We start from the raw sequence: 72,089 nt of genomic DNA on the forward strand, positions 1-72,089 counted from the left end.
GGTATAGAGTGTAGGGTATAGAGTGTAGGGTATAGAGTGTAGGGTATAAAGTGTAGAGTGTAGGGTATAGAGTGTAGGGTATAGAGTGTAGGGTATAGAGTGTAGGGTATAGAGTGTAGGGTATAGAGTGTAGAGTGTAGGGTGTAGAGTGTAGAGTGTAGGGTATAGAGTGTAAGGTATAGAGTGTAGGGTATAGAGTGTATGTTATAGAGTGTAGGGTATAGAGTGTAGAGTGTAGGGTATAGAGTGTAGGGTATAGAGTGTAGGGTATAGAGTGTAGGGTATAAAGTGTAGCGTGTAGGGTATAGAGTGTAGGGTTTAGAGTGTATGTTATAGAGTGTAGGGTATAGAGTGTAGAGTGTAGGATATAGAGTGTAGAGTGTAGGGTATAGAGTGTACGGTATATAGTGTAGGGTATAGAGTGTAGGGTATAGAGTGTAGGGTATAGAGTGTATGGTATAGAGTGTAGAGTGTAGGGTATAGAGTGTAGAAAGTAGGGTATAGTGTGTAGGGTATAGAGTGTAGAGTGTAGGGTATAGAGTGTAGGGTATAGAGTGTAGATTGTTTGGTATAGAGTGTAGGGTATAGAGTGTTGGGATATAGAGTGTAGGGTATAGAGTGTCGGGTATAGAGTGTAGGGTATAGATTGTAGGGTAAAGAGTGTAGGGTATAGAGTGTAGGGTATAGAGTATAGTGTAGGGTATAGAGTGTAGGGTATAGAGTGTATAGTGTAGGGTATAGAGTGTAGAGTGTAGGGTATAGAGTGTAGGGTATAGAGTGTTGGGATATAGAGTGTAGGGTATAGAGTGTCGGGTATAGAGTGTAGGGTATAGATTGTAGGGTAAAGAGTGTAGGGTATAGAGTGTAGGGTATAGAGTATAGTGTAGGGTATAGAGTGTAGGGTATAGAGTGTAGAGTGTAGGGTATAGAGTGTAGGGTATAGAGTGTAGGGTATAAAGTGTAGAGTGTAGGGTATAGAGTGTAGGGTATAGAGTGTAGGGTGTAGAGTGGAGAGTGTAGGGTATAGAGTGTAAGGTATAGAGTGTAGGGTATAGAGTGTATGTTATAGAGTGTAGGGTATAGAGTGTAGAGTGTAGGGTATAGAGGGTAGAAAGTAGGGTATAGTGTGTAGGGTATACCCTACACTCTATAACCTACACTCTATACCCTACATTCTATACCCTACACTCTATACCCTACACTCTACACTCTATACCCTACACTCTATACCCTACACTCTATACCCTACACTCTATACCCTACACTCTATACCCTACACTCTACACTCTATACCCTACACTCTATACCATACACTCTATACCCTACACTCTACACTCTATACCCTACACTCTATACCCTAAATTCTGTACCCTACACTCTACACTCTATACCCTACACTCTATACCATACACTCTAAACCATACACTCTATACCCTACACTCTATACCCTAAACTCTAAACTCTATACCCTACACTCTACACTCTACACTCAATACCCTACACTCTATACCCTACACTCTATACCCTACACTCTATACCCTACACTCTATACCCTACACTCTACACTTTATACCCTACACTGTATACCCTACACTCTATACCCTACACTCTATACCCTACACTCTATACCCTACACTCTACACTTTATACCCTACACTGTATACCCTACACTCTATACCCTACACTCTATACCCTACACTCTATACCCTACACTCTATAGCCCAACACTCTATACCGTACACTCTATACCCTACACTCTATACCCTACACTCTACACTCTATACCCTACACTCTATACCCTACACTCTAATCCCTACACTCTACACTCTATACCCTACACTCTATACCCTACACTCTATACCATACACTCTATACCCCACACTCTATACCCTACACTCTACACTCTATACCCTACACTCTACACTCTATACCCTACAATCTACACTCTATATCCTACACTCTACACTCTATACCCTACACTCTATACCCTACACTCTATACCCTACACTCTATACCCTACACTCTACACTTTATACCCTACACTCTGTACCCTACACTCTATACCCTACACTCTATACCCTACACTCTACACTCTATACCCTACACTCTATACCCTACACTATATACTCTATACCCTACACTCTATACCCTACACTCTATACCCTACACTCTATACCCTACAATCTATACCCTACACTCTATACCCTACACTCTATACCCTACACTCTATATCCCAACACTATATACCCTACACTCTATACCCTACACTCTACACTCTATACCCTACACTATACACTCTATACCCTACACTCTATACCATACAATCTACACTCTATACCCTACACTCTATACCCTACACTCTACACTCTATACCCTACACACTATACCCTACTTTCTACAATCTATACCCTACACTCTACACTCTATACCCTACACTCTATACCCTACAATCTATACCATACACTCTATACCATACACTCTATACCCTACACTCTATACCCTACACTCTACACTCTATACCCTACACTCTATACCCTACACTCTATACCCTGAAATCTATACCATACACTCTATACCCTACACTCTATACCATACACTCTATACCCCACACTCTATACCCTACACTCTACACTCTATACCCTACACTCTACACTCTATACCCTACAATCTACACTCTATATCCTACACTCTAAACTCTATACCCTACACTCTATACCCTACACTCTATACCCTACACTCTATACCCTACACTCTACACTTTATACCCTACACGCTGTACCCTACACTCTATACCCTACACTCTATACCCTACACTCTACACTCTATACCCTACACTCTATACCCTACACTATATACTCTATACCCTACACTCTATACCCTACACTCTATACCCTACAATCTATACCCTACACTCTATACCCTACACTCTATACCCTACACTCTATATCCCAACACTATATACCCTACACTCTATACCCTACACTCTACACTCTATACCCTACACTATACACTCTATACCCTACACTCTATACCATACAATCTACACTCTATACCCTACACTCTATACCCTACACTCTACACTCTATACCCTACACACTATACCCTACTTTCTACAATCTATACCCCACACTTTACACTCTATACCCTACACTCTACACCCTACACTCTATACCATACACTCTATTCCATACACTCTATACCCTACACTCTATACCCTACACTCTACACTCTAAAATCTTTACCCTACTCTCTACACTTTGTACCTTACACTCTATACCAAACACTATATACCCTACACTATATACCATACACTCTACACTCTATACCCTACACTCTATACCCTACACTCTATACTTTATACCCTACACTCTATACCCTACACTCTACACTCTATACCCTACACATTATACCATACACTCTATACCCTACACTCTACACTCTATACCCTACACTCTACAACCTACACTCTATACCCTACACTTTATACCCTACACTCTACACTCTATACCCTACACTCTATACCCTACACTCTACACCCTACACTCTATACCCTACACTCTATACCCTACCCTCTACACTCTATACCCTACACTCTACACCATACACTCTATACCCTACACTCTACACTCTACTCCCTACACTCTATACCTTACACTCTATACCCTACACTCTATACCCTACACTCTATACCCTACACTCTATACTCTACACTCTATACCCTACACTCTATCCCATACACTCTATACCCTACACTCTACACTCTATTCCCTACACTCTATACCATACACTCTATACCCTACACTCTATACCCTACACTCTATACCCTACACTATACACTCTATACCCTACACTCTACACTCTATACCATACACTCTATACCCTAAACTCTATACCCTACACTCTACACTCTATACCCTACACTCTATACACTACACTCTATACCCTACACTCTATACCCTACATTCTATACCATACACGCTATACCCTACACTCTATACCATACACTCTATACCCTACACTCTACACTCTATACCCTACACTCTATACCCTACACTCTATACCCTACACTATACACTCTATACCCTACACTCTACACCATACACTCTATACCCTATACAATACACTCTATACCCTACAATCTATACCCTACACTCTATACCCTACACTCTACACTCTATACCATACACTCTATACCATACACTCTATACCCTACACTCTACACCATACACTCTATACCCTATACAATACACTCTATACCCTACAATCTATACCCTACACTCTATACCCTACACTCTACACTCTATACCATACACTCTATACCATACACTCTATACCCTACACTCTATATCCTACACTCTATACCCTACACTCTACACTCTATACCCTACACTCTATACCATACACTCTAAACCCTACACTCTATACCCTACACTCTATACCCTAAACTCTACACTCTATACCCTACACTCTACACTCTATACCTTACACTCTATACCCTACACTCTATACCCTACACTCTATACCCTACACTGTATACCCTACACTCTATACCCTACACTCTATACCCTATACTCTATACCCTACACTCTATAGCCCAACACTCTATACCGTACACTCTATACCCTACACTCTATACCCTACACTCTACACTCTATACCCTACACTCTATACCCTACACTCTAATCCCTACACTCTACACTCTATACCCTACACTCTATACCCTACACTCTATACCCTACACTCTACACTCTATACCCTACACTCTACACTCTATACCCTACACTCTATACCCTACACTCTATACTCTATACCCTACACTATATACCCTACACTCTACACTCTATACCCTACACTCTATATCCTACACTCTATACCCTACACTCTACACTCTATACCCTACACATTATACCATACACTCTATACCCTACACTCTACACTCTATACCCTACACTCTACACCCTACACTCTATACCCTACACTTTATACCCTACACTCTACACTCTATACCCTACACTCTATACCCTACACTCTACACCCTACACTCTATACCCTACACTCTACACTCTATACCCTACACTCTATACCATACACTCTACACCCTACACTCTATACCATACACTCTATACCCTACACTCTACACTCTATATCCTACACTCTACACTCTATACCCTACACTCTATAACATACACTCTAAACCCTACACTCTATACCCTACACTCTACACTCTATACCCTACACTCTATACCCTACACTCTATACCCTACACTCTATACCCTACACTCTATACCCTACACTCTACACTCTATACCCTACACTCTATACCCTACACTCTATGCCATACACTCTATACCCCACACTCTATACCCTACACTCTACACTCTATACCCTACACTCTACACTCTATACCCTACACTCTACACTCTATATCCTACACTCTACACTCTATACCCTACACTCTATACCCTACACTCTATACCCTACACTCTATACCCTACACTCTACACTTTATACCCTACACTCTGTACCCTACACTCTATACCCTAAACTCTATACCCTACACTCTACACTCTATACCCTACACTCTATACCCTACACTATATACTCTATACCCTACACTCTATACCCTACACTCTATACCCTACAATCTATACCCTACACTCTATACCCTACACTCTATCTCCTACACTCTATATCCCAACACTCTATACCCTACACTCTATACCCTACACTCTACACTCTATACCCTACACTATACACTCTATACCCTACACTCTATACCATACAATTTACACTCTATACCCTACACTCTATACCCTACACTCTACACTCTATACCCTACACACTATACCCTACTTTCTACAATCTATACCCTACACTCTATACCCTACACTCTATACCCTACAATCTATACCATACAATCTATACCATACACTCTATACCATACACTCTATACCCTACACTCTATCCCCTACACTCTACACTCTATACCCTACACTCTATACCCTACACTCTACACTCTATACCCTACACTCTATACCCTACAATCTATACCATACAATCTATACCATACACTCTATACCATACACTCTATACCCTACACTCTATATCATACACTCTATACCCTACACTCTACACTCTATACCCCACACTTTACACTCTATACCCTACACTCTACACCCTACACTCTATACCATACACTCTATTCCATACACTCTATACCCTACACTCTATACCCTACACTCTACACTCTAAAATCTTTACCCTACTATCTACACTTTGTACCTTACACTCTATACCAAACACTATATACCCTACACTATATACCATACACTCTACACTCTATACCCTACACTCTATACCCTACACTCTATACTTTATACCCTACACTCTATACCCTACACTCTACACTCTATACCCTACACATTATACCATACACTCTATACCCTACACTCTACACTCTATACCCTACACTCTACAACCTACACTCTATACCCTACACTTTATACCCTACACTCTACACTCTATACCCTACACTCTATACCCTACACTCTACACCCTACACTCTATACCCTACACTCTATACCCTACCCTCTACACTCTATACCCTACACTCTACACCATACACTCTATACCCTACACTCTACACTCTATTCCCTACACTCTATACCTTACACTCTATACCCTACACTCTATACCCTACACTCTATACCCTACACTCTATACTCTACACTCTATACCCTACACTCTATCCCATACACTCTATACCCTACACTCTACACTCTATACCCTACACTCTACAACCTACACTCTATACCCTACACTTTATACCCTACACTCTACACTCTATACCCTACACTCTACAACCTACACTCTATACCCTACACTTTATACCCTACACTCTACACTCTATACCCTACACTCTATACCCTACACTCTACACCCTACACTCTATACCCTACACTCTATACCCTACCCTCTACACTCTATACCCTACACTCTACACCATACACTCTATACCCTACACTCTACACTCTATTCCCTACACTCTATACCTTACACTCTATACCATACACTCTATACCCTACACTCTATACCCTACACTCTATACCCTACACTATACACTCTATACCCTACACTCTACACTCTATACCATACACTCTATACCCTAAACTCTATACCCTACACTCTACACTCTATACCCTACACTCTATACACTACACTCTATACCCTACACTCTATACCCTACATTCTATACCATACACTCTATACCCTACACTCTATACCATACACTCTATACCCTACACTCTACACTCTATACCCTACACTCTATACCCTACACTATACACTCTATACCCTACACTCTACACCATACACTCTATACCCTATACAATACACTCTATACCCTACAATCTATACCCTACACTCTATACCCTACACTCTACACTCTATACCATACACTCTATACCATACACTCTATACCCTACACTCTATATCCTACACTCTATACCCTACACTCTACACTCTATACCCTACACTCTATACCATACACTCTAAACCCTACACTCTATACCCTACACTCTATACCCTAAACTCTACACTCTATACCCTACACTCTACACTCTATACCCTACACTCTATACCCTACACTCTATACCCTACACTGTATACCCTACACTCTATACCCTACACTCTATACCCTATACTCTATACCCTACACTCTATAGCCCAACACTCTATACCGTACACTCTATACCCTACACTCTATACCCTACACTCTACACTCTATACCCTACACTCTATACCCTACACTCTAATCCCTACACTCTACACTCTATACCCTACACTCTATACCCTACACTCTATACCATACACTCTATACCCTACACTCTATACCCTACACTCTACACTCTATACCCTACACTCTACACTCTATACCCTACACTCTATACCCTACACTCTATACTCTATACCCTACACTATATACCCTACACTCTACACTCTATACCCTACACTCTATATCCTACACTCTATACCCTACACTCTACACTCTATACCCTACACATTATACCATACACTCTATACCCTACACTCTACACTCTATACCCTACACTCTACACCCTACACTCTATACCCTACACTTTATACCCTACACTCTACACTCTATACCCTACACTCTATACCCTACACTCTACACCCTACACTCTATACCCTACACTCTACACTCTATACCCTACACTCTATACCATACACTCTACACCCTACACTCTATACCATACACTCTATACCCTACACTCTACACTCTATATCCTACACTCTACACTCTATAACCTACACTCTATAACATACACTCTAAACCCTACACTCTATACCCTACACTCTACACTTTATACCCTACACTCTATACCCTACACTCTATACCCTACACTCTACACTCTATACCCTACACTCTATACCCTACACTCTATACCCTACACTCTATACCCTACACTCTATACCCTACACTCTACACTCTATATCCTACACTCTACACTCTATACCCTACACTCTATAACATACACTCTAAACCCTACACTCTATACCCTACACTCTACACTTTATACCCTACACTCTATACCCTACACTCTATACCCTACACTCTATACCCTACACTCTATAACCTACACTCTACACTCTATACCCTACACTCTATAACATACACTCTATACCCTACACTCTATACCTTACACTCTATACCCTACACTCTCCACTCTACACCCTCCACTCTACACTCTATACCCTACACTCTACACTTTATACCCTACACTCTATACCCTACACTCTATACCCTACACTCTATACCCTACACTCTACACTCTATACCCTACACTCTATACCCTACACTATATACTCTATACCCTACACTCTATACCCTACACTCTATACCCTACAATCTATACCCTACACTCTATACCCTACACTCTATACCCTACACTCTATATCCCAACACTCTATACCCTACACTCTACACTCTATACCCTACACTATACACTCTATACCCTACACTCTATACCATACAATCTACACTCTATACCCTACACTCTATACCCTACACTCTACACTCTATACCCTACACACTATACCCTACTTTCTACACTCTATACCCTACACTCTACACTCTATACCATACACTCTATACCCTACACTGTATACCCTACACACTATACCCTACTTTCTACACTCTATACCCTACACTCTATACCCTACACTCTACACTCTATACCCTACACTCTATAACATACACTCTATACCCTACACTCTATACCTTACCCTACAATCTATACCCTACACTCTATACCCGACACTCTATACCCTACACTCTATATCCCAACACTCTATACCCTACACTCTATACCCTACACTCTACACTCTATACCCTACACTATACACTCTATACCCTACACTCTATACCCTACACTATACTCTACACCCTACACTCTATACCCTACACTCTTTACCCTACAATCTATACCCCACACTCTATACCCGACATTCTATACCCTACACTTTATATCCCAATACTCTATACCCTACACTCTATACCATACAATCTACACTCTATACCCTACACTCTATACCCTACACTCTACACTCTATACCCTACACACTATACCCTACTTTCTACACTCTATACCCTACACTCTACACTCTATACCATACACTCTATACCCTACACTCTATACCCTACACTCTATACCCTACACTATATACCGTACACTCTATACCCTACACTCTACACTCTATATCCTACACTCTACACTCTATACCCTACACTCTATAACATACACTCTAAACCCTACACTCTATACCCTACACGCTACACTTTATACCCTACACTCTATACCCTACACTCTATACCCTACACTCTATACCCTACACTCTATACCCTACACTCTACACTCTATACCCTACACTCTATAACATACACTCTATACCCTACACTCTATACCTTACACTCTATACCCTACACTCTACACTCTACACCCTACACTCTACACTCTATACCCTACACTCTATACCCTACACTCTATACCCTACACTCTACACTTTATACCCTACACTCTATAACCTACTCTCTATACACTACACTCTATACCCTACACTCTATATCCTACACTCTATACCCTACACTATATACTCTATACCCTACACTCTATACCCTACACTCTATACCCTACAATCTATACCCTACACTCTATACCCTACACTCTATACCCAACACTCTGTATCCCAACATTCTATACCCTTCACTCTACACTCTATACCCTACACTATACACTCTATACCCTACACTATATACCATACAATCTACACTCTATACCCTACACTCTATACCCTACACTCTACACTCTATACCCTACACACTATACCCTACTTTCTACACTCTATACCCTACACTCTACACTCTATACCCTACACTCTATACCCTACAATCTATACCATACACTCTATACCATACACTCTATACCCTACACTCTATACCCTACACTCTACACTCTATACCCTACACTCTATACCCTGCAATCTATACCATACACTCTATACCCTACACTTTATATCATACACTCTATACCCTACACTCTACACTCTATACCCCACACTCTACACTCTATACCCTACACTCTACACCCTACACTCTATACCATACACTCTATTCCATAAACTCTATACCCTACACTCTATACCCTACACTCTACACTCTAAAATCTATACCCTACTCTCTACACTCTATACCTTACACTCTATACCAAACACTCTATACCCTACACTATATACCATACACTTTATATCATACACTCTATACCGTACACTCTATACCATACACTCTATACCCTACACTCTATACCCTACACTCTATACCCTACACTCTACACTCTATACCATACACTCTATACTGTACACTCTATACCATACACTCTACACCTTACACTCTATACCATGCACTCTATACCCTACACTCTACACTCTATACCCTACACTCTATACCCTACAATCTATACCCTACACCCTACGCTCTATACCCTACACTCTATACCCTACACTCTACACTCTATACCGTACACTATATTCCATACACTCTATTCCATACACTCTATACCCTGCACTCTATACCCTACACTATACACTCTATACCCTACACTCTACACCATACACTCTATACCCTACACTCTACACTCTATTCCCTACACTCTATACCATACATTCTATACCCTACACTCTATACCCTACACTCTATACCCTACACTCTATACCCTACACTCTATACCCTACACTATACTCTATACCCTACACTCTACACTCTATACCCTACACACTATACCCTACTTTCTACACTCTATACCCTACACTCTACACTCTATACCATACACTCTATACCCTACACTCTATACCCTACACTCTATACCCTACACTATATACCCTACACTCTATACCCTACACTCTACACTCTATATCCTACACTCTACACTCTATACCCTACACTCTATAACATACACTCTAAACCCTACACTCTATACCCTACACTCTATATCCTACACTCTATACCCTACACTCTACACTCTATACCCTACACTCTATACCATACACTCTAAACCCTACACTCTATACCCTACACTCTATACCCTAAACTCTACACTCTATACCCTACACTCTACACTCTATACCCTACACTCTATACCCTACACTCTATACCCTACACTCTATACCCTACACTGTATACCCTACACTCTATACCCTACACTCTATACCCTATACTCTATACCCTACACTCTATAGCCCAACACTCTATACCGTACACTCTATACCCTACACTCTATACCCTACACTCTACACTCTATACCCTACACTCTATACCCTACACTCTAATCCCTACACTCTACACTCTATACCCTACACTCTATACCCTACACTCTATACCATACACTCTATACCCTACACTCTATACCCTACACTCTACACTCTATACCCTACACTCTATACTCTATACCCTACACTCTATACCCTACACTCTATACTCTATACCCTACACTATATACCCTACACTCTACACTCTATACCCTACACTCTATATCCTACACTCTATACCCTACACTCTACACTCTATACCCTACACATTATACCATACACTCTATACCCTACACTCTACACTCTATACCCTACACTCTACACCCTACACTCTATACCCTACACTTTATACCCTACACTCTACACTCTATACCCTACACTCTATACCCTACACTCTACACCCTACACTCTATACCCTACACTCTACACTCTATACCCTACACTCTATACCATACACTCTACACCCTACACTCTATACCATACACTCTATACCCTACACTCTACACTCTATATCCTACACTCTACACTCTATACCCTACACTCTATAACATACACTCTAAACCCTACACTCTATACCCTACACTCTACACTTTATACCCTACACTCTATACCCTACACTCTATACCCTACACTCTACACTCTATACCCTACACTCTATACCCTACACTCTATACCCTACACTCTATACCCTACACTCTATACCCTACACTCTACACTCTATATCCTACACTCTACACTCTATACCCTACACTCTATAACATACACTCTAAACCCTACACTCTATACCCTACACTCTACACTTTATACCCTACACTCTATACCCTACACTCTATACCCTACACTCTATAACCTACACTCTACACTCTATACCCTACACTCTATAACATACACTCTATACCCTACACTCTATACCTTACACTCTATACCCTACACTCTCCACTCTACACCCTACACTCTACACTCAACACCCTACACTCTATACCCTACACTCTACACTTTATACCCTACACTCTATACCCTACACTCTATACCCTACACTCTATACCCTACACTCTACACTCTATACCCTACACTCTATACCCTACACTATATACTCTATACCCTACACTCTATACCCTACACTCTATACCCTACAATCTATACCCTACACTCTATACCCTACACTCTATACCCTACACTCTATATCCCAACACTCTATACCCTACACTCTACACTCTATACCCTACACTATACACTCTATACCCTACACTCTATACCATACAATCTACACTCTATACCCTACACTCTATACCCTACACTCTACACTCTATACCCTACACACTATACCCTACTTTCTACACTCTATACCCTACACTCTACACTCTATACCATACACTCTATACCCTACACTCTATACCCTACACACTATACCCTACTTTCTACACTCTATACCCTACACTCTATACCCTACACTCTATACCCTACACTCTATAACATACACTCTATACCCTACACTCTATACCTTACCCTACAATCTATACCCTACACTCTATACCCGACACTCTATACCCTACACTCTATATCCCAACACTCTATACCCTACACTCTATACCCTACACTCTACACTCTATACCCTACACTATACACTCTATACCCTACACTCTATACCCTACACTATACTCTATACCCTACACTCTATACCCTACACTCTTTACCCTACAATCTATACCCTACACTCTATACCCGACATTCTATACCCTACACTTTATATCCCAACACTCTATACCCTACACTCTATACCATACAATCTACACTCTATACCCTACACTCTATACCCTACACTCTACACTCTATACCCTACACACTATACCCTACTTTCTACACTCTATACCCTACACTCTACACTCTATACCATACACTCTATACCCTACACTCTATACCCTACACTCTATACCCTACACTATATACCGTACACTCTATACCCTACACTCTACACTCTATATCCTACACTCTACACTCTATACCCTACACTCTATAACATACACTCTAAACCCTACACTCTATACCCTACACGCTACACTTTATACCCTACACTCTATACCCTACACTCTATACCCTACACTCTATACCCTACACTCTATACCCTACACTCTACACTCTATACCCTACACTCTATAACATACACTCTATACCCTACACTCTATACCTTACACTCTATACCCTACACTCTACACTCTACACCCTACACTCTACACTCTATACCCTACACTCTATACCCTACACTCTATACCCTACACTCTACACTTTATACCCTACACTCTATAACCTACTCTCTATACACTACACTCTATACCCTACACTCTATATCCTACACTCTATACCCTACACTATATACTCTATACCCTACACTCTATACCCTACACTCTATACCCTACAATCTATACCCTACACTCTATACCCTACACTCTATACCCAACACTCTGTATCCCAACACTCTATACCCTTCACTCTACACTCTATACCCTACACTATACACTCTATACCCTACACTATATACCATACAATCTACACTCTATACCCTACACTCTATACCCTACACTCTACACTCTATACCCTACACACTATACCCTACTTTCTACACTCTATACCCTACACTCTACACTCTATACCCTACACTCTATACCCTACAATCTATACCATACACTCTATACCATACACTCTATACCCTACACTCTATACCCTACACTCTATACTCTATACCCTACACTCTATACCCTGCAATCTATACCATACACTCTATACCCTACACTTTATATCATACACTCTATACCCTACACTCTACACTCTATACCCCACACTCTACACTCTATACCCTACACTCTACACCCTACACTCTATACCATACACTCTATTCCATAAACTCTATACCCTACACTCTATACCCTACACTCTACACTCTAAAATCTATACCCTACTCTCTACACTCTATACCTTACACTCTATACCAAACACTCTATACCCTACACTATATACCATACACTTTATATCATACACTCTATACCGTACACTCTATACCATACACTCTATACCCTACACTCTATACCCTACACTCTATACCCTACACTCTACACTCTATACCATACACTCTATACTGTACACTCTATACCATACACTCTACACCTTACACTCTATACCATGCACTCTATACCCTACACTCTACACTCTATACCCTACACTTTATACCCTACAATCTATACCCTACACCCTACGCTCTATACCCTACACTCTATACCCTACACTCTACACTCTATACCGTACACTATATTCCATACACTCTATTCCATACACTCTATACCCTGCACTCTATACCCTACACTATACACTCTATACCCTACACTCTACACCATACACTCTATACCCTACACTCTACACTCTATTCCCTACACTCTATACCATACATTCTATACCCTACACTCTATACCCTACACTCTATACCCTACACTCTATACCCTACACTCTATACCCTACACTATACTCTATACCCTACACTCTACACTCTATACCCTACACACTATACCCTACTTTTTACACTCTATACCCTACACTCTACACTCTATACCATACACTCTATACCCTACACTCTATACCCTACACTCTATACCCTACACTATATACCCTACACTCTATACCCTACACTCTACACTCTATATCCTACACTCTACACTCTATACCATACACTCTATAACATACACTCTAAACCCTACACTCTATACCCTACACTCTACACTTTATACCCTACACTCTATACCCTACACTATATACCCTACACTCTATACCCTACACTCTATACCCTACACTCTACACTCTATACCCTACACTCTATAACATACTCTCTATTCCCTACACTCTATACCTTACACTCTATACCCTACACTCTACACTCTACACCCTACACTCTACACTCTATACCCTACACTCTATACCCTACACTCTATACCCTACACTCTACACTTTATACCCTACACTCTATGCCCTACACTCTATACCCTACACTCTATACCCTACACTCTACACTCTATACCCTACACTCTATACCCTACACTCTATACCCTACATTCTATACCCTACACTCTATACCCTACACTCTATACCCTACACTCTATTTCCCAACACTCTATACCCTACACTCTATACCCTACACTCTACACTCTATACCCTACACTATACACTCTATACCCTACACTCTATACCATACAATCTACACTCTATACCCTACACTATATACTCTATACCCTACACTCTATACCCTACACTCTATACCCTACAATCTATACCCTACACTCTATACCCTACACTCTATATCCCAACACTCTATACCCTACACTCTATACCCTACACTCTACACTCTATACCCTACACTCTACACTCTATACCCTACACTCTATACCCTACACTCTATACCCTACACTCTACACTCTATACCCTACACATTATACCATACACTCTATACCCTACACTCTACACTCTATACCCTACACTCTACACCCTACACTCTATACCCTACACTTTATACCCTACACTCTACACTCTATACCCTACACTCTATACCCTACACTCTACACCCTACACTCTATACCCCACACCCTACACTCTATACCCTACACTCTATACCATACACTCTACACCCTACACTCTATACCATACACTCTATACCCTACACTCTACACTCTATACCCTACACTATATACCCTACACTCTATACCCTACACTCTATACCCTACACTCTACACTCTATATCCTACACTCTACACTCTATACCCTACACTCTATAACATACACTCTATACCCTACACTCTATACCTTACACTCTATACCCTACACTCTACACTCTACACCCTACACTCTACACTCTATACCCTACACTCTATACCCTACACTCTATACCCTACACTCTACACTTTATACCCTACACTCTATGCCCTACACTCTATACCCTACACTCTATACCCTACACTCTACACTCTATACCCTACACTCTATACCCTACACTCTATACCCTACAATCTATACCCTACACTCTATACCCTACACTCTATACCCTACACTCTATATCCCAACACTCTATACCCTACACTCTATATCCTACACTCTACACTCTATACCCTACACTATACACTCTATACCCTACACTCTATACCATACAATCTACACTCTATACCCTACACTATATACTCTATACCCTACACTCTATACCCTACACTCTATATCCCAACACTCTATACCCTACACTCTATACCCTACACTCTACACTCTATACCCTACACTCTACACTCTATACCCTACACTCTATACCCTACACTCTATACCCTACACTCTACACTCTATACCCTACACATTATACCATACACTCTATACCCTACACTCTATACCCTACACTCTATTTCCCAACACTCTATACCCTACACTCTATACCCTACACTCTACACTCTATACCCTACACTATACACTCTATACCCTACACTCTATACCATACAATCTACACTCTATACCCTACACTATATACTCTATACCCTACACTCTATACCCTACACTCTATACCCTACAATCTATACCCTACACTCTATACCCTACACTCTATATCCCAACACTCTATACCCTACACTCTATACCCTACACTCTACACTCTATACCCTACACTCTACACTCTATACCCTACACTCTATACCCTACACTCTATACCCTACACTCTACACTCTATACCCTACACATTATACCATACACTCTATACCCTACACTCTACACTCTATACCCTACACTCTACACCCTACACTCTATACCCTACACTTTATACCCTACACTCTACACTCTATACCCTACACTCTATACCCTACACTCTACACCCTACACTCTATACCCCACACCCTACACTCTATACCCTACACTCTATACCATACACTCTACACCCTACACTCTATACCATACACTCTATACCCTACACTCTACACTCTATACCCTACACTATATACCCTACACTCTATACCCTACACTCTATACCCTACACTCTACACTCTATATCCTACACTCTACACTCTATACCCTACACTCTATAACATACACTCTATACCCTACACTCTATACCTTACACTCTATACCCTACACTCTACACTCTACACCCTACACTCTACACTCTATACCCTACACTCTATACCCTACACTCTATACCCTACATTCTACACTTTATACCCTACACTCTATGCCCTACACTCTATACCCTACACTCTATACCCTACACTCTACACTCTATACGCTACACTCTATACCCTACACTCTATACCCTACAATCTATACCCTACACTCTATACCCTACACTCTATACCCTACACTCTATATCCCAACACTCTATACCCTACACTCTATATCCTACACTCTACACTCTATACCCTACACTATACACTCTATACCCTACACTCTATACCATACAATCTACACTCTATACCCTACACTATATACTCTATACCCTACACTCTATACCCTACACTCTATATCCCAACACTCTATACCCTACACTCTATACCCTACACTCTACACTCTATACCCTACACTCTACACTCTATACCCTACACTCTATACCCTACACTCTATACCCTACACTCTACACTCTATACCCTACACATTATACCATACACTCTATACCCTACACTCTACACTCTATACCCTACACTCTACACCCTACACTCTATACCCTACACTTTATACCCTACACTCTACACTCTATACCCTACACTCTATACCCTACACTCTACACCCTACACTCTATACCCTACACTCTACACTTTATACCCTACACTCTATACCATACACTCTACACCCTACACTCTATACCATACACTCTATACCCTACACTCTACACTCTATACCCTACACTATATACCCTACACTCTATACCCTACACTCTATACCCTACACTCTATACCCTACACTCTATACCCTACACTCTATACCCTACACTCTACACTCTATACCCTACACTCTATAACATACACTCTATACCCTACACTCTACACTTTATACCCTACACTCTATACCCTACACTCTATACCCTACACTCTACACTCTATACCCTACACTCTATACCCTACACTATATACTCTATACCCTACACTCTATACCCTACACTCTATACCCTACAATCTATACCCTACACTCTATACCCTACACTCTATACCCTACACTCTATATCCCAAAACTCTATACCCTACACGCTATACCCTACACTCTACACTCTATACCCTACACTTTACACTCTATACCCTACACTCTATACCATACAATCTACACTCTATACCCTACACTCTATACCCTACACTCTACACTCTATACCCTACACACTATACCCTACTTTCTACACTCTATACCCTACACTCTACACTCTATACCATACACTCTTTACCCTACACTCTATACCCTACACACTATACCCTACTTTCTACACTCTATACCCTACACTCTACACTGTAGGGTATAGAGAGTATGGTATAGAGTGTAGAGTGTAGGGTATAGAGTTTATAGTGTAGGGTACCCTACACTCTATACCCTACACTCTACACTTTATACCCTACACTCTATACCCTACACTCTATACCCTACACTCTATACCCTACACTCTACACTCTATACCCTACACTCTATACCCTACACTATATACTCTATACCCTACACTCTATACCCTACACTCTATACCCTACAATCTATACCCTACACTCTATACCCTACACTCTATACCCTACACTCTATATCCCAAAACTCTATACCCTACACGCTATACCCTACACTCTACACTCTATACCCTACACTTTACACTCTATACCCTACACTCTATACCTTACACTCTATACCCTACACTCTACACTCTACACCCTACACTCTACACTCTATACCCTACACTCTATACCCTACACTCTATACCCTACACTCTACACTTTATACCCTACACTCTATGCCCTACACTCTATACCCTACACTCTATACCCTACACTCTACACTCTATACCCTACACTCTATACCCTACACTCTATACCCTACAATCTATACCCTACACTCTATACCCTACACTCTATACCCTACACTCTATATCCCAACACTCTATACCCTACACTCTATATCCTACACTCTACACTCTATACCCTACACTCTATAACATACACTCTAAACCCTACACTCTATACCCTACACTCTACACTTTATACCCTACACTCTATACCCTACACTCTATACCCTACACTCTATACCCTACACTCTATAACCTACACTCTACACTCTATACCCTACACTCTATAACATACACTCTATACCCTACACTCTATACCTTACACTCTATACCCTACACTCTCCACTCTACACCCTACACTCTACACTCTATACCCTACACTCTACACTTTATACCCTACACTCTATACCCTACACTCTATACCCTACACTCTATACCCTACACTCTACACTCTATACCCTACACTCTATACCCTACACTATATACTATATACCCTACACTCTATACCCTACACTCTATACCCTACAATCTATACCCTACACTCTATACCCTACACTCTATATCCCAACACTCTATACCCTACACTCTACACTCTATACCCTACACTATACACTCTATACCCTACACTCTATACCATACAATCTACACTCTATACCCTACACTCTATACCCTACACTCTACACTCTATACCCTACACACTATACCCTACTTTCTACACTCTATACCCTACACTCTACACTCTATACCATACACTCTATACCCTACACTCTATACCCTACACACTATACCCTACTTTCTACACTCTATACCCTACACTCTATACCCTACACTCTACACTCTATACCCTACACACTATACCCTACTTTCTACACTCTATACCCTACACTCTACACTCTATACCATACACTCTTTACCCTACACTCTATACCCTACACACTATACCCTACTTTCTACACTCTATACCCTACACTCTACACTGTAGGGTATAGAGAGTATGGTATAGAGTGTAGAGTGTAGGGTATAGAGTTTATAGTGTAGGGTACCCTACACTCTATACCCTACACTCTACACTTTATACCCTACACTCTATACCCTACACTCTATACCCTACACTCTATACCCTACACTCTACACTCTATACCCTACACTCTATACCCTACACTATATACTCTATACCCTACACTCTATACCCTACACTCTATACCCTACAATCTATACCCTACACTCTATACCCTACACTCTATACCCTACACTCTATATCCCAAAACTCTATACCCTACACGCTATACCCTACACTCTACACTCTATACCCTACACTTTACACTCTATACCCTACACTCTATACCTTACACTCTATACCCTACACTCTACACTCTACACCCTACACTCTACACTCTATACCCTACACTCTATACCCTACACTCTATACCCTACACTCTACACTTTATACCCTACACTCTATGCCCTACACTCTATACCCTACACTCTATACCCTACACTCTACACTCTATACCCTACACTCTATACCCTACACTCTATACCCTACAATCTATACCCTACACTCTATACCCTACACTCTATACCCTACACTCTATATCCCAACACTCTATACCCTACACTCTATATCCTACACTCTACACTCTATACCCTACACTCTATAACATACACTCTAAACCCTACACTCTATACCCTACACTCTACACTTTATACCCTACACTCTATACCCTACACTCTATACCCTACACTCTATACCCTACACTCTATAACCTACACTCTATACCCTACACTCTATAACATACACTCTATACCCTACACTCTATACCTTACACTCTATACCCTACACTCTCCACTCTACACCCTACACTCTACACTCTATACCCTACACTCTACACTTTATACCCTACACTCTATACCCTACACTCTATACCCTACACTCTATACCCTACACTCTACACTCTATACCCTACACTCTATACCCTACACTATATACTATATACCCTACACTCTATACCCTACACTCTATACCCTACAATCTATACCCTACAATCTATACCCTACACTCTATACCCTACACTCTATACCCTACACTCTATATCCCAACACTCTATACCCTACACTCTACACTCTATACCCTACACTATACACTCTATACCCTACACTCTATACCCTACACTCTACACTCTATACCCTACACACTATACCCTACTTTCTACACTCTATACCCTACACTCTACACTCTATACCATACACTCTATACCCTACACTCTATACCCTACACACTATACCCTACTTTCTACACTCTATACCCTACACTCTATACCCTACACTCTACACTCTATACCCTACACTCTATAACATACACTCTATACCCTACACTCTATACCTTACCCTACAATCTATACCCTACACTCTATACCCGACACTCTATACCCTACACTCTATATCCCAACACTCTATACCCTACACTCTATACCCTACACTCTACACTCTATACCCTACACTATACACTCTATACCCTACACTCTATACCCTACACTATACTCTATACCCTACACTCTATACCCTACACTCTTTACCCTACAATCTATACCCTACACTCTATACCCGACATTCTATACCCTACACTTTATATCCCAATACTCTATACCCTACACTCTATACCATACAATCTACACTCTATACCCTACACTCTATACCCTACACTCTACACTCTATACCCTACACACTATACCCTACTTTCTACACTCTATACCCTACACTCTACACTCTATACCATACACTCTATACCCTACACTCTATACCCTACACTCTATACCCTACACTATATACCGTACACTCTATACCCTACACTCTACACTCTATATCCTACACTCTACACTCTATACCCTACACTCTATAACATACACTCTAAACCCTACACTCTATACCCTACACGCTACACTTTATACCCTACACTCTATACCCTACACTCTATACCCTACACTCTATACCCTACACTCTATACCCTACACTCTACACTCTATACCCTACACTCTATAACATACACTCTATACCCTACACTCTATACCTTACACTCTATACCCTACACTCTACACTCTACACCCTACACTCTACACTCTATACCCTACACTCTATACCCTACACTCTATACCCTACACTCTACACTTTATACCCTACACTCTATAACCTACTCTCTATACACTACACTCTATACCCTACACTCTATATCCTACACTCTATACCCTACACTATATACTCTATACCCTACACTCTATACCCTACACTCTATACCCTACAATCTATACCCTACACTCTATACCCTACACTCTATACCCAACACTCTGTATCCCAACACTCTATACCCTTCACTCTACACTCTATACCCTACACTATACACTCTATACCCTACACTATATACCATACAATCTACACTCTATACCCTACACTCTATACCCTACACTCTACACTCTATACCCTACACACTATACCCTACTTTCTACACTCTATACCCTACACTCTACACTCTATACCCTACACTCTATACCCTACAATCTATACCATACACTCTATACCATACACTCTATACCCTACACTCTATACCCTACACTCTACACTCTATACCCTACACTCTATACCCTGCAATCTATACCATACACTCTATACCCTACACTTTATATCATACACTCTATACCCTACACTCTACACTCTATACCCCACACTCTACACTCTATACCCTACACTCTACACCCTACACTCTATACCATACACTCTATTCCATAAACTCTATACCCTACACTCTATACCCTACACTCTACACTCTAAAATCTATACCCTACTCTCTACACTCTATACCTTACACTCTATACCAAACACTCTATACCCTACACTATATACCATACACTTTATATCATACACTCTATACCGTACACTCTATACCATACACTCTATACCCTACACTCTATACCCTACACTCTATACCCTACACTCTACACTCTATACCATACACTCTATACTGTACACTCTATACCATACACTCTACACCTTACACTCTATACCATGCACTCTATACCCTACACTCTACACTCTATACCCTACACTCTATACCCTACAATCTATACCCTACACCCTACGCTCTATACCCTACACTCTATACCCTACACTCTACACTCTATACCGTACACTATATTCCATACACTCTATTCCATACACTCTATACCCTGCACTCTATACCCTACACTATACACTCTATACCCTACACTCTACACCATACACTCTATACCCTACACTCTACACTCTATTCCCTACACTCTATACCATACATTCTATACCCTACACTCTATACCCTACACTCTATACCCTACACTCTATACCCTACACTCTATACCCTACACTATACTCTATACCCTACACTCTACACTCTATACCCTACACACTATACCCTACTTTCTACACTCTATACCCTACACTCTACACTCTATACCATACACTCAATACCCTACACTCTATACCCTACACTCTATACCCTACACTATATACCCTACACTCTATACCCTACACTCTACACTCTATATCCTACACTCTACACTCTATACCCTACACTCTATAACATACACTCTAAACCCTACACTCTATACCCTACACTCTATATCCTACACTCTATACCCTACACTCTACACTCTATACCCTACACTCTATACCATACACTCTAAACCCTACACTCTATACCCTACACTCTATACCCTAAACTCTACACTCTATACCCTACACTCTACACTCTATACCCTACACTCTATACCCTACACTCTATACCCTACACTCTATACCCTACACTGTATACCCTACACTCTATACCCTACACTCTATACCCTATACTCTATACCCTACACTCTATAGCCCAACACTCTATACCGTACACTCTATACCCTACACTCTATACCCTACACTCTACACTCTATACCCTACACTCTATACCCTACACTCTAATCCCTACACTCTATACCCTACACTCTATACCCTACACTCTATACCATACACTCTATACCCTACACTCTATACCCTACACTCTACACTCTATACCCTACACTCTATACCCTACACTCTATACCCTACACTCTATACTCTATACCCTACACTATATACCCTACACTCTACACTCTATACCCTACACTCTATATCCTACACTCTATACCCTACACTCTACACTCTATACCCTACACATTATACCATACACTCTATACCCTACACTCTACACTCTATACCCTACACTCTACACCCTACACTCTATACCCTACACTTTATACCCTACACTCTACACTCTATACCCTACACTCTATACCCTACACTCTACACCCTACACTCTATACCCTACACTCTACACTCTATACCCTACACTCTATACCATACACTCTACACCCCACACTCTATACCATACACTCTATACCCTACACTCTACACTCTATATCCTACACTCTACACTCTATACCCTACACTCTATAACATACACTCTAAACCCTACACTCTATACCCTACACTCTACACTTTATACCCTACACTCTATACCCTACACTCTATACCCTACACTCTACACTCTATACCCTACACTCTATACCCTACACTCTATACCCTACACTCTATACCCTACACTCTATACCCTACACTCTACACTCTATATCCTACACTCTACACTCTATACCCTACACTCTATAACATACACTCTAAACCCTACACTCTATACCCTACACTCTACACTTTATACCCTACACTCTATACCCTACACTCTATACCCTACACTCTATACCCTACACTCTATAACCTACACTCTACACTCTATACCCTAAACTCTATAACATACACTCTATACCCTACACTCTATACCTTACACTCTATACCCTACACTCTCCACTCTACACCCTACACTCTACACTCAACACCCTACACTCTATACCCTACACTCTACACTTTATACCCTACACTCTATACCCTACACTCTATACCCTACACTCTATACCCTACACTCTACACTCTATACCCTACACTCTATACCCTACACTATATACTCTATACCCTACACTCTATACCCTACACTCTATACCCTACAATCTATACCCTACACTCTATACCCTACACTCTATACCCTACACTCTATATCCCAACACTCTATACCCTACACTCTACACTCTATACCCTACACTATACACTCTATACCCTACACTCTATACATAGTTAGTAAGTAAGTAAGGCCGAAAAAAGACATTTGTCCATCCAGTTCAGCCTATATTCCATTATAATAAATACCCAGATCTACGTCCTTCTACAGAACCTAATAATTGTATGATACAATATTGTTCTGCTCCAGGAAGACATCCAGGCCTCTCTTGAACCCCTCGACTGAGTTCGCCATCACCACCTCCTCAGGCAAGCAATTCCAGATTCTCACTGCCCTAACAGTAAAGAATCCTCTTCTATGTTGGTGGAAAAACCTTCTCTCCTCCAGACGCAAAGAATGCCCCCTTGTGCCCGTCACCTTCCTTGGTATAAACAGATCCTCAGCGAGATATTTGTATTGTCCCCTTATATACTTATACATGGTTATTAGATCGCCCCTCAGTCGTCTTTTTTCTAGACTAAATAATCCTAATTTCGCTAATCTATCTGGGTATTGTAGTTCTCCCATCCCCTTTATTAATTTTGTTGCCCTCCTTTGTACTCTCTCTAGTTCCATTATATCCTTCCTGAGCACCGGTGCCCAAAACTGGACACAGTACTCCATGTGCGGTCTAACTAGGGATTTGTACAGAGGCAGTATAATGCTCTCATCATGTGTATCCAGACCTCTTTTAATGCACCCCATGATCCTGTTTGCCTTGGCAGCTGCTGCCTGGCACTGGCTGCTCCAGGTAAGTTTATCATTAACTAGGATCCCCAAGTCCTTCTCCCTGTCAGATTTACCCAGTGGTTTCCCGTTCAGTGTGTAATGGTGATATTGATTCCCTCTTCCCATGTGTATAACCTTACATTTATCATTGTTAAACCTCATCTGCCACCTTTCAGCCCAAGTTTCCAACTTATCCAGATCCATCTGTAGCAGAATACTATCTTCTCTTGTATTAACTGCTTTACATAGTTTTGTATCATCTGCAAATATCGATATTTTACTGTGTAAACCTTCTACCAGATCATTAATGAATATGTTGAAGAGAACAGGTCCCAATACTGACCCCTGCGGTACCCCACTGGTCACAGCGACCCAGTTAGAGACTATACCATTTATAACCACCCTCTGCTTTCTATCACTAAGCCAGTTACTAACCCATTTACACACATTTTCCCCCAGACCAAGCATTCTCATTTTGTGTACCAACCTCTTGTGCGGCACGGTATCAAACGCTTTGGAAAAATCGAGATATACCACGTCCAATGACTCACCGTGGTCCAGCCTATAGCTTACCTCTTCATAAAAACTGATTAGATTGGTTTGACAGGAGCGATTTCTCATAAACCCATGCTGATATGGAGTTAAACAGTTATTCCCATACAATCTACACTCTATACCCTACACTCTATACCCTACACTCTACACTCTATACCCTACACACTATACCCTACTTTCTACACTCTATACCCTACACTCTACACTCTATACCATACACTCTATACCCTACACTCTATACCCTACACACTATACCCTACTTTCTACACTCTATACCCTACACTCTATACCCTACACTCTATACCCTACACTCTATAACATACACTCTATACCCTACACTCTATACCTTACCCTACAATCTATACCCTACACTCTATACCCGACACTCTATACCCTACACTCTATATCCCAACACTCTATACCCTACACTCTATACCCTACACTCTACACTCTATACCCTACACTATACACTCTATACCCTACACTCTATACCCTACACTATACTCTATACCCTACACTCTATACCCTACACTCTTTACCCTACAATCTATACCCTACACTCTATACCCGACATTCTATACCCTACACTTTATATCCCAACACTCTATACCCTACACTCTATACCATACAATCTACACTCTATACCCTACACTCTATACCCTACACTCTACACTCTATACCCTACACACTATACCCTACTTTCTACACTCTATACCCTACACTCTACACTCTATACCATACACTCTATACCCTACACTCTATACCCTACACTCTATACCCTACACTATATACCGTACACTCTATACCCTACACTCTACACTCTATATCCTACACTCTACACTCTATACCCTACACTCTATAACATACACTCTAAACCCTACACTCTATACCCTACACGCTTCACTTTATACCCTACACTCTATACCCTACACTCTATACCCTACACTCTATACCCTACACTCTACACTCTATACCCTACACTCTATAACATACACTCTATACCCTACACTCTATACCTTACACTCTATACCCTACACTCTACACTCTACACCCTACACTCTACACTCTATACCCTACACTCTATACCCTACACTCTATACCCTACACTCTACACTTTATACCCTACACTCTATAACCTACTCTCTATACACTACACTCTATACCCTACACTCTATATCCTACACTCTATACCCTACACTATATACTCTATACCCTACACTCTATACCCTACACTCTATACCCTACAATCTATACCCTACACTCTATACCCTACACTCTATACCCAACACTCTGTATCCCAACACTCTATACCCTTCACTCTACACTCTATACCCTACACTATACACTCTATACCCTACACTATATACCATACAATCTACACTCTATACCCTACACTCTATACCCTACACTCTACACTCTATACCCTACACACTATACCCTACTTTCTACACTCTATACCCTACACTCTACACTCTATACCCTACACTCTATACCCTACAATCTATACCATACACTCTATACCATACACTCTATACCCTACACTCTATACCCTACACTCTACACTCTATACCCTACACTCTATACCCTGCAATCTATACCATACACTCTATACCCTACACTTTATATCATACACTCTATACCCTACACTCTACACTCTATACCCCACACTCTACACTCTATACCCTACACTCTACACCCTACACTCTATACCATACACTCTATTCCATAAACTCTATACCCTACACTCTATACCCTACACTCTACACTCTAAAATCTATACCCTACTCTCTACACTCTATACCTTACACTCTATACCAAACACTCTATACCCTACACTATATACCATACACTTTATATCATACACTCTATACCGTACACTCTATACCATACACTCTATACCCTACACTCTATACCCTACACTCTATACCCTACACTCTACACTCTATACCATACACTCTATACTGTACACTCTATACCATACACTCTACACCTTACACTCTATACCATGCACTCTATACCCTACACTCTACACTCTATACCCTACACTTTATACCCTACAATCTATACCCTACACCCTACGCTCTATACCCTACACTCTATACCCTACACTCTACACTCTATACCGTACACTATATTCCATACACTCTATTCCATACACTCTATACCCTGCACTCTATACCCTACACTATACACTCTATACCCTACACTCTACACCATACACTCTATACCCTACACTCTACACTCTATTCCCTACACTCTATACCATACATTCTATACCCTACACTCTATACCCTACACTCTATACCCTACACTCTATACCCTACACTCTATACCCTACACTATACTCTATACCCTACACTCTACACTCTATACCCTACACACTATACCCTACTTTTTACACTCTATACCCTACACTCTACACTCTATACCATACACTCTATACCCTACACTCTATACCCTACACTCTATACCCTACACTATATACCCTACACTCTATACCCTACACTCTACACTCTATATCCTACACTCTACACTCTATACCCTACACTCTATAACATACACTCTAAACCCTACACTCTATACCCTACACTCTACACTTTATACCCTACACTCTATACCCTACACTATATACCCTACACTCTATACCCTACACTCTATACCCTACACTCTACACTCTATACCCTACACTCTATAACATACACTCTATACCCTACACTCTATACCCTACACTCTACACTCTATACCCTACACACTATACCCTACTTTCTACACTCTATACCCTACACTCTACACTCTATACCCTACACTCTATACCCTACAATCTATACCATACACTCTATACCATACACTCTATACCCTACACTCTATACCCTACACTCTACACTCTATACCCTACACTCTATACCCTGCAATCTATACCATACACTCTATACCCTACACTTTATATCATACACTCTATACCCTACACTCTACACTCTATACCCCACACTCTACACTCTATACCCTACACTCTACACCCTACACTCTATACCATACACTCTATTCCATAAACTCTATACCCTACACTCTATACCCTACACTCTACACTCTAAAATCTATACCCTACTCTCTACACTCTATACCTTACACTCTATACCAAACACTCTATACCCTACACTATATACCATACACTTTATATCATACACTCTATACCGTACACTCTATACCATACACTCTATACCCTACACTCTATACCCTACACTCTATACCCTACACTCTACACTCTATACCATACACTCTATACTGTACACTCTATACCATACACTCTACACCTTACACTCTATACCATGCACTCTATACCCTACACTCTACACTCTATACCCTACACTTTATACCCTACAATCTATACCCTACACCCTACGCTCTATACCCTACACTCTATACCCTACACTCTACACTCTATACCGTACACTATATTCCATACACTCTATTCCATACACTCTATACCCTGCACTCTATACCCTACACTATACACTCTATACCCTACACTCTACACCATACACTCTATACCCTACACTCTACACTCTATTCCCTACACTCTATACCATACATTCTATACCCTACACTCTATACCCTACACTCTATACCCTACACTCTATACCCTACACTCTATACCCTACACTATACTCTATACCCTACACTCTACACTCTATACCCTACACACTATACCCTACTTTTTACACTCTATACCCTACACTCTACACTCTATACCATACACTCTATACCCTACACTCTATACCCTACACTCTATACCCTACACTATATACCCTACACTCTATACCCTACACTCTACACTCTATATCCTACACTCTACACTCTATACCCTACACTCTATAACATACACTCTAAACCCTACACTCTATACCCTACACTCTACACTTTATACCCTACACTCTATACCCTACACTATATACCCTACACTCTATACCCTACACTCTATACCCTACACTCTACACTCTATACCCTACACTCTATAACATACACTCTATACCCTACACTCTATACCTTACACTCTATACCCTACACTCTACACTCTACACCCTACACTCTACACTCTATACCCTACACTCTATACCCTACACTCTATACCCTACACTCTACACTTTATACCCTACACTCTATGCCCTACACTCTATACCCTACACTCTATACCCTACACTCTACACTCTATACCCTACACTCTATACCCTACACTCTATACCCTACATTCTATACCCTACACTCTATACCCTACACTCTATACCCTACACTCTATTTCCCAACACTCTATACCCTACACTCTATACCCTACACTCTACACTCTATACCCTACACTATACACTCTATACCCTACACTCTATACCATACAATCTACACTCTACACTATATACTCTATACCCTACACTCTATACCCTACACTCTATACCCTACAATCTATACCCTACACTCTATACCCTACACTCTATATCCCAACACTCTATACCCTACACTCTATACCCTACACTCTACACTCTATACCCTACACTCTACACTCTATACCCTACACTCTATACCCTACACTCTATACCCTACACTCTACACTCTATACCCTACACATTATACCATACACTCTATACCCTACACTCTACACTCTATACCCTACACTCTACACCCTACACTCTATACCCTACACTTTATACCCTACACTCTACACTCTATACCCTACACTCTATACCCTACACTCTACACCCTACACTCTATACCCCACACCCTACACTCTATACCCTACACTCTATACCATACACTCTACACCCTACACTCTATACCATACACTCTATACCCTACACTCTACACTCTATACCCTACACTATATACCCTACACTCTATACCCTACACTCTATACCCTACACTCTACACTCTATATCCTACACTCTACACTCTATACCCTACACTCTATAACATACACTCTATACCCTACACTCTATACCTTACACTCTATACCCTACACTCTACACTCTACACCCTACACTCTACACTCTATACCCTACACTCTATACCCTACACTCTATACCCTACACTCTACACTTTATACCCTACACTCTATGCCCTACACTCTATACCCTACACTCTATACCCTACACTCTACACTCTATACCCTACACTCTATACCCTACACTCTATACCCTACAATCTATACCCTACACTCTATACCCTACACTCTATACCCTACACTCTATATCCCAACACTCTATACCCTACACTCTATATCCTACACTCTACACTCTATACCCTACACTATACACTCTATATTCTACACTCTATACCATACAATCTACACTCTATACCCTACACTATATACTCTATACCCTACACTCTATACCCTACACTCTATATCCCAACACTCTATACCCTACACTCTATACCCTACACTCTACACTCTATACCCTACACTCTACACTCTATACCCTACACTCTATACCCTACACTCTATACCCTACACTCTACACTCTATACCCTACACATTATACCATACACTCTATACCCTACACTCTACACTCTATACCCTACACTCTACACCCTACACTCTATACCCTACACTTTATACCCTACACTCTACACTCTATACCCTACACTCTATACCCTACACTCTACACCCTACACTCTATACCCTACACTCTACACTTTATACCCTACACTCTATACCATACACTCTACACCCTACACTCTATACCATACACTCTATACCCTACACTCTACACTCTATACCCTACACTATATACCCTACACTCTATACCCTACACTCTATACCCTACACTCTATACCCTACACTCTATACCCTACACTCTATACCCTACACTCTACACTCTATACCCTACACTCTATAACATACACTCTATACCCTACACTCTACACTTTATACCCTACACTCTATACCCTACACTCTATACCCTACACTCTATACCCTACACTCTACACTCTATACCCTACACTCTATACCCTACACTATATACTCTATACCCTACACTCTATACCCTACACTCTATACCCTACAATCTATACCCTACACTCTATACCCTACACTCTATACCCTACACTCTATATCCCAAAACTCTATACCCTACACGCTATACCCTACACTCTACACTCTATACCCTACACTTTACACTCTATACCCTACACTCTATACCATACAATCTACACTCTATACCCTACACTCTATACCCTACACTCTACACTCTATACCCTACACACTATACCCTACTTTCTACACTCTATACCCTACACTCTACACTCTATACCATACACTCTTTACCCTACACTCTATACCCTACACACTATACCCTACTTTCTACACTCTATACCCTACACTCTACACTGTAGGGTATAGAGAGTATGGTATAGAGTGTAGAGTGTAGGGTATAGAGTTTATAGTGTAGGGTACCCTACACTCTATACCCTACACTCTACACTTTATACCCTACACTCTATACCCTACACTCTATACCCTACACTCTATACCCTACACTCTACACTCTATACCCTACACTCTATACCCTACACTATATACTCTATACCCTACACTCTATACCCTACACTCTATACCCTACAATCTATACCCTACACTCTATACCCTACACTCTATACCCTACACTCTATATCCCAAAACTCTATACCCTACACGCTATACCCTACACTCTACACTCTATACCCTACACTTTACACTCTATACCCTACACTCTATACCTTACACTCTATACCCTACACTCTACACTCTACACCCTACACTCTACACTCTATACCCTACACTCTATACCCTACACTCTATACCCTACACTCTACACTTTATACCCTACACTCTATGCCCTACACTCTATACCCTACACTCTATACCCTACACTCTACACTCTATACCCTACACTCTATACCCTACACTCTATACCCTACAATCTATACCCTACACTCTATACCCTACACTCTATACCCTACACTCTATATCCCAACACTCTATACCCTACACTCTATATCCTACACTCTACACTCTATACCCTACAATATACACTCTATACCCTACACTCTATACCATACAATCTACACTCTATACCCTACACTATATACTCTATACCCTACACTCTATACCCTACACTCTATACCCTACAATCTATACCCTACACTCTATACCCTACACTCTAAACCCTACACTCTATATCCCAACACTCTATACCCTACACTCTATACCCTACACTCTACACTCTATACCCTACACTCTACACTCTATACCCTACACTCTATACCCTACACTCTATACCCTACACTCTACACTCTATAACCTACACATTATACCATACACTCTATACCCTACACTCTACACTCTATACCCTACACTCTACACCCTACACTCTATACCCTACACTTTATACCCTACACTCTACACTCTATACCCTACACTCTATACCCTACACTCTACACCCTACACTCTATACCCTACACTCTACACTCTATACCCTACACTCTATACCATACACTCTACACCCTACACTCTATACCATACACTCTATACCCTACACTCTACACTCTATACCCTACACTATATACCCTACACTCTATACCCTACACTCTATACCCTACACTCTACACTCTATATCCTACACTCTACACTCTATACCCTACACTCTATAACATACACTCTAAACCCTACACTCTATACCCTACACTCTACACTTTATACCCTACACTCTATACCCTACACTCTATACCCTACACTCTATACCCTACACTCTATACCCTACACTCTGTACCCTACACTCTACACTCTATACCCTACACTCTATAACATACACTCTATACCCTACACTCTATACCTTACACTCTACACCCTACACTCTATACCCTACACTTTATACCCTACACTCTACACTCTATACCCTACACTCTATACCCTACACTCTACACCCTACACTCTATACCCCACACCCTACACTCTATACCCTACACTCTATACCATACACTCTACACCCTACACTCTATACCATACACTCTATACCCTACACTCTACACTCTATACCCTACACTATATACCCTACACTCTATACCCTACACTCTATACCCTACACTCTACACTCTATATCCTACACTCTACACTCTATACCCTACACTCTATAACATACACTCTATACCCTACACTCTATACCTTACACTCTATACCCTACACTCTACACTCTACACCCTACACTCTACACTCTATACCCTACACTCTATACCCTACACTCTATACCCTACACTCTACACTTTATACCCTACACTCTATGCCCTACACTCTATACCCTACACTCTATACCCTACACTCTACACTCTATACCCTACACTCTATACCCTACACTCTATACCCTACAATCTATACCCTACACTCTATACCCTACACTCTATACCCTACACTCTATATCCCAACACTCTATACCCTACACTCTATATCCTACACTCTACACTCTATACCCTACACTATACACTCTATACCCTACACTCTATACCATACAATCTACACTCTATACCCTACACTATATACTCTATACCCTACACTCTATACCTTACACTCTATACCCTACAATCCATACCCTACACTCTATACCCTACACTCTAAACCCTACACTCTATATCCCAACACTCTATACCCTACACTCTATACCCTACACTCTACACTCTATACCCTACACTCTACACTCTATACCCTACACTCTATACCCTACACTCTATACCCTACACTCTACACTCTATACCCTACACATTATACCATACACTCTATACCCTACACTCTACACTCTATACCCTACACTCTACACCCTACACTCTATACCCTACACTTTATACCCTACACTCTACACTCTATACCCTACACTCTATACCCTACACTCTACACCCTACACTCTATACCCTACACTCTACACTTTATACCCTACACTCTATACCATACACTCTACACCCTACACTCTATACCATATACTCTATACCCTACACTCTACACTCTATACCCTACACTATATACCCTACACTCTATACCCTACACTCTATACCCTACACTCTATACCCTACACTCTATACCCTACACTCTACACTCTATACCCTACACTCTATAACATACACTCTATACCCTACACTCTACACTTTATACCCTACACTCTATACCCTACACTCTATACCCTACACTCTATACCCTACACTCTACACTCTATACCCTACACTCTGTACCCTACACTATATACTCTATACCCTACACTCTATACCCTACACTCTATACCCTACAATCTATACCCTACACTCTATACCCTACACTCTATACCCTACACTCTATATCCCAAAACTCTATACCCTACACGCTATACCCTACACTCTACACTCTATACCCTACACTTTACACTCTATACCCTACACTCTATACCATACAATCTACACTCTATACCCTACACTCTATACCCTACACTCTACACTCTATACCCTACACACTATACCCTACTTTCTACACTCTATACCCTACACTCTACACTCTATACCATACACTCTTTACCCTACACTCTATACCCTACACACTATACCCTACTTTCTACACTCTATACCCTACACTCTACACTGTAGGGTATAGAGAGTATGGTATAGAGTGTAGAGTGTAGGGTATAGAGTTTATAGTGTAGGGTACCCTACACTCTATACCCTACACTCTACACTTTATACCCTACACTCTATACCCTACACTCTATACCCTACACTCTATACCCTACACTCTACACTCTATACCCTACACTCTATACCCTACACTATATACTCTATACCCTACACTCTATACCCTACACTCTATACCCTACAATCTATACCCTACACTCTATACCCTACACTCTATACCCTACACTCTATATCCCAAAACTCTATACCCTACACGCTATACCCTACACTCTACACTCTATACCCTACACTTTACACTCTATACCCTACACTCTATACCTTACACTCTACACTCTACACCCTACACTCTACACCCTACACTCTACACTCTATACCCTACACTCTATACCCTACACTCTATACCCTACACTCTACACTTTATACCCTACACTCTATGCCCTACACTCTATACCCTACACTCTATACCCTACACTCTACACTCTATACCCTACACTCTATACCCTACACTCTATACCCTACAATCTATACCCTACACTCTATACCCTACACTCTATACCCTACACTCTATATCCCAACACTCTATACCCTACACTCTATATCCTACACTCTACACTCTATACCCTACACTATACACTCTATACCCTACACTCTATACCATACAATCTACACTCTATACCCTACACTATATACTCTATACCCTACACTCTATACCCTACACTCTATACCCTACAATCTATACCCTACACTCTATACCCTACACTCTAAACCCTACACTCTATATCCCAACACTCTATACCCTACACTCTATACCCTACACTCTACACTCTATACCCTACACTCTACACTCTATACCCTACACTCTATACCCTACACTCTATACCCTACACTCTACACTCTATAACCTACACATTATACCATACACTCTATACCCTACACTCTACACTCTATACCCTACACTCTACACCCTACACTCTATACCCTACACTTTATACCCTACACTCTACACTCTATACCCTACACTCTATACCCTACACTCTACACCCTACACTCTATACCCTACACTCTACACTCTATACCCTACACTCTATACCATACACTCTACACCCTACACTCTATACCATACACTCTATACCCTACACTCTACACTCTATACCCTACACTATATACCCTACACTCTATACCCTACACTCTATACCCTACACTCTACACTCTATATCCTACACTCTACACTCTATACCCTACACTCTATAACATACACTCTAAACCCTACACTCTATACCCTACACTCTACACTTTATACCCTACACTCTATACCCTACACTCTATACCCTACACTCTATACCCTACACTCTATACCCTACACTCTGTACCCTACACTCTACACTCTATACCCTACACTCTATAACATACACTCTATACCCTACACTCTATACCTTACACTCTATACCCTACACTCTCCACTCTACACCCTACACTCTACACTCTATACCCTACACTCTATACCCTACACTCTACACTTTATACCCTACACTCTATACCCTACACTCTATACCCTACACTCTATACCCTACACTCTACACTCTATACCCTACACTCTATACCCTACACTATATACTCTATACCCTACACTCTATACCCTACACTCTATACCCTACAATCTATACCCTACACTCTATACCCTACACTCTATACCCTACACTCTATATCCCAAAACTCTATACCCTACACGCTATACCCTACACTCTACACTCTATACCCTACACTTTACACTCTATACCCTACACTCTATACCATACAATCTACACTCTATACCCTACACTCTATACCCTACACTCTACACTCTATACCCTACACACTATACCCTACTTTCTACACTCTATACCCTACACTCTACACTCTATACCATACACTCTATACCCTACACTCTATACCCTACACACTATACCCTACTTTCTACACCCTATACCCTACACTCTACACTGTAGGGTATAGAGAGTATGGTATAGAGTGTAGAGTGTAGGGTATAGAGTTTATAGTGTAGGGTATAGAGTGTAGGGTATAGAGTGTATGGTGTAGAGTGTAGGGAATAGAGTGTAGAGTGTAGGGTATAGAGTGTAGGGTATAGAGTGTAGGGTATAGAGTGTAGGGTATAGATTGTAGGGTATAGAGTGTAGAGTGTAGGGTATAGAGTGTAGGGTATAGAGTTTATGGAATAGAGTGTATGGTATAGAGTGTAGGGTGTAGAGTGTAGGGTATAGAGTGTAGAGTGTGGGGTATAGAGTGTAGAGTGTAGGGTATAGAGTGTATGATATAAAGTGTAGGGTATAGAGTGTATGGTACAGATTGCAGGGTATAGAGTGTAGGGTATAGAGTGTAGAGTGTAGGGTATAGAGTGTAGGGTATAGAGTGTATGGTATAGAGTGTATGGTATAGATTGTAGGGTATAGAGTGTAGGGTATAGAGTGTAGAGTGTAGGGTATAGAGTGTAGAAAGTAGGGTATAGTGTGTAGGGTATAGAGTGTAGAGTGTAGGGTATAGAGTGTAGGGTATAGAGTGTAGATTGTATGGTATATAGTGTAGGGTATAGAGTGTATAGTGTAGGGTATAGAGTGTAGAGTGAAGGGTATAGAGTGTTGGGATACAGAGTGTTGGGTATAGAGTGTAGGGTATAGAGTGTAGGGTATAGATTGTAGGGTATAGAGTGTAGGGTATAGAGTGTAGGGTATAGAGTATATAGTGTAGGGTATAGAGTGTAGGATATAGAGTGTAGAGTGTAGGGTATAGAGTGTAGTGTATAGAGAGTAGGTTATAGAGTGTAGGGTATAAAGTGTAGAGTGTAGGGTATAGAGTGTAGGGTATAGAGTGTAGGGTATAGAGTGTAGAGTGTAGGGTGTAGAGTGTAGAGTGTAGGGTATAGAGTGTAAGGTAAAGAGTGTAGGATATAGAGTGTATGTTATAGAGTGTAGGGTATAGAGTGTAGAGTGTAGGGTATAGAGTGTAGGGTATAGAGTGTATTGTATAGAGTGTAGGGTATAGAGTGTAGGGTATAAAGTGTAGCTTGTAGGGTATAGAGTGTAGGGTTTAGAGTGTATGTTATAGAGTGTAGGGTATAGAGTGTAGAGTGTAGGATATAGAGTGTAGAGTGTAGGGTATAGAGTGTACGGTATATAGTGTAGGGTATAGAGTGTAGGGTATAGAGTGTAGTGTATAGAGTGTATGGTATAGAGTGTAGAGTGTAGGGTATAGAGTGTAGAAAGTAGGTATAATGTGTAGGGTATAGAGTGTAGAGTGTGGGGTATAGAGTGTAGGGTATAGAGTGTAGATTGTATGGTATAGAGTGTAGGGTATAGAGTGTTGGGATATAAAGTGTATGGTATAGAGTGTCGGGTATAGAGTGTAGGGTATAGATTGTAGGGTAAAGAGTGTAGGTTATAGAGTGTAGGGTATAGAGTATAGTGTAGGGTATAGAGTGTAGGGTATAGAGTGTATAGTGTAGGGTATAGAGTGTAGAGTGTAGGGTATAGAGTGTAGGGTATAGAGTGTTGGGATATAGAGTGTAGGGTATAGAGTGTCGGGTATAGAGTGTAGGGTATAGAGTGTCGGGTATAGAGTGTAGGGTATAGATTGTAGGGTAAAGAGTGTAGGGTATAGAGTGTAGGGTATAGAGTATAGTGTACGGTATAGAGTGTAGGGTATAGAGTGTAGAGTGTAGGGTATAGAGTGTAGGGTATAGAGTGTAGGGTATAAAGTGTAGAGTGTAGGGTATAGAGTGTAGGGTATAGAGTGTAGGGTGTAGAGTGGAGAGTGTAGGGTATAGAGTGTAAGGTATAGAGTGTAGGGTATAGAGTATATGTTATAGAGTGTAGGGTATAGAGTGTAGAGTGTAGGGTATAGAGTGTAGAAAGTAGGGTATAGTGTGTAGGGTATAGAGTGTAGGGTATAGAGTGTATGGTATAGAGTGTAGAGTGTAGGGTATAGAGTGTAGAAAGTAGGGTATAGTGTGTAGGGTTTAGAGTGTAGAGTGTAGGGTATAGAGTGTAGGGTATAGAGTGTAGATTGTATGGTATAGAGTGTAGGGTATAGAGTGTAAAGTGTAGGGTATAGAGTGTAGATTGTAGGGTATAGCATGTAGGGTATAGAGTTTTGGGATATAGAGTGTAGGGTATAGCGTGTAGGGTATAGAGTGTAGGGTATAGATTGTAGGGTATAGAGTGTAGGGTATAGAGTGTAGGGTATAGAGCATATAGTGTAGGGTATAGAGTGTAGGGTATAGAGTGTAGAGTGTAGGGTATAGAGTGTAGGGTATAGAGTGTAGGGTATAGAGTGTAGGGTATAAAGTGTAGAGTGTAGGGTATAGAGTGTAGGGTATAGAGTGTAGGGTATAGAGTGTAGAGTGTGGGGTATAGAGTGTAGAGTGTAGGGTATAGAGTGTATGATATAAAGTGTAGGGTATAGAGTGTATGGTATAGATTGCAGGGTATAGAGTGTAGGGTATAGAGTGTAGAGTGTAGGGTATAGAGTGTAGGGTATAGAGTGTATGGTATAGAGTGTATGGTATAGATTGTAGGGTATAGAGTGTAGGGTATAGAGTGTAGAGTGTAGGGTATAGAGTGTAGAAAGTAGGGTATAGTGTGTAGGGTATAGAGTGTAGAGTGTAGGGTATAGAGTGTAGGGTATAGAGTGTAGATTGTATGGTATATAGTGTAGGGTATAGAGTGTATAGTGTAGGGTATAGAGTGTAGAGTGAAGGGTATAGAGTGTTGGGATACAGAGTGTTGGGTATAGAGTGTAGGGTATAGAGTGTAGGGTATAGATTGTAGGGTATAGAGTGTAGGGTATAGAGTGTAGGGTATAGAGTATATAGTGTAGGGTATAGAGTGTAGGATATAGAGTGTAGAGTGTAGGGTATAGAGTGTAGTGTATAGAGAGTAGGTTATAGAGTGTAGGGTATAAAGTGTAGAGTGCAGGGTATAGAGTGTAGGGTATAGAGTGTAGGGTATAGAGTGTAGAGTGTAGGGTGTAGAGTGTAGAGTGTAGGGTATAGAGTGTAAGGTATAGAGTGTAGGGTATAGAGTGTATGTTATAGAGTGTAGGGTATAGAGTGTAGAGTGTAGGGTATAGAGTGTAGGGTATAGAGTGTAGGGTATAGAGTGTAGGGTATAAAGTGTAGCGTGTAGGGTATAGAGTGTAGGGTTTAGAGTGTATGTTATAGAGTGTAGGGTATAGAGTGTAGAGTGTAGGATATAGAGTGTAGAGTGTAGGGTATAGAGTGTACGGTATATAGTGTAGGGTATATAGTGTAGGGTATAGAGTGTAGGGTATAGAGTGTATGGTATAGAGTGTAGAGTGTAGGGTATAGAGTGTAGAAAGTAGGGTATAGTGTGTAGGGTATAGAGTGTAGAGTGTAGGGTATAGAGTGTAGGGTATAGAGTGTAGATTGTATGGTATAGAGTGTAGGGTATAGAGTGTTGGGATATAAAGTGTAGGGTATAGAATGTCGGGTATAGAGTGTAGGGTATAGATTGTAGGGTAAAGAGTGTAGGGTATAGAGTGTAGGGTATAGAGTATAGTGTAGGGTATAGAGTGTAGGGTATAGAGTGTATAGTGTAGGGTATAGAGTGTAGAGTGTAGGGTATAGAGTGTAGGGTATAGAGTGTTGGGATATAGAGTGTAGGGTATAGAGTGTCGGGTATAGAGTGTAGGGTATAGATTGTAGGGTAAAGAGTGTAGGGTATAGAGTGTAGGGTATAGAGTATAGTGTACGGTATAGAGTGTAGGGTATAGAGTGTAGAGTGTAGGGTATAGAGTGTAGGGTATAGAGTGTAGGGTATAAAGTGTAGAGTGTAGGGTATAGAGTGTAGGGTATAGAGTGTAGGGTGTAGAGTGGAGAGTGTAGGGTATAGAGTGTAAGGTATAGAGTGTAGGGTATAGAGTGTATGTTATAGAGTGTAGGGTATAGAGTGTAGAGTGTAGGGTATAGAGTGTAGAAAGTAGGGTATAGTGTGTAGGGTATAGAGTGTAGGGTATAGAGTGTATGGTATAGAGTGTAGAGTGTAGGGTATAGAGTGTAGAAAGTAGGGTATAGTGTGTAGGGTATAGAGTGTAGAGTGTAGGGTATAGAGTGTAGGGTATAGAGTGTAGATTGTATGGTATAGAGTGTAGGGTATAGAGTGTAAAGTGTAGGGTATAGAGTGTAGAGTGTAGGGTATAGCGTGTAGAGTATAGAGTTTTGGGATATAGAGTGTAGGGTATAGAGTGTAGGGTATAGAGTGTAGGGTATAGATTGTAGGGTATAGAGTGTAGAGTATAGAGTGTAGGGTATAGAGTATATAGTGTAGGGTATAGAGTGTAGGGTATAGAGTGTAGAGTGTAGGGTATAGAGTGTAGGGTATAGAGTGTAGGGTATAGAGTGTAGGGTATAAAGTGTAGAGTGTAGGGTATAGAGTGTAGGGTATAGAGTGTAGAGTGTAGGGTGTAGAGTGGAGAGTGTAGGGTATAGAGTGTAAGGTATAGAGTGTAGGGTATAGAGTGTATGTTATAGAGTGTAGGGTATAGAGTGTAGAGTGTAGGGTATAGAGTGTAGGGTATAGAGCGTAGGGTATGGAGTGTAGGGTATAGAGTGTAGGGTATAAAGTGTAGAGTGTAGGGTATAGAGTGTAGGGTTTAGGGTGTATGTTATAGAGTGTAGGGTATAGAGTGTAGAGTGTAGGATATAGAGTGTAGAGTGTAGGGTATAGAGTGTAGGGTATAGAGTGTAGGGTATATAGTGTAGGGTATAGAGTGTAGAGTGTAGGGTATAGGGTGTATGGTATAGAGTGTAGGGTGTAGAGTGTATGGTATAGAGTGTAGGGTATAGAGTGTAGAGTGTAGGGTATAGAGTGTAGGGTGTAGAGTGTAGGGTATAGAGTGTAGGGTATAGAGTGTAGAGTGTAGGGTATAAAGTGTAGGGTATAGAGTGTAGGGTGTAGAGTGTAGGGTATAGAGTATAGTGTAGGGTATAGAGTGTAGGGTATAGAGTGTATAGTGTAGGGTATAGAGTGTAGAGTGTAGGGTATAGAGTGTAGGGTATAGAGTGTTGGGATATAGAGTGTAGGGTATAGAGTGTCGGGTATAGAGTGTAGGGTATAGATTGTAGGGTAAAGAGTGTAGGGTATAGAGTGTAGGGTATAGAGTATAGTGTACGGTATAGAGTGTAGGGTATAGAGTGTAGAGTGTAGGGTATAGAGTGTAGGGTATAGAGTGTAGGGTATAAAGTGTAGAGTGTAGGGTATAGAGTGTAGGGTATAGAGTGTAGGGTGTAGAGTGGAGAGTGTAGGGTATAGAGTGTAAGGTATAGAGTGTAGGGTATAGAGTGTATGTTATAGAGTGTAGGGTATAGAGTGTAGAGTGTAGGGTATAGAGTGTAGAAAGTAGGGTATAGTGTGTAGGGTATAGAGTGTAGGGTATAGAGTGTATGGTATAGAGTGTAGAGTGTAGGGTATAGAGTGTAGAAAGTAGGGTATAGTGTGTAGGGTATAGAGTGTAGAGTGTAGGGTATAGAGTGTAGGGTATAGAGTGTAGATTGTATGGTATAGAGTGTAGGGTATAGAGTGTAAAGTGTAGGGTATAGAGTGTAGAGTGTAGGGTATAGCGTGTAGGGTATAGAGTTTTGGGATATAGAGTGTAGGGTATAGAGTGTAGGGTATAGAGTGTAGGGTATAGATTGTAGGGTATAGAGTGTAGGGTATAGAGTGTAGGGTATAGAGTATATAGTGTAGGGTATAGAGTGTAGGGTATAGAGTGTAGAGTGTAGGGTATAGAGTGTAGGGTATAGAGTGTAGGGTATAGAGTGTAGGGTATAAAGTGTAGAGTGTAGGGTATAGAGTGTAGGGTATAGAGTGTAGAGTGTAGGGTGTAGAGTGGAGAGTGTAGGGTATAGAGTGTAAGGTATAGAGTGTAGGGTATAGAGTGTATGTTATAGAGTGTAGGGTATAGAGTGTAGAGTGTAGGGTATAGAGTGTAGGGTATAGAGTGTAGGGTATGGAGTGTAGGGTATAGAGTGTAGGGTATAGAGTGTAGGGTATAAAGTGTAGAGTGTAGGGTATAGAGTGTAGGGTTTAGGGTGTATGTTATAGAGTGTAGGGTATAGAGTGTAGAGTGTAGGATATAGAGTGTAGAGTGTAGGGTATAGAGTGTAGGGTATAGAGTGTAGGGTATATAGTGTAGGGTATAGAGTGTAGAGTGTAGGGTATAGGGTGTATGGTATAGAGTGTAGGGTGTAGAGTGTATGGTATAGAGTGTAGGGTATAGAGTGTAGAGTGTAGGGTATAGAGTGTAGGGTGTAGAGTGTAGGGTATAGAGTGTAGGGTATAGAGTGTAGAGTGTAGGGTATAAAGTGTAGGGTATAGAGTGTAGGGTGTAGAGTGTAGGGTATAGAGTGTAGAGTGTAGGGTATAGAGTGTATGGTATAATGTGTAGGGTATAGAGTGTAGAGTGTAGGGTATAGAGTGTAGGGTATAGAGTGTAGGGTATAGAGTGTAGAGTGTAGGGTATAGAGTGTAGAGTGTAGGGTATAGAGTGTAGGGTATAGAGTGTTGGGATATAGAGTGTAGGGTTTAGAGTGTAGGGTATAGAGTGTAGGGTATAGATTGTAGGGTATAGAGTGTAGGGTATAGAGTGTAGGGTATAGAGTATATAGTGTAGGGTATAGAGTGTAGATTGTATGGTATAGAGTGTAGGGTATAGAGTGTATAGTGTAGGGTATAGAGTGTAGAGTGTAGGATATAGAGTGTAGGGTATAGAGTGTTGGGATATAGAGTGTAGGGTATAGAGTGTAGGGTATAGAGTGTAGGGTATAGATTGTAGGGTATAGAGTGTAGGGTATAGAGTGTAGGTTATAGAGTGTAGAGTGTAGGGTATAGAGTGTAGGGTATAGAGTGTAGGGCATAGAGTGTAGGGTATAAAGTGTAGAGTGTAGGGTATAGAGTGTAGGGTATAGAGTGTAGGGTATAGAGTGTAGAGTGTAGGGTGTAGAGTGTAGAGTGTAGGGTATAGAGTGTAAGGTATAGAGTGTAGGGTATAGAGTGTATGTTATAGAGTGTAGGGTATAGAGTGTAGAGTGTAGGATATAGAGTGTAGAGTGTAGGGTATAGAGTGTAGGGTATAGAGTGTAGGGTATATAGTGTAGGGTATAGAGTGTAGAGTGTAGGGTATAGAGTGTATGGTATAGAGTGTAGGGTGTAGAGTGTATGGTATAGAGTGTAGGGTATAGAGTGTAGAGTGTAGGGTATAGAGTGTAGGGTGTAGAGTGTAGGGTATAGAGTGTAGGGTATAGAGTGTAGAGTGTAGGGTATAAAGTGTAGGGTATAGAGTGTAGGGTGTAGAGTGTAGGGTATAGAGTGTAGAATGTAGGGCATAGAGTGTATGGTATAATGTGTAGGGTATAGAGTGTAGAGTGTAGGGTATAGAGTGTAGAAAGTAGGGTATAGTGTGTAGGGTATAGAGTGTAGGGTATAGAGTGTATGGTATAGAGTGTAGAGTGTAGGGTATAGAGTGTAGAAAGTAGGGTATAGTGTGTAGGGTATAGAGTGTAGAGTGTAGGGTATAGAGTGTAGGGTATAGAGTGTAGATTGTATGGTATAGAGTGTAGGGTATAGAGTGTAAAGTGTAGGGTATAGAGTGTAGAGTGTAGGGTATAGCGTGTAGGGTATAGAGTTTTGGGATATAGAGTGTAGGGTATAGAGTGTAGGGTATAGAGTGTAGGGTATAGATTGTAGGGTATAGAGTGTAGGGTATAGAGTGTAGGGTATAGAGTATATAGTGTAGGGTATAGAGTGTAGGGTATAGAGTGTAGAGTGTAGGGTATAGAGTGTAGGGTATAGAGTGTAGGGTATAGAGTGTAGGGTATAAAGTGTAGAGTGTAGGGTATAGAGTGTAGGGTATAGAGTGTAGAGTGTAGGGTGTAGAGTGGAGAGTGTAGGGTATAGAGTGTAAGGTATAGAGTGTAGGGTATAGAGTGTATGTTATAGAGTGTAGGGTATAGAGTGTAGAGTGTAGGGTATAGAGTGTAGGGCATAGAGTGTAGGGTATAGAGTGTAGGGTATAGAGTGTAGGGTATAGAGTGTAGGGTATAAAGTGTAGAGTGTAGGGTATAGAGTGTAGGGTTTAGAGTGTATGTTATAGAGTGTAGGGTATAGAGTGTAGAGTGTAGGATATAGAGTGTAGAGTGTAGGGTATAGAGTGTAGGGTATAGAGTGTAGGGTATATAGTGTAGGGTATAGAGTGTAGAGTGTAGGGTATAGAGTGTATGGTATAGAGTGTAGGGTGTAGAGTGTATGGTATAGAGTGTAGGGTATAGAGTGTAGAGTGTAGGGTATAGAGTGTAGGGTGTAGAGTGTAGGGTATAGAGTGTAGGGTATAGAGTGTAGAGTGTAGGGTATAAAGTGTAGGGTATAGAGTGTAGGGTGTAGAGTGTAGGGTATAGAGTGTAGAGTGTAGGGTATAGAGTGTATGGTATAATGTGTAGGGTATAGAGTGTAGAGTGTAGGGTATAGAGTGTAGGGTATAGAGTGTAGGGTATAGAGTGTAGAGTGTAGGGTATAGAGTGTAGAGTGTAGGGTATAGAGTGTAGGGTATAGAGTGTTGGGATATAGAGTGTAGGGTTTAGAGTGTAGGGTATAGAGTGTAGGGTATAGATTGTAGGGTATAGAGTGTAGGGTATAGAGTGTAGGGTATAGAGTGTAGGGTATAGAGTGTAGAGTGTAGGGTATAAAGTGTAGGGTATAGAGTGTAGGGTGTAGAGTGTAGGGTATAGAGTGTAGAGTGTAGGGTATAGAGTGTATGGTATAATGTGTAGGGTATAGAGTGTAGAGTGTAGGGTAAAGAGTGTAGGGTATAGAGTGTAGGGTATAGAGTGTAGAGTGTAGGGTATAGAGTGTAGAGTGTAGGGTATAGAGTGTATGATATAAAGTGTAGGGTATAGAGTGTATGGTATAGATTGCAGGGTATAGAGTGTAGGGTATAGAGTGTAGAGTGTAGGGTATAGAGTGTAGGGTATAGAGTGTATGGTATAGAGTGTATGGTATAGATTGTAGGGTATAGAGTGTAGGGTATAGAGTGTAGAGTGTAGGGTATAGAGTGTAGAAAGTAGGGTATAGTGTGTAGGGTATAGAGTGTAGAGTGTAGGGTATAGAGTGTAGGGTATAGAGTGTAGATTGTATGGTATATAGTGTAGGGTATAGAGTGTATAGTGTAGGGTATAGAGTGTAGAGTGAAGGGTATAGAGTGTTGGGATACAGAGTGTTGGGTATAGAGTGTAGGGTATAGAGTGTAGGGTATAGATTGTAGGGTATAGAGTGTAGGGTATAGAGTGTAGGGTATAGAGTATATAGTGTAGGGTATAGAGTGTAGGATATAGAGTGTAGAGTGTAGGGTATAGAGTGTAGTGTATAGAGAGTAGGTTATAGAGTGTAGGGTATAAAGTGCAGAGTGTAGGGTATAGAGTGTAGGGTATAGAGTGTAGGGTATAGAGTGTAGAGTGTAGGGTGTAGAGTGTAGAGTGTAGGGTATAGAGTGTAAGGTATAGAGTGTAGGGTATAGAGTGTATGTTATAGAGTGTAGGGTATAGAGTGTAGAGTGTAGGGTATAGAGTGTAGGGTATAGAGTGTAGGGTATAGAGTGTAGGGTATAGAGTGTAGGGTATAAAGTGTAGCGTGTAGGGTATAGAGTGTAGGGTTTAGAGTGTATGTTATAGAGTGTAGGGTATAGAGTGTAGAGTGTAGGATATAGAGTGTAGAGTGTAGGGTATAGAGTGTACGGTATATAGTGTAGGGTATATAGTGTAGGGTATAGAGTGTAGGGTATAGAGTGTATGGTATAGAGTGTAGAGTGTAGGGTATAGAGTGTAGAAAGTAGGGTATAGTGTGTAGGGTATAGAGTGTAGAGTGTACGGTATAGAGTATAGGGTATAGAGTGTAGATTGTATTGTATAGAGTGTAGGGTATAGAGTGTTGGGATATAAAGTGTAGGGTATAGAATGTCGGGTATAGAGTGTAGGGTATAGATTGTAGGGTAAAGAGTGTAGGGTATAGAGTGTAGGGTATAGAGTATAGTGTAGGGTATAGAGTGTAGAGTATAGAGTGTATAGTGTAGGGTATAGAGTGTAGAGTGTAGGGTATAGAGTGTAGGGTATAGAGTGTTGGGATCTAGAGTGTAGGGTATAGAGTGTCGGGTATAGAGTGTAGGGTATAGATTGTAGGGTAAAGAGTGTAGGGTATAGAGTGTAGGGTATAGAGTATAGTGTACGGTATAGAGTGTAGGGTATAGAGTGTAGAGTGTAGGGTATAGAGTGTAGGGTATAGAGTGTAGGGTATAAAGTGTAGAGTGTAGGGTATAGAGTGTAGGGTATAGAGTGTAGGGTGTAGAGTGGAGAGTGTAGGGTATAGAGTGTAAGGTATAGAGTGTAGGGTATAGAGTGTATGTTATAGAGTGTAGGGTATAGAGTGTAGAGTGTAGGGTATAGAGTGTAGAAGGTAGGGTATAGTGTGTAGGGTATAGAGTGTAGGGTATAGAGTGTATGGTATAGAGTGTAGAGTGTAGGGTATAGAGTGTAGAAAGTAGGGTATAGTGTGTAGGGTATAGAGTGTAGAGTGTAGGGTATAGAGTGTAGGGTATAGAGTGTAGATTGTATGGTATAGAGTGTAGGGTATAGAGTGTAAAGTGTAGGGTATAGAGTGTAGAGTGTAGGGTATAGCGTGTAGGGTATAGAGTTTTGGGATATAGAGTGTAGGGTATAGAGTGTAGGGTATAGAGTGTAGGGTATAGATTGTAGGGTATAGAGTGTAGGGTATAGAGTGTAGGGTATAGAGTATATAGTGTAGGGTATAGAGTGTAGGGTATAGAGTGTAGAGTGTAGGGTATAGAGTGTAGGGTATAGAGTGTAGGGTATAGAGTGTAGGGTATAAAGTGTAGAGTGTAGGGTATAGAGTGTAGGGTATAGAGTGTAGAGTGTAGGGTGTAGAGTGGAGAGTGTAGGGTATAGAGTGTAAGGTATAGAGTGTAGGGTATAGAGTGTATGTTATAGAGTGTAGGGTATAGAGTGTAGAGTGTAGGGTATAGAGTGTAGGGTATAGAGTGTAGGGTATGGAGTGTAGGGTATAGAGTGTAGGGTATAGAGTGTAGGGTATAAAGTGTAGAGTGTAGGGTATAGAGTGTAGGGTTTAGAGTGTATGTTATAGAGTGTAGGGTATAGAGTGTAGAGTGTAGGATATAGAGTGTAGAGTGTAGGGTATAGAGTGTAGGGTATAGAGTGTAGGGTATATAGTGTAGGGTATAGAGTGTAGAGTGTAGGGTATAGGGTGTATGGTATAGAGTGTAGGGTGTAGAGTGTATGGTATAGAGTGTAGGGTATAGAGTGTAGAGTGTAGGGTATAGAGTGTAGGGTGTAGAGTGTAGGGTATAGAGTGTAGGGTATAGAGTGTAGAGTGTAGGGTATAAAGTGTAGGGTATAGAGTGTAGGGTGTAGAGTGTAGGGTATAGAGTGTAGAGTGTAGGGTATAGAGTGTATGGTATAATGTGTAGGGTATAGAGTGTAGAGTGTAGGGTATAGAGTGTAGAGTGTAGGGTATAGAGTGTAGGGTATAGAGTGTTGGGATATAGAGTGTAGGGTTTAGAGTGTAGGGTATAGAGTGTAGGGTATAGATTGTAGGGTATAGAGTGTAGGGTATAGAGTGTAGGGTATAGAGTATATAGTGTAGGGTATAGAGTGTAGATTGTATGGTATAGAGTGTAGGGTATAGAGTGTATAGTGTAGGGTATAGAGTGTAGAGTGTAGGATATAGAGTGTAGGGTATAGAGTGTTGGGATATAGAGTGTAGGGTATAGAGTGTAGGGTATAGAGTGTAGGGTATAGATTGTAGGGTATAGAGTGTAGGGTATAGAGTGTAGGGTATAGAGTGTAGAGTGTAGGGTATAGCGTGTAGGGTATAGAGTGTAGGGCATAGAGTGTAGGGTATAAAGTGTAGAGTGTAGGGTATAGAGTGTAGGGTATAGAGTGTAGGGTATAGAGTGTAGAGTGTAGGGTGTAGAGTGTAGAGTGTAGGGTATAGAGTGTAAGGTATAGAGTGTAGGGTATAGAGTGTATGTTATAGAGTGTAGGGTATAGAGTGTAGAGTGTAGGATATAGAGTGTAGAGTGTAGGGTATAGAGTGTAGGGTATAGAGTGTAGGGTATATAGTGTAGGGTATAGAGTGTAGAGTGTATGGTATAGAGTGTAGGGTGTAGAGTGTATGGTATAGAGTGTAGGGTATAGAGTGTAGAGTGTAGGGTATAGAGTGTAGGGTGTAGAGTGTAGGGTATAGAGTGTAGGGTATAGAGTGTAGAGTGTAGGGTATAAAGTGTAGGGTATAGAGTGTAGGGTGTAGAGTGTAGGGTATAGAGTGTAGAATGTAGGGTATAGAGTGTATGGTATAATGTGTAGGGTATAGAGTGTAGGGTATAGAGTGTAGAAAGTAGGGTATAGTGTGTAGGGTATAGAGTGTAGGGTATAGAGTGTATGGCATAGAGTGTAGAGTGTAGGGTATAGAGTGTAGAAAGTAGGGTATAGTGTGTAGGGTATAGAGTGTAGAGTGTAGGGTATAGAGTGTAGGGTATAGAGTGTAGATTGTATGGTATAGAGTGTAGGGTATAGAGTGTAAAGTGTAGGGTATAGAGTGTAGAGTGTAGGGTATAGCGTGTAGGGTATAGAGTTTTGGGATATAGAGTGTAGGGTATAGAGTGTAGGGTATAGAGTGTAGGGTATAGATTGTAGGGTATAGAGTGTAGGGTATAGAGTGTAGGGTATAGAGTATATAGTGTAGGGTATAGAGTGTAGGGTATAGAGTGTAGAGTGTAGGGTATAGAGTGTAGGGTATAGAGTGTAGGGTATAGAGTGTAGGGTATAAAGTGTAGAGTGTAGGGTATAGAGTGTAGGGTATAGAGTGTAGAGTGTAGGGTGTAGAGTGGAGAGTGTAGGGTATAGAGTGTAAGGTATAGAGTGTAGGGTATAGAGTGTATGTTATAGAGTGTAGGGTATAGAGTGTAGAGTGTAGGGTATAGAGTGTAGAAAGTAGGGTATAGTGTGTAGGGTATAGAGTGTAGGGTATAGAGTGTATGGTATAGAGTGTAGAGTGTAGGGTATAGAGTGTAGAAAGTAGGGTATAGTGTGTAGGGTATAGAGTGTAGAGTGTAGGGTATAGAGTGTAGGGTATAGAGTGTAGATTGTATGGTATAGAGTGTAGGGTATAGAGTGTAAAGTGTAGGGTATAGAGTGTAGAGTGTAGGGTATAGCGTGTAGGGTATAGAGTTTTGGGATATAGAGTGTAGGGTATAGAGTGTAGGGTATAGAGTGTAGGGTATAGATTGTAGGGTATAGAGTGTAGGGTATAGCGTGTAGGGTATAGAGTATATAGTGTAGGGTATAGAGTGTAGGGTATAGAGTGTAGAGTGTAGGGTATAGAGTGTAGGGTATAGAGTGTAGGGTATAGAGTGTAGGGTATAAAGTGTAGAGTGTAGGGTATAGAGTGTAGGGTATAGAGTGTAGAGTGTAGGGTATAGAGTGTAAGGTATAGAGTGTAGGGTATAGAGTGTATGTTATAGAGTGTAGGGTATAGAGTGTAGAGTGTAGGGTATAGAGTGTAGGGTATAGAGTGTAGGGTATGGAGTGTAGGGTATAGAGTGTAGGGTATAAAGTGTAGAGTGTAGGGTATAGAGTGTAGGGTTTAGAGTGTATGTTATAGAGTGTAGGGTATAGAGTGTAGAGTGTAGGATATAGAGTGTAGAGTGTAGGGTATAGAGTGTAGGGTATAGAGTGTAGGGTATATAGTGTAGGGTATAGAGTGTAGAGTGTAGGGTATAGGGTGTATGGTATAGAGTGTAGGGTGTAGAGTGTATGGTATAGAGTGTAGGGTATAGAGTGTAGAGTGTAGGGTATAGAGTGTAAGGTGTAGAGTGTAGGGTATAGAGTGTAGGGTATAGAGTGTAGAGTGTAGGGTATAAAGTGTAGGGTATAGAGTGTAGGGTGTAGAGTGTAGGGTATAGAGTGTAGAGTGTAGGGTATAGAGTGTATGGTATAATGTGTAGGGTATAGAGTGTAGAGTGTAGGGTATAGAGTGTAGAGTGTAGGGTATAGAGTGTAGGGTATAGAGTGTTGGGATATAGAGTGTAGGGTTTAGAGTGTAGGGTATAGAGTGTAGGGTATAGATTGTAGGGTATAGAGTGTAGGGTATAGAGTGTAGGGTATAGAGTATATAGTGTAGGGTATAGAGTGTAGATTGTATGGTATAGAGTGTAGGGTATAGAGTGTATAGTGTAGGGTATAGAGTGTAGAGTGTAGGATATAGAGTGTAGGGTATAGAGTGTTGGGATATAGAGTGTAGGGTATAGAGTGTAGGGTATAGAGTGTAGGGTATAGTTTGTAGGGTATAGAGTGTAGGGTATAGAGTGTAGGGTATAGAGTGTAGAGTGTAGGGTATAGAGTGTAGGGTATAGAGTGTAGGGCATAGAGTGTAGGGTATAAAGTGTAGAGTGTAGGGTATAGAGTGTAGGGTATAGAGTGTAGGGTATAGAGTGTAGAGTGTAGAGTGTAGAGTGTAGGGTATAGAGTGTAAGGTATAGAGTGTAGGGTATAGAGTGTATGTTATAGAGTGTAGGGTATAGAGTGTAGAGTGTAGGATATAGAGTGTAGAGTGTAGGGTATAGAGTGTAGGGTATATAGTGTAGGGTATAGAGTGTAGAGTGTAGGGTATAGAGTGTATGGTATAGAGTGTAGGGTGTAGAGTGTATGGTATAGAGTGTAGGGTATAGAGTGTAGAGTGTAGGGTATAGAGTGTAGGGTGTAGAGTGTAGGGTATAGAGTGTAGAGTGTAGGGTATAAAGTGTAGGGTATAGAGTGTAGGGTGTAGAGTGTAGGGTATAGAGTGTAGAATGTAGGGTATAGAGTGTATGGTATAATGTGTAGGGTATAGAGTGTAGAGTGTAGGGTATAGAGTGTAGAAAGTAGGGTATAGTGTGTAGGGTATAGAGTGTAGGGTATAGAGTGTATGGTATAGAGTGTAGAGTGTAGTGTATAGAGTGTAGAAAGTAGGGTATAGTGTGTAGGGTATAGAGTGTAGAGTGTAGGGTATAGAGTGTAGGGTATAGAGTGTAGATTGTATGGTATAGAGTGTAGGGTATAGAGTGTAAAGTGTAGGGTATAGAGTGTAGAGTGTAGGGTATAGCGTGTAGGGTATAGAGTTTTGGGATATAGAGTGTAGGGTATAGAGTGTAGGGTATAGAGTGTAGGGTATAGATTGTAGGGTATAGAGTGTAGGGTATAGAGTGTAGGGTATAGAGTATATAGTGTAGGGTATAGAGTGTAGGGTATAGAGTGTAGAGTGTAGGGTATAGAGTGTAGGGTATAGAGTGTAGGGTATAGAGTGTAGGGTATAAAGTGTAGAGTGTAGGGTATAGAGTGTAGGGTATAGAGTGTAGAGTGTAGGGTGTAGAGTGGAGAGTGTAGGGTATAGAGTGTAAGGTATAGAGTGTAGGGTATAGAGTGTATGTTATAGAGTGTAGGGTATAGAGTGTAGAGTGTAGGGTATAGAGTGTAGGGCATAGAGTGTAGGGTATAGAGTGTAGGGTATAGAGTGTAGGGTATAAAGTGTAGAGTGTAGGGTATAGAGTGTAGGGTTTAGAGTGTATGTTATAGAGTGTAGGGTATAGAGTGTAGAGTGTAGGATATAGAGTGTAGAGTGTAGGGTATAGAGTGTAGGGTATAGAGTGTAGGGTATATAGTGTAGGGTATAGAGTGTAGAGTGTAGGGTATAGAGTGTATGGTATAGAGTGTAGGGTGTAGAGTGTAGGGTATAGAGTGTAGGGTATAGAGTGTAGAGTGTAGGGTATAGAGTGTAGGGTGTAGAGTGTAGGGTATAGAGTGTAGGGTATAGAGTGTAGAGTGTAGGGTATAAAGTGTAGGGTATAGAGTGTAGGGTGTAGAGTGTAGGGTATAGAGTGTAGAGTGTAGGGTATAGAGTGTATGGTATAATGTGAAGGGTATAGAGTGTAGAGTGTAGGGTATAGAGTGTAGGGTATAGAGTGTAGGGTATAGAGTGTAGAGTGTAGGGTATAGAGTGTAGAGTGTAGGGTATAGAGTGTAGGGTATAGAGTGTTGGGATATAGAGTGTAGGGTTTAGAGTGTAGGGTATAGAGTGTAGGGTATAGATTGTAGGGTATAGAGTGTAGGGTATAGAGTGTAGGGTATAGAGTATATAGTTTAAGGTATAGAGTGTAGATTGTATGGTATAGAGTGTAGGGTATAGAGTGTATAGTGTAGGGTATAGAGTGTAGAGTGTAGGGTATAGAGTGTAGGGTATAGAGTGTTGGGATATAGAGTGTAGGGTATAGAGTGTAGGGTATAGAGTGTAGGGTATAGATTGTAGGGTATAGAGTGTAGGGTATAGAGTGTAGGGTATAGAGTGTAGAGTGTAGGGTATAGAGTGTAGGGTATAGAGTGTAGGGCATAGAGTGTAGGGTATAAAGTGTAGAGTGTAGGGTATAGAGTGTAGGGTATAGAGTGTAGGGTATAGAGTGTAGAGTGTAGGGTGTAGAGTGTAGAGTGTAGGGTATAGAGTGTAAGGTATAGAGTGTAGGGTATAGAGTGTATGTTATAGAGTGTAGGGTATAGAGTGTAGAGTGTAGGGTATAGAGTGTAGGGTATAGAGTGTAGGGTATATAGTGTAGGGTATAGAGTGTAGGGTATAAAGTGTAGAGTGTAGGGTATAGAGTGTAGGGTTTAGAGTGTATGTTATAGAGTGTAGGGTATAGAGTGTAGAGTGTAGGATATAGAGTGTAGAGTGTAGGGTATAGAGTGTAGGGTATATAGTGTAGGGTATAGAGTGTAGGGTATAGAGTGTAGGGTATAGAGTGTATGGTATAGAGTGTAGAGTGTAGGGTATAGAGTGTAGAAAGTAGGGTATAGTGTGTAGGGTATAGAGTGTAGAGTGTAGGGTATAGAGTGTAGATTGTATGGTATAGAGTGTAGGGTATAGAGTGTATAGTGTAGGGTATAGAGTGTAGAGTGTAGGGTATAGAGTGTAGGGTATAGAGTGTTGGGATATAGAGTGTAGGGTATAGATTGTAGGGTAAAGAGTGTAGGGTATAGAGTGTAGGGTATAGAGTATAGTGTAGGGTATAGAGTGTAGGGTATAGAGTGTAGAGTGTAGGGTATAGAGTGTAGGGTATAGAGTGTAGGGTATAGAGTGTAGGGTATAAAGTGTAGAGTGTAGGGTATAGAGTGTAGGGTATAGAGTGTAGAGTGTAGGGTGGAGAGTGGAGAGTGTAGGGTATAGAGTGTAAGGTTTAGAGTGTAGGGTATAGAGTGTATGTTATAGAGTGTAGGGTATAGAGTGTAGAGTGTAGGGTATAGAGTGTAGGGTATAGAGTTTAGAAAGTAGGGTATAGTGTGTAGGGTATAGAGTGTAGGGTATAGAGTGTATGGTATAGAGTGTAGAGTGTAGGGTATAGAGTGTAGAAAGTAGGGTATAGTGTGTAAGGTATAGAGTGTAGAGTGTAGGGTATAGAGTGTAGGGTATAGAGTGTAGATTGTATGGTATAGAGTGTAGGGTATAGAGTGTATAGTGTAGGGTATAGAGTGTAGAGTGTAGGGTATAGAGTGTTGGGATATAGAGTGTAGGGTATAGAGTGTAGGGTATAGAGTGTAGGGTATAGATTGTAGGGTATAGAGTGTAGGGTATAGAGTGTAGGGTATAGAGTATATAGTGTAGGGTATAGAGTGTAGGGTATAGAGTGTAGAGTGTAGGGTATAGAGTGTAGGGTATAGAGTGTAGGGTATAGAGTGTAGGGTATAAAGTGTAGAGTGTAGGGTATAGAGTGTAGGGTATTGAGTGTAGAGTGTAGGGTATAGAGTGTAGGGTTTAGAGTGTATGTTATAGAGTGTAGGGTATAGAGTGTAGAGTGTAGGATATAGAGTGTAGAGTGTAGGGTATAGAGTGTAGGGTATATAGTGTAGGGTATAGAGTGTAGGGTATAGAGTGTAGGGTATAGAGTGTATGGTATAGAGTGTAGAGTGTAGGGTATAGAGTGTAGAAAGTAGGGTATAGTGTGTAGGGTATAGAGTGTAGAGTGTAGGGTATAGAGTGTAGATTGTATGGTATAGAGTGTAGGGTATAGAGTGTATAGTGTAGGGTATAGAGTGTAGAGTGTAGGGTATAGAGTGTAGGGTATAGAGTGTTGGGATATAGAGTGTAGGGTATAGATTGTAGGGTAAAGAGTGTAGGGTATAGAGTGTAGGGTATAGAGTATAGTGTAGGGTATAGAGTGTAGGGTATAGAGTGTAGAGTGTAGGGTATAGAGTGTAGGGTATAGAGTGTAGGGTATAGAGTATATAGTGTAGGGTATAGAGTGTAGGGTATAGAGTGTAGAGTGTAGGGTATAGAGTGTAGGGTATAGAGTGTAGGGTATAGAGTGTAGGGTATAAAGTGTAGAGTGTAGGGTATAGAGTGTAGGGTATTGAGTGTAGAGTGTAGGGTATAGAGTGTAGGGTTTAGAGTGTATGTTATAGAGTGTAGGGTATAGAGTGTAGAGTGTAGGATATAGAGTGTAGAGTGTAGGGTATAGAGTGTAGGGTATATAGTGTAGGGTATAGAGTGTAGGGTATAGAGTGTAGGGTATAGAGTGTATGGTATAGAGTGTAGAGTGTAGGGTATAGAGTGTAGAAAGTAGGGTATAGTGTGTAGGGTATAGAGTGTAGAGTGTAGGGTATAGAGTGTAGATTGTATGGTATAGAGTGTAGGGTATAGAGTGTATAGTGTAGGGTATAGAGTGTAGAGTGTAGGGTATAGAGTGTAGGGTATAGAGTGTTGGGATATAGAGTGTAGGGTATAGATTGTAGGGTAAAGAGTGTAGGGTATAGAGTGTAGGGTACAGAGTATAGTGTAGGGTATAGAGTGTAGGGTATAGAGTGTAGAGTGTAGGGTATAGAGTGTAGGGTATAGAGTGTAGGGTATAGAGTGTAGGGTATAAAGTGTAGAGTGTAGGGTATAGAGTGTAGGGTATAGAGTGTAGAGTGTAGGGTGTAGAGTGGAGAGTGTAGGGTATAGAGTGTAAGGTTTAGAGTGTAGGGTATAGAGTGTATGTTATAGAGTGTAGGGTATAGAGTGTAGAGTGTAGGGTATAGAGTGTAGGGTATAGAGTGTAGAAAGTAGGGTATAGTGTGTAGGGTATAGAGTGTAGGGTATAGAGTGTATGGTATAGAGTGTAGAGTGTAGGGTATAGAGTGTAGAAAGTAGGGTATAGTGTGTAGGGTATAGAGTGTAGAGTGTAGGGTATAGAGTGTAGGGTATAGAGTGTAGATTGTATGGTATAGAGTGTAGGGTATAGAGTGTATAGTGTAGGGTATAGAGTGTAGAGTGTAGGGTATAGAGTGTTGGGATTAAGAGTGTAGGGTATCGAGTGTAGGGTATAGAGTGTAGGGTATAGATTGTAGGGTATAGAGTGTAGGGTATAGAGTGTAGGGTATAGAGTATATAGTGTAGGGTATAGAGTGTAGGGTATAGAGTGTAGAGTGTAGGGTATAGAGTGTAGGGTATAGAGTGTAGGGTATAGAGTGTAGGGTATAAAGTGTAGAGTGTAGGGTATAGAGTGTAGGGTATTGAGTGTAGAGTGTAGGGTGTAGAGTGGAGAGTGTAGGGTATAGAGTGTAAGGTATAGAGTGTAGGGTATAGAGTGTATGTTATAGAGTTTAGGGTATAGAGTGTAGAGTGTAGGTTATAGAGTGTAGGGTATAGAGTGTATGGTATAGAGTGTAGGGTATAGAGTGTAGGGTATAAAGTGTAGAGTGTAGGGTATAGAGTGTAGGGTTTAGAGTGTATGTTATAGAGTGTAGGGTATAGAGTGTAGAGTGTAGGGTATAGAGTGTAGGGTATAGAGTGTAGGGTATAAAGTGTAGAGTGTAGGGTATAGAGTGTAGGGTTTAGAGTGTATGTTATAGAGTGTAGGGTATAGAGTGTAGAGTGTAGGATATAGATTGTAGAGTGTAGGGTATAGAGTGTATGGTATAGAGTGTAGGGTGTAGAGTGTATGGTATAGAGTGTAGGGTATAGAGTGTAGAGTGTAGGGTATAGAGTGTAGGGTGTAGAGTGTAGGGTATAGAGTGCAGGGTATAGAGTGTAGAGTGTAGGGTATAAAGTGTAGGGTATAGAGTGTAGGGTGTAGAGTGGAGAGTGTAGGATATAGAGTGTAAGGTATAGAGTGTATGTTATAGAGTGTAGGGTATAGAGTGTAGAGTGTAGGGTATAGAGTGTAGGGTATAGAGTGTAGAAAGTAGGGTATAGTGTGTAGGGTATAGAGTGTAGGGTATAGAGTGTATGGTATAGAGTGTAGAGTGTAGGGTATAGAGTGTAGAAAGTAGGGTATAGTGTGTAGGGTATAGAGTGTAGAGTGTAGGGTATAGAGTGTAGGGTATAGAGTGTAGATTGTATGGTATAGAGTGTAGGGTATAGAGTGTATAGTGTAGGGTATAGAGTGTAGAGTGTAGGGTATAGAGTGTTGGGATATAGAGTGTAGGGTATAGAGTGTAGGGTATAGAGTGTAGGGTATAGATTGTAGGGTATAGAGTGTAGGGTATAGAGTGTAGGGTATAGAGTATATAGTGTAGGGTATAGAGTGTAGGGTATAGAGTATATAGTGTAGGGTATAGAGTGTAGGGTATAGAGTGTAGAGTGTAGGGTATAGAGTGTAGGGTATAGAGTGTAGGGTATAGAGTGTAGGGTATAAAGTGTAGAGTGTAGGGTATAGAGTGTAGGGTATAGAGTGTAGAGTGTAGGGTGTAGAGTGGAGAGTGTAGGGTATAGAGTGTAAGGTATAGAGTGTAGGGTATAGAGTGTATGTTATAGAGTGTAGGGTATAGAGTGTAGAGTGTAGGGTATAGAGTGTAGGGCATAGAGTGTAGGGTATAGAGTGTAGGGTATAGAGTGTAGGGTATAGAGTGTAGGGTATAAAGTGTAGAGTGTAGGGTATAGAGTGTAGGGTTTAGAGTGTATGTTATAGAGTGTAGGGTATAGAGTGTAGAGTGTAGGATATAGAGTGCAGAGTGTAGGGTATAGAGTGTAGGGTATAGAGTGTAGGGTATATAGTGTAGGGTATAGAGTGTAGAGTGTAGGGTATAGAGTGTATGGTATAGAGTGTAGGGTGTAGAGTGTATGGTATAGAGTGTAGGGTATAGAGTGTAGAGTGTAGGGTATAGAGTGTAGGGTGTAGAGTGTAGGGTATAGAGTGTAGGGTATAGAGTGTAGAGTGTAGGGTATAAAGTGTAGGGTATAGAGTGTAGGGTGTAGAGTTTAGGGTATAGAGTGTAGAGTGTAGGGTATAGAGTGTATGGTATAATGTGAAGGGTATAGAGTGTAGAGTGTAGGGTATAGAGTGTAGGGTATAGAGTGTAGGGTATAGAGTGTAGAGTGTAGGGTATAGAGTGTAGAGTGTAGGGTATAGAGTGTAGGGTATAGAGTGTTGGGATATAGAGTGTAGGGTTTAGAGTGTAGGGTATAGAGTGTAGGGTATAGATTGTAGGGTATAGAGTGTAGGGTATAGAGTGTAGGGTATAGAGTATATAGTGTAGGGTATAGAGTGTAGATTGTATGGTATAGAGTGTAGGGTATAGAGTGTATAGTGTAGGGTATAGAGTGTAGAGTGTAGGGTATAGAGTGTAGGGTATAGAGTGTTGGGATATAGAGTGTAGGGTATAGAGTGTAGGGTATAGAGTGTAGGGTATAGATTGTAGGGTATAGAGTGTAGGGTATAGAGTGTAGAGTGTAGGGTATAGAGTGTAGGGTATAGAGTGTAGGGCATAGAGTGTAGGGTATAAAGTGTAGAGTGTAGGGTATAGAGTGTAGGGTATAGAGTGTAGGGTATAGAGTGTAGAGTGTAGGGTGTAGAGTGTAGAGTGTAGGGTATAGAGTGTAAGGTATAGAGTGTAGGGTATAGAGTGTATGTTATAGAGTGTAGGGTATAGAGTGTAGAGTGTAGGGTATAGAGTGTAGGGTATAGAGTGTAGGGTATATAGTGTAGGGTATAGAGTGTAGGGTATAAAGTGTAGAGTGTAGGGTATAGAGTGTAGGGTTTAGAGTGTATGTTATAGAGTGTAGGGTATAGAGTGTAGAGTGTAGGATATAGAGTGTAGAGTGTAGGGTATAGAGTGTAGGGTATATAGTGTAGGGTATAGAGTGTAGGGTATAGAGTGTAGGGTATAGAGTGTATGGTATAGAGTGTAGAGTGTAGGGTATAGAGTGTAGAAAGTAGGGTATAGTGTGTAGGGTATAGAGTGTAGAGTGTAGGGTATAGAGTGTAGATTGTATGGTATAGAGTGTAGGGTATAGAGTGTATAGTGTAGGGTATAGAGTGTAGAGTGTAGGGTATAGAGTGTAGGGTATAGAGTGTTGGGATATAGAGTGTAGGGTATAGATTGTAGGGTAAAGAGTGTAGGGTATAGAGTGTAGGGTATAGAGTATAGTGTAGGGTATAGAGTGTAGGGTATAGAGTGTAGAGTGTAGGGTATAGAGTGTAGGGTATAGAGTGTAGGGTATAGAGTGTAGGGTATAAAGTGTAGAGTGTAGGGTATAGAGTGTAGGGTATAGAGTGTAGAGTGTAGGGTGTAGAGTGGAGAGTGTAGGGTACAGAGTGTAAGGTTTAGAGTGTAGGGTATAGAGTGTATGTTATAGAGTGTAGGGTATAGAGTGTAGAGTGTAGGGTATAGAGTGTAGGGTATAGAGTTTAGAAAGTAGGGTATAGTGTGTAGGGTATAGAGTGTAGGGTATAGAGTGTATGGTATAGAGTGTAGAGTGTAGGGTATAGAGTGTAGAAAGTAGGGTATAGTGTGTAAGGTATAGAGTGTAGAGTGTAGGGTATAGAGTGTAGGGTATAGAGTGTAGATTGTATGGTATAGAGTGTAGGGTATAGAGTGTATAGTGTAGGGTATAGAGTGTAGAGTGTAGGGTATAGAGTGTTGGGATATAGAGTGTAGGGTATAGAGTGTAGGGTATAGAGTGTAGGGTATAGATTGTAGGGTATAGAGTGTAGGGTATAGAGTGTAGGGTATAGAGTATATAGTGTAGGGTATAGAGTGTAGGGTATAGAGTGTAGAGTGTAGGGTATAGAGTGTAGGGTATAGAGTGTAGGGTATAGAGTGTAGGGTATAAAGTGTAGAGTGTAGGGTATAGAGTGTAGGGTATTGAGTGTAGAGTGTAGGGTATAGATTGTAGGGTTTAGAGTGTATGTTATAGAGTGTAGGGTATAGAGTGTAGAGTGTAGGATATAGAGTGTAGAGTGTAGGGTATAGAGTGTAGGGTATATAGTGTAGGGTATAGAGTGTAGGGTATAGAGTGTAGGGTATAGAGTGTATGGTATAGAGTGTAGAGTGTAGGGTATAGAGTGTAGAAAGTAGGGTATAGTGTGTAGGGTATAGAGTGTAGAGTGTAGGGTATAGAGTGTAGATTGTATGGTATAGAGTGTAGGGTATAGAGTGTAGAAAGTAGGGTATAGTGTGTAAGGTATAGAGTGTAGAGTGTAGGGTATAGAGTGTAGGGTATAGAGTGTAGATTGTATGGTATAGAGTGTAGGGTATAGAGTGTATAGTGTAGGGTATAGAGTGTAGAGTGTAGGGTATAGAGTGTTGGGATATAGAGTGTAGGGTATAGAGTGTAGGGTATAGAGTGTAGGGTATAGATTGTAGGGTATAGAGTGTAGGGTATAGAGTGTAGGGTATAGAGTATATAGTGTAGGGTATAGAGTGTAGGGTATAGAGTGTAGAGTGTAGGGTATAGAGTGTAGGGTATAGAGTGTAGGGTATAGAGTGTAGGGTATAAAGTGTAGAGTGTAGGGTATAGAGTGTAGGGTATTGAGTGTAGAGTGTAGGGTATAGAGTGTAGGGTTTAGAGTGTATGTTATAGAGTGTAGGGTATAGAGTGTAGAGTGTAGGATATAGAGTGTAGAGTGTAGGGTATAGAGTGTAGGGTATATAGTGTAGGGTATAGAGTGTAGGGTATAGAGTGTAGGGTATAGAGTGTATGGTATAGAGTGTAGAGTGTAGGGTATAGAGTGTAGAAAGTAGGGTATAGTGTGTAGGGTATAGAGTGTAGAGTGTAGGGTATAGAGTGTAGATTGTATGGTATAGAGTGTAGGGTATAGAGTGTATAGTGTAGGGTATAGAGTGTAGAGTGTAGGGTATAGAGTGTAGGGTATAGAGTGTTGGGATATAGAGTGTAGGGTATAGATTGTAGGGTAAAGAGTGTAGGGTATAGAGTGTAGGGTATAGAGTATAGTGTAGGGTATAGAGTGTAGGGTATAGAGTGTAGAGTGTAGGGTATAGAGTGTAGGGTATAGAGTGTAGGGTATAGAGTATATAGTGTAGGGTATAGAGTGTAGGGGATAGAGTGTAGAGTGTAGGGTATAGAGTGTAGGGTATAGAGTGTAGGGTATAGAGTGTAAGGTTTAGAGTGTAGGGTATAGAGTGTATGTTATAGAGTGTAGGGTATAGAGTGTAGAGTGTAGGGTATAGAGTGTAGGGTATAGAGTGTAGAAAGTAGGGTATAGTGTGTAGGGTATAGAGTGTAGGGTATAGAGTGTATGGTATAGAGTGTAGAGTGTAGGGTATAGAGTGTAGAAAGTAGGGTATAGTGTGTAGGGTATAGAGTGTAGAGTGTAGGGTATAGAGTGTAGGGTATAGAGTGTAGATTGTATGGTATAGAGTGTAGGGTATAGAGTGTATAGTGTAGGGTATAGAGTGTAGAGTGTAGGGTATAGAGTGTTGGGATATAGAGTGTAGGGTATAGAGTGTAGGGTATAGAGTGTAGGGTATAGATTGTAGGGTATAGAGTGTAGGGTATAGAGTGTAGGGTATAGAGTATATAGTGTAGGGTATAGAGTGTAGGGTATAGAGTGTAGAGTGTAGGGTATAGAGTGTAGGGTATAGAGTGTAGGGTATAGAGTGTAGGGTATAAAGTGTAGAGTGTAGGGTATAGAGTGTAGGGTATTGAGTGTAGAGTGTAGGGTGTAGAGTGGAGAGTGTAGGGTATAGAGTGTAAGGTATAGAGTGTAGGGTATAGAGTGTATGTTATAGAGTTTAGGGTATAGAGTGTAGAGTGTAGGTTATAGAGTGTAGGGTATAGAGTGTATGGTATAGAGTGTAGGGTATAGAGTGTAGGGTATAAAGTGTAGAGTGTAGGGTATAGAGTGTAGGGTTTAGAGTGTATGTTATAGAGTGTAGGGTATAGAGTGTAGAGTGTAGGGTATAGAGTGTAGGGTATAGAGTGTAGGGTATAAAGTGTAGAGTGTAGGGTATAGAGTGTAGGGTTTAGAGTGTATGTTATAGAGTGTAGGGTATAGAGTGTAGAGTGTAGGATATAGATTCTAGAGTGTAGGGTATAGAGTGTATGGTATAGAGTGTAGGGTGTAGAGTGTATGGTATAGAGTGTAGGGTATAGAGTGTAGAGTGTAGGGTATAGAGTGTAGGGTGTAGAGTGTAGGGTATAGAGTGCAGGGTATAGAGTGTAGAGTGTAGGGTATAAAGTGTAGGGTATAGAGTGTAGGGTGTAGAGTGGAGAGTGTAGGATATAGAGTGTAAGGTATAGAGTGTATGTTATAGAGTGTAGGGTATAGAGTGGAGAGTGTAGGGTATAGAGTGTATGGTATAGAGTGTAGAAAGTAGGGTATAGTGAGTAGGGTATAGAGTGTAGGGTATAGAGTGTATGGTATAGAGTGTAGAGTGTAGGGTATAGAGTGTAGAAAGTAGGGTATAGTGTGTAGGGTATAGAGTGTAGAGTGTAGGGTATAGAGTGTAGGGTATAGAGTGTAGATTGTATGGTATAGAGTGTAGGGTATAGAGTGTATAGTGTAGGGTATAGAGTGTAGAGTGTAGGGTATAGAGTGTTGGGATATAGAGTGTAGGGTATAGAGTGTAGGGTATAGAGTGTAGGGTATAGATTGTAGGGTATAGAGTGTAGGGTATAGAGTGTAGGGTATAGAGTATATAGTGTAGGGTATAGAGTGTAGGGTATAGAGTGTAGAGTGTAGGGTATAGAGTGTAGGGTATAGAGTGTAGGGTATAGAGTGTAGGGTATAAAGTGTAGAGTGTAGGGTATAGAGTGTAGGGTGTTGAGTGTAGAGTGTAGGGTGTAGAGTGGAGAGTGTAGGGTATAGAGTGTAAGGTATAGAGTGTAGGGTATAGAGTGTATGTTATAGAGTGTAGGGTATAGAGTGTAGAGTGTAGGTTATAGAGTGTAGGGTATAGAGTGTAGGGTATAGAGTGTAGGGTATAGAGTGTAGGGTATAAAGTGTAGAGTGTAGAGTATAGAGTGTAGGGTTTAGAGTGTATGTTATAGAGTGTAGGGTATAGAGTGTAGAGTGTAGGATATAGAGTGTAGAGTGTAGGGTATAGAGTGTAGGGTATAGAGTGTAGGGTATAGAGTGTAGGGTATAGAGTGTAGGGTATAGAGTGTAGAGTGTAGGGTATAGAGTGTAGGGTATAGAGTGTAGGGTATAAAGTGTAGAGTGTAGGGTATAGAGTGTAGGGTTTAGAGTGTATGTTATAGAGTGTAGGGTATAGAGTGTAGAGTGTAGGATATAGAGTGTAGAGTGTAGGGTATAGAGTGTATGGTATAGAGTGTAGGGTGTAGAGTGTATGGTATAGAGTGTAGGGTATAGAGTGTAGAGTGTAGGGTATAGAGTGTAGGGTGTAGAGTGTAGGGTATAGAGTGTAGGGTATAGAGTGTAGAGTGTAGGGTATAAAGTGTAGGGTATAGAGTGTAGGGTGTAGAGTGTAGGGTATAGAGTGTAGAGTGTTGGGTATAGAGTGTATGGTATAATGTGTAGGGTATAGAGTGTAGAGTGTAGGGTATAGAGTGTAGGATATAGAGTGTAGGGTATAGAGTGTAGAGTGTAGGGTATATAGTGTAGGGTATAGAGTATAGAGTGTAGGGTATAGAGTGTAGGGTATAAAGTGTAGAGTGTAGGGTATAGAGTGTAGAGTGTAGGGTATAGAGTGTAGGGTATAGAGTGTATGGTATAGAGTGTAGGGTATAGAGTGTAGGGTATAGAGTGTAGAGTGTAGGGATTAGAGTGTAGGGTATAGAGTGTAGGGTATAGAGTGTAGAGTGTAGGGTATAGAGTGTAGGGTATAGAGTGTACGGTATAGAGTGTTGGGCTATAGAGTGTAGGGTATAGAGTATAGGGTATAGAGTGTAGGGTATAGAGTGTAGGGTATACAGTGTAGGGTATAGAGTGTAGGGTATAGAGTGTAGGGTATAGAGTGTAGGGTATAGAGTGTAGAGTGTAGGGTATAGAGTGTAGAGTTTAGGGTATAGAGTGTAGGGTATAGAGTGTAGGGTTTAGAGTGTATGGTATAGAGTGTAGGGTATAGAGTGTAGAGTGTAGGGTATAGAGTGTAGGATATAGAGTGTAGGGTATAGAGTGTATGGTATAGAGTGTATGGTATAGAGTGTAGAGTGTAGGGTATAGAGTGTAGGGTATAGATTGTAGGGTATAGAGTGTATTGTATAGGGTATAGAGTGTATGGTGTAGAGTGTAGGGTATAGAGTGTATAGTGTAGGGTATAGAGTGTAGGGTATAGAGTGTAGAGTGTAGGGTAAAGAGTGTATGGTATAGAGTGTAGGGTATAGAGTGTATGGTATAGAATGTAGGGTATAGAGTGTAGGGTATAGAGTGTAGTGTATAGAGTGTAGGGTATAGAGTGTAGAGTGTAGGGTATAGAGTTTAGGGTATAGAGTGTATGGTATAGAGTGTAGAGTGTAGGGTATAGAGTGTATAGTGTAGTGTATAGAGTGTAGGGTATAGAGTGTAGGGTATAGAGTGTATGGTATAGAGTGTAGGGAATAGAGTGTAGAGTGTAGGGTATAGAGTGTATGGGATAGAGTGTAGGGTATAGAGTGTAGAGTATAGAGTGTAGGGTATAGAGTGTAGGGTATAGAGTGTAGGGTATATAGTGTAAGGTATAGAGTGTAGGGAATAGAGTGTAGAGTGTAGGGTATAGAGTGTATGGTGTAGAGTGTAGGGTATAGAGTGTAGAGGGTAGGGTATAGAGTGTAGGGTATAGAGTGTAGGGTGTAGAGTGTAGGGTATAGAGTGTAGGGTATAGAGTGTAGAGTGTAGGGTATAAAGTGTAGGGTATAGAGTGTAGGTTGTAGAGTGTAGGGTATAGAGTGTAGAGTGTAGGGTATAGAGTGTATGGTATAATGTGTAGGGTATAGAGTGTAGAGTGTAGGGTATAGAGTGTAGGGTATAAAGTATAGAGTGTAGGGTATAGAGTGTAGGGTATAGAGTGTAGAGTGTATGGTATATAGTGTAGGGTATATAGTGTTTGGTATAGAGTGTAAGGTACAAAGTGTAGAGAGTAGGGTAAAGATTTTAGAGTGTAGAGTGTAGGGTATAGAGTGTAGGGTATAGAGTGTATGGAATAGAGTGTATGGTATAGAGTGTAGGGTGTAGAGTGTAGGGTATAGAGTGTAAAGTGTGGGGTATAGAGTGTAGAGTGTAGGGTATAGAGTGTATGATATAGAGTGTAGGGTATAGAGTGTATGGTATAGATTGCAGGGTATAGAGTGTAGGGTATAGAGTGTAGGGTATAGAGTGTAGAGTGTAGGGTATAGAGTGTAGGGTATAGAGTGTATGGTATAGAGTGTATGGTATAGATTGTAGGGTATAGAGTGTAGGGTATAGAGTGTAGAGTGTAGGGTATAGATTGTAGAAAGTAGGGTATAGTGTGTAGGGTATAGAGTGTAGAGTGTAGGGTATAGAGTGTAGGGTATAGAGTGTAAATTGTATGGTATAGAGTGTAGGGTATAGAGTGTATAGTGTAGGGTATAGAGTGTAGAGTGTAGGGTATAGAGTGTAGGGTATAGTATTGGGATATAGAGTGTAGGGTATAGAGTGTAGGGTATAGAGTGTAGGGTATAGAGTGTATAGTGTAGGGTATAGAGTGTAGAGTGTAGGGTATAGAGTGTAGGGTATAGTGTTGGGATATAGAGTGTAGGGTATAGAGTGTAGGGTATAGAGTGTAGGGTATAGATTGTAGGGTATAGAGTGTAGGGTATAGAGTGTAGGGTATAGAGTATATAGTGTAGGGTATAGAGTGTAGGGTATAGAGTGTAGAGTGTAGGGTATAGAGTGTAGGGTATAGAGTGTAGGGTACAGAGTGTAGGGTATAAAGTGTAGAGTGTAGGGTATAGAGTGTAGGGTATAGAGTGTAGGGTATAGAGTGTAGGGTATAGAGTGTAGAGTGTAGGATATAGAGTGTAGAGTGTAGGGTATAGAGTGTAGAGTGTAGGGTATAGAGTGTAGAGTGTAGGGTATAGAGTGTGGGGTATAGAGTGTATGGTATAGAGTGTAGGGTATAGAGTGTAGGGTATAGAGTGTAGAGTGTAGGGTATAGAGTGTAGGGTATAGAGTGTAGGGTATAGAGTGTAGGGTATAGAGTGTAGGGTATAGAGTGTAGGGTATAGAGTGTAGAGTGTAGGGTATAGAGTGTAGGGTATAGAGTGTAGGGTGTAAAGTGTAGAGTGTAGGGTATAGAGTGTAGGGTTTAGAGTGTATGTTATAGAGTGTAGGGTATAGAGTGTAGAGTGTAGGATATAGAGTGTAGAGTGTAGGGTATAGAGTGTATGGTATAGAGTGTAGGGTGTAGAGTGTATGGTATAGAGTGTAGTGTATAGAGTGTAGAGTGTAGGGTATAGAGTGTAGGGTGTAGAGTGTAGGGTATAGAGTGTAGGGTATAGAGTGTAGAGTGTAGGGTATAGAGTGTATGGTATAATGTGTAGGGTATAGAGTGTAGAATGTAGGGTATAGAGTGTAGGATATAGAGTGTAGGGTATAGAGTGTAGAGTGTAGGGTATATAGTGTAGGGTATAGAGTATAGAGTGTAGGGTATAGAGTGTAGGGTATAGAGTGTAGAGTGTAGGGTATAGAGTGTAGAGTGTAGGGTATAGAGTGTAGGGTATAGAGTGTATGGTATAGAGTGTAGGGTATAGAGTGTAGGGTATAGAGTGTAGAGTGTAGGGATTAGAGTGTAGGGTATAGAGTGTAGGGTATAGAGTGTAGGGTATAGAGTGTACGGTATAGAGTGTTGGGCTATAGAGTGTAGGGTATAGAGTATAGGGTATAGAGTGTAGGGTATAGAGTGTAGGGTATACAGTGTAGGGTATAGAGTGTAGGGTATAGAGTGTAGGGTATAGAGTGTAGGGTATAGAGTGTAGAGTGTAGGGTATAGAGTGTAGAGTTTAGGGTATAGAGTGTAGGGTATAGAGTGTAGGGTTTAGAGTGTATGGTACAGAGTGTAGGGTATAGAGTGTAGAGTGTAGGGTATAGAGTGTAGGATATAGAGTGTAGGGTATAGAGTGTATGGTATAGAGTGTATGGTATAGAGTGTAGAGTGTAGGGTATAGAGTGTAGGGTATAGATTGTAGGGTATAGAGTGTATTGTATAGGGTATAGAGTGTATGGTGTAGAGTGTAGGGTATAGAGTGTATAGTGTAGGGTATAGAGTGTAGGGTATAGAGTGTAGGGTATAGAGTGTAGAGTGTAGGGTATAGAGTGTATGGTATAGAGTGTAGGGTATAGAGTGTATGGTATAGAATGTAGGGTATAGAGTGTAGGGTATAGAGTGTAGTGTATAGAGTGTAGGGTATAGAGTGTAGAGTGTAGGGTATAGAGTTTAGGTTATAGAGTGTATGGTATAGAGTGTAGAGTGTAGGGTATAGAGTGTATAGTGTAGGGTATAGAGTGTAGGGTATAGAGTGTAGGGTATAGAGTGTATGCTATAGAGTGTAGGGAATAGAGTGTAGAGTGTAGGGTATAGAGTGTATGGGATAGAGTGTAGGGTATAGAGTGTAGAGTATAGAGTGTAGGGTATAGAGTGTAGGGTATAGAGTGTAGGGTATAGAGTGTAGGGTATATAGTGTAAGGTATAGAGTGTAGGGAATAGAGTGTAGAGTGTAGGGTATAGAGTGTATGGTGTAGAGTGTAGGGTATAGAGTGTAGAGGGTAGGGTATAGAGTGTAGGGTATAGAGTGTAGGGTGTTGAGTGTAGGGTATAGAGTGTAGGGTATAGAGTGTAGAGTGTAGGGTATAAAGTGTAGAGTATAGAGTGTAGGTTGTAGAGTGTAGGGTATAGAGTGTAGAGTGTAGGGTATAGAGTGTAGAGTGTAGGGTATAGAGTGTATGGTATAATGTGTAGGGTATAGAGTGTAGAGTGTAGGGTATAGAGTGTAGGGTATAAAGTATAGAGTGTAGGGTATAGAGTGTAGGGTATAGAGTGTAGAGTGTATGGTATATAGTGTAGGGTATATAGTGTTTGGTATAGAGTGTAAGGTACAAAGTGTAGAGAGTAGGGTAAAGATTTTAGAGTGTAGAGTGTAGGGTATAGAGTGTAGGGTATAGAGTGTATGGAATAGAGTGTATGGTATAGAGTGTAGGGTGTAGAGTGTAGGGTATAGAGTGTAAAGTGTGGGGTATAGAGTGTAGAGTGTAGGGTATAGAGTGTATGATATAGAGTGTAGGGTATAGAGTGTATGGTATAGATTGCAGGGTATAGAGTGTAGGGTATAGAGTGTAGGGTATAGAGTGTAGAGTGTAGGGTATAGAGTGTAGGGTATAGAGTGTATGGTATAGAGTGTATGGTATAGATTGTAGGGTATAGAGTGTAGGGTATAGAGTGTAGAGTGTAGGGTATAGATTGTAGAAAGTAGGGTATAGTGTGTAGGGTATAGAGTGTAGAGTGTAGGGTATAGAGTGTAGGGTATAGAGTGTAGATTGTATGGTATAGAGTGTAGGGTATAGAGTGTATAGTGTAGGGTATAGAGTGTAGAGTGTAGGGTATAGAGTGTAGGGTATAGAGTGTTGGGATATAGAGTGTAGGGTATAGAGTGTAGGGTATAGAGTGTAGGGTATAGATTGTAGGGTATGGAGTGTAGGGTATAGAGTGTAGGGTATAGAGTATATAGTGTAGGGTATAGAGTGTAGGGTATAGAGTGTAGAGTGTAGGGTATAGAGTGTAGGGTATAGAGTGTAGGGTACAGAGTGTAGGGTATAAAGTGTAGAGTGTAGGGTATAGAGTGTAGGGTATAGAGTGTAGGGTATAGAGTGTAGGGTATAGAGTGTAGAGTGTAGGATATAGAGTGTAGAGTGTAGGGTATAGAGTGTAGAGTGTAGGGTATAGAGTGTAGAGTGTAGGGTATAGAGTGTGGGGTATAGAGTGTATGGTATAGAGTGTAGGGTATAGAGTGTAGGGTATAGAGTGTAGAGTGTAGGGATTAGAGTGTAGGGTATAGAGTGTAGGGTATAGAGTGTAGAGTGTAGGGTATAGAGTGTAGGGTATAGAGTGTACGGTATAGAGTGTTGGGCTATAGAGTGTAGGGTATAGAGTGTAGGGTATAGAGTGTAGGGTATAGAGTGTAGGGTATACAGTGTAGGGTATAAAGTGTAGAGTGTAGGGTATAGAGTGTAGGGTATAGAGTGTAGGGTATAGAGTGTAGGGTATTGAGTGTAGAGTGTAGAGTGTAGGGTATAGAGTGTAGAGTTTAGGGTATAGAGTGTAGGGTATAGAGTGTAGGGTTTAGAGTGTATGGTATAGAGTGTAGGGTATAGAGTGTAGAGTGTAGGGTACAGAATTTAGGGTATAGAGTGTAGGGTATAGAGTGTAGAGTGTAGGGTATAGAGTGTATGGTATAGAGTGTAGGGTATAGAGTGTAGAGTGTAGGGTATAGAGTGTAGGGTATAGAGTGTAGGGTATAGAGTGTAGGGTATAGAGTGTAGGGTATAGAGTGTAGAGTGTAGGGTATAGAGTGTAGGGTATAGAATGTAGGGTATAGAGTGTAGGTTATAGAGTGTAGGGTATACCCTACACACTATACCCTACTTTCTACACTCTATACCCTACACTCTACACTCTATACCCTACACTCTATAACATACACTCTATACCCTACACTCTATACCTTACACTCTATACCCTACACTCTCCACTCTACACCCTACACTCTATACCCTACACTCTATACCCTACACTCTACACTTTAT

This window comes from Ranitomeya imitator, unplaced genomic scaffold (genome assembly GCF_032444005.1).
Source record: "Ranitomeya imitator isolate aRanImi1 unplaced genomic scaffold, aRanImi1.pri SCAFFOLD_141, whole genome shotgun sequence".
Lineage (NCBI taxonomy): Eukaryota > Metazoa > Chordata > Amphibia > Anura > Dendrobatidae > Ranitomeya > Ranitomeya imitator.